The sequence below is a fragment of the Amblyomma mixtum genome, chromosome 2 (assembly GCF_055824585.1).
Source record: "Amblyomma mixtum isolate Tamu chromosome 2, ASM5582458v1, whole genome shotgun sequence".
NCBI classification, from domain to species: Eukaryota; Metazoa; Arthropoda; class Arachnida; order Ixodida; family Ixodidae; genus Amblyomma; species Amblyomma mixtum.
The window spans coordinates 29026789-29098877 of NC_143013.1; the positions used below are offsets into that span (position 1 = coordinate 29026789).

The 72089-nt window shown below is 46.4% G+C and overlaps 1 protein-coding gene and 1 pseudogene across 1 annotated transcript; both read right to left on the minus strand.

The window, feature by feature from the left end:
• Positions 1-9427: 9427 nt before the first annotated feature.
• Positions 9428-11027, minus strand: LOC149358807 (very long chain fatty acid elongase 4 pseudogene; annotated as a pseudogene).
• Positions 11028-17893: 6866 nt separating this feature from the next.
• LOC149358808 (scoloptoxin SSD14-like) lies at positions 17894-56678 on the minus strand. The gene is made up of 12 exons (XM_089568920.1): positions 56608-56678; positions 54915-55115; positions 53519-53641; positions 49576-49670; positions 43697-43892; positions 42749-42945; positions 38967-39295; positions 37355-37542; positions 35453-35720; positions 22087-22092; positions 18933-19064; positions 17894-18274 (listed from the first exon to the last, which is right to left on the minus strand). The coding sequence occupies exons 1-12, from the start codon at positions 56676-56678 to the stop codon at positions 17894-17896; spliced, it is 2187 nt and encodes a 728-aa protein (XP_089425046.1).
• Positions 56679-72089: the final 15411 nt, after the last annotated feature.

A 72089-nucleotide genomic window follows, 5' to 3' on the forward strand; every position in this document is an offset into this window, starting at 1 on the left:
ACCATGTAAAACCTCATTTACTTGGACTTCAAAATAAACTCTTTATTGCTATGTAACCGTGTAAAATAATATTCTTTCCTCGGGGGAAGTAAAATATAACGCGGCATGTGCTTCAACATTATTGGCGCGTTTATAAGCGTATGTATAGCTCATCTTCAAGCTCCAAGCAACCCTTGGCATCTCTCCGACGAAACTTAGCAAGATGCGCCCCAGGGAGCACATGACAACAGGCCAATATTAGAATACTTTGGTAAAGTATGGCCCTAACTAGGCCCACGGTTCCCAATGAGTATCTGATATTGGTTGAACCACTCATTACCGCATCCAATGATGGCCCTGGTTGTCCATCGCTTTCCCAGTACTGTCTGTGCCACTACAAAATCCTGGCTATCATGGCCAAGGTTAGCCAGAATTTTCCCCTCTGTTTGCCATTGTCGGTTGTGCCATCTTATGGCTATTATCATGGCTATTACGGGCCATGTTAGCCAGAGTTCCCCCACTGTTTGTCAGATTTGGCTATGCCATTTAAGAAACTCATCGCATCACTCATCGAAACGCATCACTCAACGAGTATTAAAAGTATACTGGCACATGGCGGTCAACCTTGTGGCATCTGATAAAACGACATGGAGACGTTCAATATCGCTACAACAGAGAGCGCCAGTTTCTATAATTTCTCGGACTCATAAAAAGTTACTTCAGCTCTCGATAAGAGGTGTCAGACCTGCATGTATACGTTGCCAAAGCAGATGTTTTACGTTGAACCTTGAGATCAAAACACATGTTCCTGGAGCACATTATAGCATACGAGCAGTATTAGAGCAGTAGTGCAGTGCTATTGCTCCAATACTAATACTGCAATTCTGTCATAACACCCGTGCTAAGCGGACTTTAAGTGGCATTTGAGTCGAATGAAATTCGATACTTCTGATGGCATCCGGACCGAACGGAGTTCTGCGGTGCTTCACAACAATTTCCAAACGCATTAGGAAGCATTCAAAACACATATTAGCTTGGTGCAAGTGTATTCGCGAAACGGACTTTGTGCGCAGTTTTAGCAATCTCCAGAAACGAAGCACTCGCCTCGTCATTAGGCCGGTACATTAGGCCGGTACTAAATAAACGCATGCGGAAACGCACTTAGAGATTCCTACGCTTCTCTACGTCGTGCGCTGTGATCGCGCCTTTCCTGTGTTTTCTGATTTTCTATTTCCTTCCTTTTCTGCAAATCGTAGTGTTGGAAATTGTTGTTTTTGTGCATTTTATTCTTCTCTTGTATAATTTGCATTCGGGGCTATATAGCTCTTGCTCATTTCTTTGCATATTTACTTGCAAGTTTTTATTTTGCTTTTGAACATCATCTTTATTGATGAAAACCATCGGAAGTAGTTGCGAACCACAATTCAACACGCTTTTGTTTGTCGCTTTTTTTAGCGTAAAATTTCCACACCAACAAAGAATTTCAGGATTCTTCGACGACCACTGAATAAATCGACTGACAACTGGTGTTGTCACCTAGCTTGTTTCGCACATGTACGGTACATGAAACTAAGAAAGAGCGCGCGTTCTGCTTGGATGTTTTTAATGCTTTATATTTTTGTTATTTTGTGGTAACATTTTAAGCTCGAACTAAAAGAAGCCAAATCATACGGCCCCGCAAAATATGCCAGTGTCTGAAGTCGTTTTAGCGAAATCCATCTTGAAACTCCATGTTTTTCATTTCAAAGTTTTCAAGCTTTTGCTGCGGCTTTGTAACAATACTTTGACGCTTCCGTGTTTCCCATCTACTTGTTTCTTATAGATATTGCCTTCTGTACTGCCTGTGACTCATTCTCCAAAAATTCTAAACCTTTTCACATGTTTCGACCCGGTCCCCTCGATCTTTCAAGTCCAATATCTCCCCACCTCCTCTCCCGGCCGCGCTCTTTTCCAGGTAGCGGGCTGACCCCCCACCCCGTGAAGCGCTATTTTTTCTTTTTGATTGTCACTTTCTCGAAGCCGTTTTCCCTCGCGCGCAGCTACGCGCTTCGCCTTTCGTGCGTCCTCCTACGATCTCCTTTCTCCACCTTTCAGCTCGAGGCCTTTTCTCGGGACCACAAAACCTGTCTAAAGAATAAAAACTCTCTCCCCCTCCAGCCAACCCCCCCCCCCCCCCTCCACTATCGCCTCCCCTGCCACTCGTCTTGGAACCGCGCGAGGCATCACAATGACGCATCCTGGACTCGACGGGCTGGCACGACCAAGACCTACTGAACTACAGACCTGCACATTTGGCACTGCTCCAGCGCGCATGTTCTAGTTCATGCCTTTTGCCGCTAGGAAAAGGCACCTACGGGAAGCGTGGCGCTACATTATACCTGTAGAACAAGATGGCCTCCTCCATCATTTTATTTTTAAACAAGGCAGTTTTGTCGTTTGTCCACGTAATCATTAACATCCATTTATCTATGCTAGGCACGGTGGTGCTGACGAAAAGAAAGCGGATAAAAAAGACGTTTTTTATACTAATCCAGAGCGAAAAAAGTCGTTATTGTGGATATTTTTATCGTTGATGTTAAAATAGCAGAAGAAGAAGAAACAAATGTATTAAATATCTTGCTCAAATTGGCAAACGATGATGATGATGACAGCAGACGAACAGGTCAACCGAGCGCCCTCAACGGCCAATAAGCTAACGAAAGTTGGCGCACGCTGCTCCATAGGACCCCACCATATGTGCAGGTCTGTAGTTCAGTAGGTCTTGGGCACGACAGCGCCCAACCACACAACCAGCGTGATGAAAATGCATGCACACTCGAGCTGGCACCGTTCATAGTCTGTGCAAGCGAAAAGCCACATCTCATATGTTAGGAGAGCTCCGACGCGGTTCGTACCCTGGCCTGCAAGATCTTATTTGTTAGTACTAAAATTATTTTACCTTGATTAAGTCTGGGAGTAAATGTGCTTTGACTACATGCGCCTTTATTTTTCCGGCAGGAAAAGAGAACGAGCCAAAGCACGAGGATGACTTCTGTGTACCTACTCTCATTGCGAAATGTCTTGCTTGACGTCGTGCGCAGTGCAAATGTGCCTGAATGGTAAGAACTTCGTTTTTCGTCTTTGGTGAATTCACCAAACATTCACTACTTTGTCTAACAGCGGGTTTGAATTCATGTGACCTGAGATCGGATGCGTTCGGGAATACGTTTGTCATTTATCGCTTATGCGCCACAGGAATCAAAACCGCTTAATTAATTTTCCACTGTAGACCAGTCGGTAAGAATGTGTAATACTCCGTACTGTTTCTTTTCGCCTTTCGCACTTGCAGGCGCAGTAAAAAAAAATACGCAATTTCTGGTTAAATCTTTTGCCCAAGTTGTCTTTCAATGAAAAAAGGGCATCACTCTGGACTATCAGACGAGTGTTTTTGTTTGGTTTTCAAGTCGCAGTTTCGAATCCCATACAGCATGCCTTCGAAGCGACTAAGAAAAACTGATACATTTTTTTTAAAAAAGGTGCCTTGAGTTTCTTGTGTACAGCGTATTTCGCAAAAAATCGGAAGCCGTATTTTTACCTCATTAAAAAAAACTGAATAAAAGTGTTGTGTTGACGTCCATATGGAAGAGATGCTACAACGTGTGCATCTTTACTTGAATAAAGAATGAGCTCGCAATTTAGAGATACGAGTTATGATATTAAACAAAATAATACATTAATTTGTTTTCAATATCGTATTAATTTTCTTTTGTCGCATTGAATATGTTTACTGAGGTGCGACACGGCGCATTAAACTAAAAATGAACCATTTGGTACAAAGCAAAAATTAAATTCCACTTTTTGCCACTAATATGTTGTTAGTTCTTACGCATAAATTAAAAATTATCCCGCAAAATATGTTGCTAGTGTCTTCACGCAGAATGTCTCACAAAATTCAGTGTTATTGAATCATTTTTGTTTTTGTCCTGTGACGGATATAATTAGGCTCATCATGACATCATGCATCTCTTCGCAGGCTCGGTACTTCGCAGGCTCGGTGAGGTCATCGTGCAAGAGCTGGACGAGGAATTTGTTTGAATGCAGTCCAACAGTCTTCTTGCAAGAGAAGTGCAACGATTACTTCGGATATGACTGATCAGTTCACTGGAGGACAGCTCCGTTAAGCACTTTATCGATGCCGTAGCCGTGCCACAGCAGCTTGCCGAGCGCGTTGTCCAACCTGAATGATCGGCACGCACCAAACCTGAAAATAAATTATTTACCCACAGCCCCTGCTACGTACCATGCTCTTGGGCCGACCTTTCTTTACTCCCCAGGGTGGCTGACGGTAGCGCAAGCCATCCTGCGTGCGCTAGAAGCGTGATCCTTGTAACTCCATGCAATAAACGGGTCTTTTTCCACGTATTCTTTGGCACCCTCATTTATGAACATTTGCTAGGTAGTATGGTGCATCCACAGTTCCGGTCATTGACGAGTGGGTTATACTGCATGTGTCAATTTTCGAAAGCAGGATAAGCAATGCTCGAAAGCTGGATACCAGTGTTTGAAAGTTGGATGCCAGTATGAGACCTTTACTGACCCATATACTGCAGAACGAACGCCGGGCCTGCGTTGGCCGCTCGATCGCCCGAACGTTGGCCCTAAACTGTTATGAAAGTATGGCCAGTGTGTCAGAATTGTAGTGCTCGGCCAAAATGACAGTGTAAGACCGATGCTCGTGCCAGTTTTTGCCAACAATTGCCCGACGTTCGACCAATGGTGTTGTGTTACCTGGGGCCCTCCATATGCCAGCATTTCCGAAAGTCACACAACGACATCAGTGACTGGGCGGATTTTTTTCGCTGCAGTTGGGAGAATTTGAAACGGCCCTTACATGCCCTGTATAGGGAATGTCATTAAAGAGTGCTCTTTGTTCAAAAACCGCGCGAAGCCAGAACTGAAAACACGAAGCAACTCAAACAACACCAGCCTACGCGCTTTTGTTCGCGCGTTTTGAGCTGCATTATAGAAAATAATAGTTGCAAACTGGCCTAATTACCTTCGCTTCCATATTTTTGATAAGCGCATTCAGTTATCCCAGCGATTACGTTTCTAATTAACTCATTCCGAACGCACTGGGAGACAGCTTGAGAAAAAAATATTCTATGTGGCAAGAAACTTTTCCTGCTGTTTCGAGCTTTCTCTAGGCATAGTTCTTGGAAATCAAGAACCCGTTTATGGCAATGTGTGCTACCGCACAAGCTTCATATTTTTTTTTTCCGGCTGTACGTGTACTAGTCGCATTTGTCGCGACGTGCCTACGCTCACGCATTGTCATGGCCGACGCGAGCGTAAGGCGCGGTTTAATGAAGAAACTCCTGGCACCCCGTGGGATAGTTGGCATCCAGTTTAATTCACACGTGTACTTTCCTCAGCCGCCTCTAAGGTTCCCGCTGATGGCCACCGTTCTGGGAGGAAAATGTGTTACCATTTCGTAATGTTCCACACGTAGGAAGTGAGCCCATAAAGAAGGCGCGGTCTGGGGATTCCGTCGAAATCATATACTATGTACTTACTAGACACCAACACAAGTGCGCTCTCCGAATTCACACGTGAAAAGGAATCATTTGCACTTTTCACTAAGTAGTTCACTCGATCCTCAGTTCCTGCTTATGATTACTGGTTCATGTACTTCAGGTCGCACTTAAAGCAGGAATACGGGCACTTCATGGCCCAGTTAGGCATCGCCTTGAGCACGGGACTGGGCGTACACTTATGCTGTGTGCCCCATGGCCAGTAATTGAACAGAAACATGAGCAGCGTGACGCGTCCGCCTCTTTTACTGATGCACGTATGAACGTTTGGAAGGGTATGAATTGTTAACGATCGCCTAAAGCACGCAGAGGTTCCCCTGACTTCATTGCAGCCCAGTTCATGAACTTGTCTTGAGCTCTTTGAGGTATCGAGGGTTTATAACGGGTCGCAAAACGGGCAAACAAAATAGAGCTAGTTTTTTTTTTTTTTTAACAATATGCTCGTTCCTATTCAGAGCACCGCATTTTTCTGTTTGTAACGTCTGACTACTTTGAAATGTTTTCAGTTTCCCACTACGCACAATTTCCTTTCCAATCTACTGTTTGGCTAATAGTAGCCGCTAACACTTCGACGGCGCATGTGTCTGCGTGCAGGATCATCTTCTCTGGTTGCAATTGCATTATGTGAGGCAAAAAAGCAAGGTGGACTCTTAAAGCATTAGCGATAAAAAAGGTTTAAAAGTTTGTGACGAAATTACATTACATCATAAAAAGATGTAATTATTCTGTGGTAATTATTTTTGTTTGTGCGAATTGAAACGTACTGTTGTTGACTCGACTCAAACACCGACAACACTGTGCATGTTTCTTTACGATGGGTTTTGTCATTTTATTTTAATCCACCACTTACGTTATACGTAAGCTGGCTTGCGTAATGTCAGCGTCATGTATGTTTTCCCAGACACTGCGTGTAACAGGACAGCCTCAGATTTACTGACGAAATGTGTGCAGTTATGTACTGACTTCTTCATAATGCACACGGAAGGTACCCGCAATGCCGTTCGGACGCCTACAGCACTCAGCCAACAACAATGCCGTACAGGAAAAAAGCGACATCAGGTTGTTGTTGTTTTCTTCTCCAAACAGCTTTGGTATAACTCCAGATTGCACTGCGTCCAATGTGCAGGATAACGCCCGTAGAAATTCAGCCCGGACTATCGTCTAAGTGCGTCACACTCCCCGATGCCACTCTTTTTTTTTTTTACTTTGCTTTCACATTGACATCACTAAGCACACATAAGAACCAGCATTGGTTTGCTCTCTTTATTTGGTCCATTACGCACGCAGGTCCTTCAAAGAAACGGCCTACGTTTCGTCTTCGAGGAAATCGCCGCTTCGTAAGTTCAACACTTCGCTTGCTTATGTCGAAGACGGAGGGTGCACATAGAAAGCAGAGACAAGCTTGGCATCCCTCCCGGTTGAGATCACCTGACGAGCGCCTTGCGAAACCTTTTTGCCGGTGCCACTTGGGAAACCAAATAGACTTAATTCTCGGGCTCGCATTCGCGTCCAAGTAAGGCTCATTCGAAATGAAATAAAGCTGATCTAAACGCTGAACGGCTTGCTGTTCAGACGCTGTCAGTCTGTTTAATAATTTCGCTTAATGTTCCAACTCAAGCCGTGGCGCTTTTATATTTGCCCTTAAGAGCGTGATCCGCGAAGCGTCGACATTTTAAACGTCGACAACTGCTGTAAAAGCTTAAATATTTAGCTGGCAAAGCATATCTCCTCATCTTCTGACAGCTGCGAGTTTGGTCTGGGATCGCAAAACTTGCCAATTCGCAAGAGGAGAATTGGTACGTTTACAGCGCGCATTCTGTATGTATCAGGACACGTCGCACAAGCCAAGCCACCGCGACCGGATTTCAGTGCGGGTTTAAGAAACCCAGGTGGCCAAAATTCAAACGAATATCTCCTCTACGGCGTCCTCCATTATATGCGTGCAGCTTAGGGTAGGCAAACACCACGTACTTACCTACAAAGCTCCATGTCAGATGGTCTGCTCAGTGTCGTCTGTCGGCATGCGTCAGTTATGCTAGTACTTGAAGACATTGCCCATCACAAACTTTTCTCATCCTGCATTATTCCACCATTAAGTCGTATTCCACCAATAAGTAGCGGCCTAAGAGCGTTGCGTACAGTAGTCGCTCTCGTTGAGAAACACTGCATGCTTGAGGACTGGCATGTACCACCAATTTTTTTATTTGCTTACAGGACCGGGCGCCACATGCACACCCCCTCGGAGGTTTGGAGCGGGATGTACAGTCCTGATCAAAGGTCTTAAGGCCAAAGCGGTCAGCTGCAGCGAAAAGAATCCTATAATGATCCGCTCAACTCAAGCAGGAAGGTTCTCGACCGCAAGGAGAAACCGTCGCCTAGCATTTCAAGGTCGTTCGGTCTTTAGTAATTCCGTGATGGCTCTTTTATGCGGCTGAAGCGAAAAGCCTTTGGCCTTAGGACTTTTTACCAAGACTGTACGTCGCATGGTAGCAGGGCACCTAATGTGCAGCAGCACACAGTATGATCTGATAAACTAGGACAACATCCAGGATTGGTCAGTCGACGCGCAGGACGCGAGCAGTGCAAAACGGTTTTAAAAAAATCATTTTATACCGATCCAAAGCACATGTTTAGCTCCATAGCGGTGTTATTGCCCTAGAAGGTAACGCAATACCAGTGCGATACAGAAGGACATGGTGGTTTGTTTTCACCCTGATTTCTTATTTGCGAGCAGGGAGCTGGGCCAAAGCTTGTGCGTTGCAGGTGGTATCGAACTCGACTGTATCTCGTAAAATTGCTTCCTGTACGTCCCTCCGTATCACATTGACACGCCATGCCTGAAACCAGTAAATAATGAAGTATTGGCTTCATGTGTCACAGTTGGGTCTAAGTTCCTGCCATGCACCATGCCACAAAGACAATTTACAGCTTGTAAGCGTTGCATTGCAATTTATTCACTCATGAACAGTTGACATCGATGTGACTAAAACCAAGTTCATAACAAATTCCATTGCGCAGTGCGTAACCAAGTTGATAATGACCTCAGTGGCTTGAAATAGTGCCACAGAGATGAAAGGAAACGTGGCTTCCACATAGGTAAGGGATGATTACTCGCATGCAGGACGCTTCGAAAAACACGTTATGAACGCACAAAAACAATTAGTAGTGTTTCTATGCTCTCTTTATTTCTAAAATGAAATTTAATTCGTAGTGAGCGATGAACATATAAGAGGCACTTGATTTGCCCACAATGATTTAAAGGTTTGCAGAGAAACACAGCAGATTCAAACGTGCACGCCCCCTTTTTTTTCTTCTTGTAGCTACAACTTTACTCTGTAATACAACGAGCTAAACGGCAAGCCTAACAAGTGATACGGGTGTGCGAATAGTACTTTTCCCAAACCGATTCGAATGCGAATAGTATAACTTTGCTACTGAAAATCGAATTGAATAATAATCGAACATTTTGAATATTCTCCGAACAATCGCGAGAATCAGTTAAGCTCTGCTTTCGCAGTTAGAGCTGTATCTAAAAAACGCAACACTGATCTTCATTTAGGAGGTCATAACATGAAGTTTCTGTTAACTTTATCATTGTCATGTAATATTCATCGCAAAAGCGCCTTTTGCCTTTGATAACGGAAGATAATAAATTAGCGCCCAATCACAGAGCATGAACTTCAATAAAACTTGGGTTGGGCCTAGTTGGTACATGATGTGAAGGTGTAGGTTGCGCAACCACGGGACGAACCACGAACCACGTCCCGTGGTTGCGCAACCTACACCTTCACAACACAGAGCATGAGGCAGGCGTGAGCTACGCATGGCTTGCGAGGTCAGGTCAGGCCGGGTTTGCTGAACCGGCCTGGATCCTACTGGGTCGTCGAATCTTTGAGGTCATGTATGAGCATTATGAACACCGCCACGCGAATGTACCGAACCGCGGCGCTGAACTCTCCATTCTGGAATTGTCGTGGAAGAAATATGAGACGGGCCTCATTCGAGCTTTGCGTCAGTTATTCGAAAAGTATTCGAAAACTTGAGGGCATATTCGATTCGTTTCGAATAATTTTGAACACACACTATTTGATTCGTTCGAATAATCGAATACGTTAATATTAGATTCGCTATTCAAAAGTTCCGTATTTCGCACACTCCCAACAAATAGGAATGATAACTAACATTTCGAATAGCGTAGTGATAAGGGAGATAAGATGATAGTGCATGGACAGCTTCTCGTAAGCGTCAGCATAAAACATAAGAACAGCGCGTTGGTTTGACGAGACCTAGACTTTAGTTCTACCTTAAGCGCAAAGAGAAAAAAAAAACGCTAGTTGAAGTTGCTGCGTAAAGGCAATAAGAGATAAGCACAGCAATGCATGGGTGTGCATACCCCTTGGCAAAACATGGAACAGGCTGAAATACGATAGCGCGCACAGCGTCATTAGTTAAGCACAGACAACTTTCATTATACGTACAGTTTAGTTGCTACAAAGATCTCCACCTTCAGTTGTAACATTTAAAGTCTAAATTATTCAGTCTTACGCGTCTTCGCTGCATCCGAGCTCCCAGAGGCGCGCGATCTGTACGTCTTGACGTAAAAGTTGACGAATAGCGCTATGCCCAAACACAGTTGTGCGATCTCGATGACGCAGAAGGCGCGTGGGTAGTGGCAGTCATAGAAGAGCGGAATTTGCATATGCATCACGACGAACACCATTTGGAAAATCTGAATAGTGGTGAGGTACCTCTTCCACCAGAGACGCTTTCGAACCTCGGGACCCAGGGCAGCCAGGAAGTAGTAGGAATACATTACGACGTGAACGGAGGCATTGACGCAGACGCCCAGGATGACCTGACCGTCGTGACCGAAGTTCATCCAAATCCAGCAGTCCAGGACGACCGTGAAGTGGTGCACGACGTGAAGGAACGTGACGTGGGAGTTCTTCTTGCGCAGCACGAAGAACACGGTGTCTAGAAAGTCTCCTATCCGCACGAACGCGTACCACCAGGCTGTGCTGAGTAGGGCCATGGTGTTGTTGTCGAAGGAGGTGTAGTCAATGCCCTGGCAGAAGAAGCTGTACCCTCCGTTGATGTAGGAGTGCTTTAGGAACCTGGCAACGAACAGAGCGTTGGCCACAACCATGAAGAGGTTGTAGAGTAGGATAGGGAGCTTAAGCTCGAAGGCGGGTCTGTTCTTCATCCATCGTGGACCACCAACCTTGACCGCGTAGACGTAGGCGACCAGTAGCGGTAGCATGAACCGCGCGTCAGTGATGATGCCCCAGTCCTTGACGCGAGGATCCCTCAAAGACCAGATCTTGTGAACAAGACTCGTCGAAGGAGGCCAAGAAGTTGCTATCAGCGATTCATTCATGATGGCGAACGTCGTTGTACCGCTCCAACAGCTCGGAACACAACTGTCTTCTTCTCTCGAAAGCTGCTCAAACACTGAATCGGCGGAGGCGGATGCGTCGGGCGCTGTTCGGTTCCTATCGTGATGCGCTGCCGCTGCTGCGGCTTTGATCTTTCTTTCTTTCCCGGTGCCAGAGACGCCCGCCTGTTTCCGCAATATCAGATCCTCGGCACTCGAGCAGCGTTGTCACGTCAGCTACTTTCCCTTTCCGCGCGATGTTCCGCGCGCTCCTAGTGGGATACACGTTCCACATCCTCCGCTAGCACCCCCCTCCCCCTATTTTTCTTTTAGTCATGCCAGTATAGGAGCGCTTTTATGATAACCGTTTCTCGCAACAGGCACGTGAGCACGTCAGTGGGAACAAAATGTCACTGTAGCACATTAACAAACCAAAATGTAACGCTATCTACAACTAGGAAACCGGGTGTTCTTGGCACTGGACCCAGCTCCAGCGTATTCCGAAACACGTTTTGCGAGCCATTTCCCACGGGTGAAGGTCGTGCTATCACGCTGAGAAACGGAAGAGCTTCGTAATGCGGAGTGCGGGCTCATTTTACGCCTGGGTTGCAATAGAGCGATAGGCTTCCTGCTCTGTTGCTCTCCGCGTGCCGTGACACACACCTTAGCGAGCGAAGGTATCAATCTTAAATGACACGCAGCTGTTCTGCAATGCAAGTGCTATCGTACGCGTCGAGGTATGAACGTCCGCTCTCCGCTGGTAGAACGTGTCACGTGGTCGACGTGACCGGGCCACGCTGGGCGCGCTAAGACAAAGAAGGTGATGGAAGGGACACTTGTCTCACATGTTGTGAGATTTTGTCGCTACACGGCGCGCAATCACAAGCGGATTTGAGTATACAGCCAGCTATTTTTCTCAAAATCATCACTCGGACTGGCAATATTGGCATTTCTTTTTTCGAATCCATTTCATTCTTACTGCGTACTACAGCGCTTATTTGCTGATCCAGTGTTTAGCAGAGGCGCAGCGTCACGTGTTGCCTGAGGAAGATAAAAAAACAAAGAAAAAGATAGACTCAACCTGGAGCATTAAATGTTTTCTGAGTGCCGGACAAAGTGGGGAAATAATCTGATCCGGCAACTTATCTATTAGTGATGCATATATATATATATATATATATATATATATATATATATATATATATATATATATATATATATATATATATATATATATATATATATATATATATATATATATATATATATATATATAAAGTTACAGCTTGTAGACTGAAAATTATGCCATTTTCATCGGGCTGCTGTCAGTAACGCTTAACCGTTGAAAGTCGGATTACAACACCCAGGGGTATCGCAATAATTTATATTAACTAGGACCCAAAGCTGACCCACATAATTGGTATTTGCCTGCTTATCGAGCACACCGCACGGGCTCGGCTGGCGGCCTCAGAGTAGGCTGGGCACGTTTGTCGCTGCCTGGACGCGCTCAGAGGTGGCGGTGTACCAATAGTAAGCGTATGGTTGTTCGCTTGCGCGACTACCTTTCAGCGGCGATCACAGTGAGGAAATCCTGAGCTTCCGAGGATCGCAGCAATACGAAGCGCTCGCAGCAAAAGTAACTGCTCTCGCCACGCCGCTCTCCATCCGATCGCCGTCGCGGATTGCTAGCTGATTCTTCCCGGGAGGTCAGGACACGTTTGCGCTATCGGAATTGAAGTGGATCTCGTAACAACGATCACGCGAGACGGGCGTTGTGGTTAAAGGCAGCGAATGTCCTTGACCCTACCGTAACCCGGTCGCAAAAAGGTTTTTTTTTTCTCTAGCACTCATCTCGTCGTCTGCGAACTGTTGGTGGTCCGCTAATCGTAGAGCTGGGCGCCTTAGTGCGTAGAGAAATCGCTGGAACGCTCAGCTGTTAGTTCTGAGTAAAATATTGAGCTGTGATAAGTATGAGCTCTTTTTGTGTTCACTTTTGCGCCATCAGATCCATTGAATTTTGGTGTATTTCTTTCTTTCTCTCTTTCTTCCTTTCTTTCTTTCTTTCTTTCTCTCCTTCTTTCTTTCTTTCTTTTTTTCTTCCTTTCTTTCTTTCGTTCTTTCCTTCTTTCTTTCTTTCTCTTTCTTTCTTTCTTTCTCTCTTTCCTTCTTTCTTTCTCTTTCTTTTTCTTTCTTTCTTCAGGGGCTTAATCATCCACAAATCCTAAACGCAAATTTAGGGGTATGTTTAATCACAGACTGCGACTTGAGGTGGTTACACCATTGTTTCTTGCTATTGTTTTCGTTATTCTCCTTTAGTACCACACTCCAGAATGCTGCGGCGAGAAAGGATCGTTATCATTCTTAACTGATTTTTTTTTCGCTTGCATATTGTTTTCGCGTACTCTGTTAAGCATCATAACTATAACACAGTAGCAAATATCTAACGTGGGGAGGATAACTGATTACCATATTCCATTGTCAGTGGTGACAGCTTGGCCAACAGACTCTTAATGTGGAGTGCTGCTTTTCAGTAACTGTCGTTCTTAAAATATGTTTCTGGCTTGCTTGTCGGTCTTTGGCGCATCGGAATGCCGTGCCACTTCTTTATAGGGCCTCTACATTATACGAGCTATGCAAGTTTGCTACACACAGCGCTCACATGCCTTACAATAGGAAGCCAAAAGTTATCAACGCTACTGTTGGAAGTTTTTTCACGGGCAGTATCAGTACTTGGCATAAGCATAGACATGTGCCCGGTCGCAATTCACAACACCTGCTACGTACAGGCGCTTCATCCTTTCTGCCCTATGGTGTCTATAGACTTCTCTCTGTAAAGTATATGGACCCTCTTAGATAAAATCCTAGAGAACAGTCTGTAGGCAATACAAATGTTATGGACAGTCTATAGAAAATCTATAGATTTATGGCCGTACACTTTCAGTACACTTTTGTCTATAAACAGTCTATAGAGTATGAATAGCCAAAAAGATATTTCTAGAGGAAGGCAATGGAGTCTAAAAGAAGTCAATAGACTGCCTATAGACCATTTTTATAAAGGTGGGAAGCATTTGCAACCCTGTTCTTTTTCCGTTTTTTTTTTGTGAATTTCTCAATGTTTTCAAGTAACTAAATGCGTGCGCTTACAACATGAACGAAGTTTCATGGAAGGTGGTTAGTACGACAGCACTGATGTTTATTCATTTGTTCCTTTACACGGAGATTGTTGAACTACAACTACACGTTCGCCAGATTTGAGAAAATTTGTTATGTTGACCTATAGAGCCACGATAGACTAAGACATTGAGTACCTTAAACTGTGCGTTACAGGAGCAGCACAGTGTACTGCCACTCACTGGGCCCACGAAATCGTTCCTAAAATGCTTAAAGCAGCTTGCCTTGTTGTTTTCTCTAGAGGAAGCTGGAACGCTTTCTTTGCTTTGGCAGTGCAATCCACGTACGAGCGAGATTATTGCTCTTTCCCAAACTCAACATTTCCTTTCTTTTTAAGCCTCTTTACTCAGCACAAGGCAACTTCAAGCTTAGCTCGTATGTAGAAATGGAGCCGTGCGGCTCTACTAAGTTTCATGTGAGTGAATCTTGTTGTCCAGTGGAACGCGACTGAGGAGTTGTTGCATTTCCTTCTATTTCTCTTTTAAGAAGTACACGAACTTAGACCTCTTTGCAATTCCTTCAGCTACTCAATTCTCAACCTATGCGCTATGCGCACTCCAGGAATTTCGTTGTTTTTTTTTTTTTTCAGGATATATCCCTGTATCTTCATTCTGCACCCCAATGCTGGCCGACGCCTTAAATTTCCATAAAGAAATTATGCGTGGCAGTAAAACGGAATGTTTCGTTTTACTCAAGTTTTTTTTTTATTCTTGTACATGTCTAGAATATATGCACGACTTAAACCGTGTTTTTTCAAGGTTGTTTTTAGGTGAACGTTCCAAATTACACAGGTTACTGAGAACACATAAGTAGTTGTGCGCTAAGCTCTAACCACTGTCCCATATAAATGCTCACCAATGCTCTACGTTTGCATAATTCATTAGGTGCCGCATTCAAAATGCGTATTCATTTTTTGGACATGTTTTCGTATTGTGTACATTTGGAGTATTTCCAACCACAAGAGACGATTCTGACACCACTGAGCAATCGGAGCCTTTTGCATCGGGAAAGTATCTTCTTCAACTCAATAACTGCTCTCAACCGGGCATTGCACTTTGAGTGACACGTTCTGTACATCTAGGAGTTTCTCGGCAGCTCTCTTTCACAGTGTGATTAAAGTAAATTTTGTGCCAACTTTTATTTTCCTTTCATAACAAAAGTTAGAAATCTAAACGAATCATGTCTATCTCTTATTTCCATCACAGGAAATGAACGATTCGTTCACTTTTAGTTTCAGGCGTTGCATGCTGCTGAAATATATTTCATCCTGAAACAAATATCACGCAAAATATAACAGACTTTTTTTGTTTAATACGAAAGTAAAAACCAAATATTTTAATTCATTGCTCATTTGCAGATAAAGGCGAGCGCTACCTGTCAGCAAGCAACGTTTTGGAGCAGCATCTTGACTGGAGTAGATAACCCAAATCAGTGCAAAACACGAATCATTTCACATGTCAACACCGAAATACTTCCGTGACAGCTAAACGCATGGAGACGTGCGTTGTTTAGTTTTGTTTCTTATTAAGTGACCCCGAGCAAGCAGCTTGCTAAGAATGTCAATGGAGCTTCTTGCTGTGAAGTAACGCTGTCTTTTTTAATTACATTAAATTTTCACTCGTTCCGCCGTTAGATCACAAGTCGCGCCACAATGTTTGTCACCGCTACGTCATGTTATCCCAGGCAGTTCCTATCGTGGGCTTCTATTAGCTCCTTTTTAGGCTCCTTTGCATTAACGAGCTCGGAATAAAGTACCATCTAGTCAACCGAATTGCGCCACCATGACCACATGGTGCTTTCATCCACCACGCATGTTATGAGGAAAGAATATCTCCATTCAGGCAAACGGTGCCCTTTTTAAGCTTCCTGTTCCGACTCTCGCTGCATTTTCTTAGTTTTACATCTACAGCTCCGTGATTTGGAGAAATTTTTACATGCTTGAATGGCGAATTTTTCGGGCGTAAGGTGCAAGAAAGAAGCAATAACAGCCTACCCACGGGGGCTAAGAAAGAGAACCATTGCATAAGGAGACGCAGGGCATCAACTAAATCTCGGCTTTTATAAGCCCTCACTCCCTCGCCGTAGCGTTATATGTTACTTGTCCACACATTTCGATGGCCGTTTCCACTACCTGATGACTGATGGTCTAAGGCAGATTTATCTGCATGACGTTTTGAAACGGGTAGACCCATATTGTGCTTGCGCCCTCTATGACCATTGAGAAGAGTTTGCACGGCACGCGATAGCGCCTACCGTCAAAAGGTGGCGCATCTTGTCTAGCGCAGAGTGTAATCCAGAGGGGTAGCATGGGGGCACGGGCCCCTTCCTAATGAACAAAGTCCCTGTCTTTGACACCTACAGCTTCAATCCAGTGCTTTCTTGCGCAAAGCTAGCGCCTCTACGTTAACTGTGCCACCGATTCAGTCCCAATAGTAATTTTACTCCCGCGGTTACTATATATCAGATCTCAACATAATAGGGGGCTAGAGCTTCGCCATGAGGCTGCTGAACATTGAGAAAAGATGAATGAAACAGTACGTGCTTCACTTCTTTTTTGTTAGAAGAGTCATGGAAACAACTCCCTGCTGTACACAACGACGGTCTTTTATTTGCTGTACAACGCCTTTGCTGCGCTTACCAGGAAAACAACACATGTAATAAATAAGTACCGTAGGCTGCTGTGCTAAAATATAAGCAGAGAACAAGCATAAAAATTGACAAGTGTTCCGCAGTAGGTGCATCCCTGTTGCCGGAAGTACACAGCACCAGCTTATGTATTTCGGCATGCAGTAAGCAAACATTTTTTGCTGTTTAATACTGCCGCAAGAAAAGGCTGTATTGCTTTCGTTCACTTAGTAGCAGCATGCCATTTTTGCGCGGAGCTTACGAACATTGAAATGACATCAAGTAAACACTCATTTACACATGCCGTGCTCTCTCAATAGAACATGGTAGTTACCTTCGTGCACTGAAATAAGTATAGCTTGCTTGTGTAGCGCGTCCGATGCCACGACAATTAGCGCGGCATACAGTAGCTGTATGAGTCGGCCCTCTCGCGTTTAAACCCAGCTACTTTCACAATGAGCGTGTCATTAACGCTTAGTTCTTACTGAGGAGCAGACGTAGACGCGTCATGACAATAAGTTAGAAAGCTTCCATCGGACATCGTGACTACAGCACTAATGTCTCGGAAATGGCAGTAGCTGTTGGGGCGCGTCCACACATTTCCACCATCGTTCTTAATATCTTGATTTTTTTTTACATATTTGCAAATCTTGCTGTGGCTCGACAGAGGCAGGACATTCTGAAATACTGTTCATGCGGTATTGCTTGCGTATCCGTTCAGGTACAATCTTTTACATCCTCAGGTGTAATACTTTTCGGCGTGTGTTCTTGGAAAAAAAAAAGAAATGCCTTATTTTCAGTCATTAAACAAACCTATTGCATGAACAGATATTACACAGGAATACAATCTACGTCCACGTTTCATCTTCCGTTTAACTTACAGCCACCTCAGGCTGAAGTTTCGATACCCGTAAAACTCCACTACCTGCACCGACTATGAGAGTATCCACGTGACGTCACGGGCGCCATTTTGCTGCCCAGCGCGTAGCTTCAGCAGTGCAAGCCGGAGCAGGAGGCGATAACCCCGTCAAACCCGACGAAGACCTTTCTCAGTGCAGCACAGGCAACAAAATGGCGGCTTCTGTGGCGTCGATGAATACACCCAATAAGAAAATCATATGATGCACTCTACCGGTAGTCCTTCAAATAGTCTCCTGCGTCTGCTACCGGGTTCTCAGTGGTAGCCCCCACCTACGGGGTAATCAGCGTACCACCCAAACGCACCGTAGCCACTTGAGTAGGCCCCCATGTCGAGGTAGCCTTCAGCTTGGTTTCCGTAGCCAGTGGCTGAACCCTGCAGGTCGCCCTGAGGAGATGAAGGTGCTGGCGCGTATGCCACCTGCGCCGTAGCCGGCGAGCGCTGGAACTGTGCTGGTTCTGGAACAGGCTCCGCCACCGGCTCGTGGTGCACCTGCCTTTTGACCGGCTGCACCAGGACAGCTCCAGTGTACTGCGGCCCGTGTCTGACGGCCAGCACCGGTTGTTGTTGCGCGACAAAGGACTCCTGGCGTCCTTCGTGGTCTTGCTTCGTCACTGGAGCGGTCACCACGAATGGCTAGAGAGGCAAGGAGAATAGCAAGAATAGCAAGAAATCAGAGGCTCCTAGGCATGACGGTAATAGATTGAGCTCGGACTAGACATGCTCCACCCTCTTCCCCTTTAAACAAAGATTTTTGTTTCCTTGCGAAAAGTATGTGCAGGTTGATGGCCTGTGTCGAAATGTCCGTCTTGCTTGCGATTGAACAATACATTGAAGCTCAATTACTTCGCTTAAGGGCACCCCGTCGAAAAGAGAAACAGAAAATTTACTGTTGTCATCACAGACTTTTCGTAGTATTTTTGGTCATGAACTCCAGTAACAATATAATTTTTCCTACTTTGTGCTGTTCCCAGCCGTAGTGACAGAACTGCAGAAATATACAGCAATACTACAGAAAAGTTTGTCGTTACGGCAAAATTATAAAACGTTTCGTCATATTTTAGGCACGACTCTGTCATTTTTTTCGGCTGGGCAAGAGCCAGAAGGTGGCGAACTAATCTTTGGAAACTACTTACAAGCACAAAATTCTCATATTTCTTTCAACGCCTCTGAATTTTCTTGCTTTGAAATAGAGTTGAACCTCGTTATAACGAAATTGAAGGGGCCCGGCGATGACTTCGCTATAGCCGTAGCTTTGTTATAATCAGTGTTATAATCCCGAACGAAACAGTACCTCCATTGACTGCTGTTGTTGCTGCTGCTGCTGGCTCTCCTCAGCAAGCAGTGGATCGAAGTAGAGCAGCGGAGGCAACGCCCGCGCGCAGCCCAGGGATGCCAGGGACAGCAGGGCACCGATGGCCAGGTGCTGAGGAAGTAGGCATGGAGGATTTGAACACAGAGCGGAAAAATTTTCGCACGTTTATGAAAGCCGCGCAGAAGACGTGAGCGGAGAAGCAGTCTGACACAGCGGAAAGGGCATAAAGAAGGAAAAAATAAAAATGAAAGTGAAAGAAGAATAAGGGAAGAAAGAAACAAACAAAAGAGACAGAAAGAAATAAAGAAAGGAAGAAAACAGGAAAGAAAGAGAGAAAGAAAGGAAGAAAAAAGAAAGAAAGAGAGAACGAAAGAAAGAAAGAAGGAAAGAAAGGAAGGAAGGAGAGAAAGAAATAAAGAAAGGAAGAAAGAAAGAAAGAAAGAATGAATGAATGAATGAATGAATGAATGAATGAATGAATGAATGAATGAATGAAGGAAGGAAGGAACGAACGAAGGAACGAAAAATAATGGAAGAAATAAAGAAAGTAAGGAACAAAACTTTGAAGGGACACTTAAAGGGGCCCAGAAACACAATCTTAGTTAACTGTTTTACCTGTTGATTGCATACAGTGAGTAATAATGGTGCTATTAGCGTCGGTAATACCGCGTATATTCCGTTTTTTTAATATTTTAATGTCCTCCCAAAAACAACTTCATGGCTCTGATGGTGTCGCCACACAGTGGCGGGTTTTTAGCAGCGGATATGACATCACCTGGCGCGAGCTTGATGATCGGACAAACAGTAAATATACTGCAAATTGTGTGAATAAATAGAGACACATTTTGTCACCTGTCTGCGTTTTATATTAGATCAACAAAAACAACTTGTTTGTCTTAGATAAAAGCCCTGCAAAGCAAGAAAAATAAAAATACGCCACCAGGGGCGCTCTGGTATGGAAACAACGCTGCCAGTCTCAGCAAGAACGAGTTACAGAAAGCAGGCAACCATAGAGTACAAACTTCCGCGACGTGCTCTGGCTGGCTGTTTTGATTGGTCGCGCCAGGTGCCGTCATTGGGAGAGCGAAATAGGAGTGGGAAGCCCCGCCAAAATCGAGTTGAGGGCAGCGCTTTGTTTGCTTGTATTTTGAAATTTCTTCACTGAATAACTCCCGTTCCTGTACATCGATTCCTGTAATTCTTTTTAAGTCAGCATCTGTGTGACATAAAGAAGCCACCTGAAGTATAGCCGGTATTCCCCCAGGCAGTGTTTCGCAGCCCCTTTAAAGGGACACTGAGGAGAAATTGAAGTTGGCTTGTATCGACAGAATACCAGCTCCTGATTACAAAAACGCCACTCATACTGACAACAAAGCTCTTGTAACGTACAAAAGAGCAAGAACCAAAATACAAGTATCGCCGCCGCAGGCCAAACTCGCAAGTACAAGCGTGATGACGTCATAGGACAAAGCAGTGTTGCTAGAACCAATCGTTCCAGCAACTCTAGGACCCGAGCAGCCACAAATCACTGAGGCGCAGCCAGTGCATGCGCAAATCTTCTTGACGTCGTCAGATGGCGCCACGTGCCTGGCAGCTACGCGCGCGCCTGAAGCATCGGGACCAATCAGCGCCTGCTCACCGGCGTTAGGGGGGCTCCCGGTATTCCGCTAGCGGTAACAAGGTACACAGTATTCTAAAGGTGTCTTTTTGCGAGAACTTCTTTGACGACTTCGAGAACGAGATACATCGTAACGCTGGCAAAATGCCAGTGCAAACGTAAGCGAAGCACCTGTAGCGCCGGCCGCAATAGCCGATAGATGCCTTCAACGTGCGGCCGGCGGTAGCTTTCTTTTCGGCTGCTGCTAGGCCGCACTGCTGGCCGCCAGAAATCACGGAGTCTGCGTTACGTCATGTTCACGTCATGTTGTACGTCACTTAGTCCTGTGTCGTCATAGGAGAATCCCAAGTTTGAATCAGAGCGGCGGGAAAAACTTTTTCAACTTTGAATCCAAATTTCTTAGAAATAAATGCATCTTTCGCTGCCGGCCAAGTGGCAACAAAGCCATGACATGCCGAACTATCGTATTTTGTTATAAAAAATATTAATAGTGCTCTCCTCACTATCCCTTTAAGCTCCGCCTTAAGGGCATGACGCGGCAGCGTAATGGGTTAATGCCCATATCTGCAGAAGGCCATTCTCAACTTTACATTCATAGATCCCCGAGAGTCCTCATACCGCTCCTGGCTCAGTCATGCAGCGGTTAAGCGATGCGCCACTGCCCTGCGATAGCATTGCAGGCAGGGGCTTATTATTTTTATTCCCTTTTCGGTTGCCCCAACCTATTCTTTGCCCTGTGATAGCAGGTGCTCTCAGCGGTGGGCCTTGTGCGACCCAGGTTGCAAATCCCGAGTAACCATTCATTAATTTGATGGTCACCTGCCACGGTGGGCAGGTTGTGATGAAGCCGCTAGGTCACGTGTCCTATAGGTGGCCCACCTGCCTCCTGGGTTGCTGTCTGGGGACCACCTGCCAGAGCCATGCTGGTGATTGTTTGCTCACTACGCCGACACCGAATCTTCTGTAGAACTGGGCCTTTAATGCTGTTGCGTTAAAAGAATGAAGGAGAATAAGAGCAAAGTAACAACGATAAGCAATATTCTTACAGGAGTTATACGCAATCGGACTTATATCTTCCTAGATTTTTTGGCCCCATCACCGGAAAGAACAATGCGCTTCGTGGGGCTGGAGGCTGTAAAAAGTGTTAAACTTCGCCATCGACGCCTTGCCACGATTTCGGAAGGCTGAGCATTACAAGTGCGCACTGCAGCAGCCAAGCCGCTCATACATGACGGAGCTTTTCAATAGCGTGTTTCGTCTAAACTCAGCACCGAATTTCACTCCGACCAGGACAAAGGCGGACGCTGGTGGTCAAGGTAACCGCCCCGCGTCCGCTGAGCGAACCACCGCCATAATCGAACGTGCACGCCAAGGCACTCATTGCGCACCGCGTTCAACGTTTGGCGCAATGCTTCTCGAAAGGAGAGTCCTCGAGCCGAGATTTCCGCGAGTCCCAGCGCTTTCTTTGGGCACGGCCCCTCGCCGAACAAAACGGGACTCGCTTAGAGGCGTCACCCGCTTCTTCGTTGTGAGAGGAAGTTGTCCGCGCAAGCGAGCCAAGCGCGCTCGCGTTTGTGAGTGGGCGCTGCTTGCGATGATGACGACTCTGCGCGAAGACTCTCGAAAATGGTTTCCAGAGGGTTTCGAAAAGACGACGACGATGGCCGCGCGGAATTGTTTTCGATCCCGCAGGATCCCGTCGGCTTTCTTCACGATGGTCCGAGTCACCTTTTGTTCAAGACCGCGCGTGCTTTTCGCGACGTGGAATATTGCTCAAGAGTCGCAAGCTAACCCGCGTACCCACGCCACCTTCGCGTCCTTTAAGGCCGGTGTCTGTGAGTCAAAGTCGCGAGCTGAACACTCCGTGTCCCAAGAACGCCTTTCTTCTCGTTCTATTCTCTGTGTTCGCTGTATTCTGAGGGCGTACTCGTACTCAAGTACGACACCTTTCGGCAACCGCTGCTTGTCCTACCGACGCTTACTTATGCTTTGTTTGGTCAGTCCCGATGTTGAAAGCTCCTCTCCATTCTCCTCTTTCAATTGTCTCCTCTCTTCTGCAGTGTCTGCATTTTCTTCGTGCGAGCGCGTCCTCAGTCAGCTGTGGAGGCGACAAAGAGAAAGCTCTCCCGGCATTCGGGGCTTTGTCTCTAAGTTTTCCCTGTTCACGGCGCGTGTTGTGGCCACCTATTGACGCAAGTTCGCGACGTGGCTGTCTAAATACTGTACTTTATTTTCCAGGTTCGTTTTCCTGATGTCTACAGCAGAAGGCGCAGACGTGGAATCAGGTGCATAGAATTCATTAAAGCAAATGAATATTTCAAAGAGAAGTGACCAAAAATTAAACGATTGAAGTTGGACTATGAAACGCTTCAGAATTAGTCGTATTTGAGAGCAGTTATTTTTTAATGTATTGAAAGCACGGAGAAAGATGAATACTTGTCGGTTGCATATTGGTGTGTAGTACTCGTTCGGAGGCGAAGTAAAACGAATGTTGCAGTCAAGCCCACGGGCTCAAAAAATGTTTTTTAAACTCCTTGACAACGTAATGGCCCACTACTGAAACAGCCCAATGTGCGAATGCACAAGACATAATCTAAAAGCCCCGGCGCGGTGGCTCAGTGGTTACGGCGCTCGGCTGCTGACCCGAAAGACGCGGATTCGATCCCTGCCGCGGCGGCTGAATTTCTTTGGAGGAGAAATTCTAGAGGCCCGTGTACTGTGCGATGTCAGTGCACGTTAAAGAACTTCAGGTGGTCAAAATTTCCGGAGCCCTTCACTACGGCGTCCCTCATAGCCTGAGTCGCTTTGGGACGTTAAACCCCCCAAAACAATAAACCATAATCTAAAACCTGTGCAGAAAACTTCCAATGGCATTTTAATTCTTAGCTCAGTAAACGCAGCCAGTCTTCATAGCAGTCTGGAAGCTTCCCAAGGAGGCCCTAATGATTTATGAGATCAGTCGTTCACCGCTATTATTCTGGGTGTCAGCGTCTTTGCACTTGAAGGCAAAAAATTAGCAGCACTTTTTTCGGTGTGTGGCTTCCTATGGCACTCATAGCAGTAGTAATGGCTGGTGAACAAAATCCTTGCAATAAGGAGGGGGGAGGGGGGAGGGGGGGGGGGTTCGCATTGCGAACAAAGGTAGCTTTCTTTTCCACTTCGTCTCAAAACACCGCAAGAGCACAAATGATGGGGCCCGGCTGTACGACCTACCTTAAAGCAAACATTTCATAACTGCTCCTTGTGATGTCAACAGAGCATTTTAAATTGGCTTCCGTCTAGTGCATTCTAATGAAATTTTGCAACTTTTTCTTTTCATGCAAGCAAACATTTAATATAGCAAGAAATACGCAACTAAAATTGTACGCCATAGATGACATCCTGCGAACACACATGGGGACATTGCAAACAAATGTTCATCCTCTTGCAGAAAGTATGTTGCAGCAGCTCTTAAAAGTGACACCACCGGAAGAGCAATCGTTTTGTATATCCTGATGTGCACGACAGTCTGCCTGGTAATAGGTCCTTGTGCAATCTTTCCATTATTTCTTCATCTTATCTCGACAACTACCTCAGTGGCAACTACGTACGGTACGCAGACCTTCCCTCTTGTCTGACAGTTGCCCGAATAAACCACAACGCAAGGTCATAACCGCAGTTCGGCAAACGCGAGCAGCTGTTGTCCTTCAATAGCTGTGATATATGTATAACTGATAATTTGCAACGGTTACAGCATACTGCTTCATGAGGCGGACAGGAATTTTGCCTTACTTCGTACGTTACCATCACACCTGTGCACGTACCTGGCCACTCGTCGTTCTCTGAGCCATTCTTGGAGTTCTGGAGTGAGTCTTGCCGTTCCTGCCCGCCACTGGTCATCTGTGTAAGCATCCACGCTGTGTGTCATGGCTTCTTATATACGAACCAGGTCACCCGCGACATCGTGAGGTAGACACGTGTCTGCCTCCAGTTCAGGTTCTCCACTCCCATTGGAGACCTCTACAAGAGCTCACAATAATCGCTAGAAAGCCTTTTTTTTTTTCATTTTCTTCTTCTCTCACTCTCACCAAGAGCCTATGACATTTCTTGCAACTGTTACTTTTCACTCTATGCCGCTTTGTCTTCTTCTTCTTCCATGATCTATCGGCGTGAGGGAAGGAGCCCTTGAAAAATACCAAGGCTCCCAGAAGTGCCAGTCGGTGTCCGTCCAGCTCAGACCAGCGACATCGCTTCGCGCGTTGCTCAAGCGCATCGTTTTCACGCATCGCGCCACTCACTCCGTTGCGTCGGCAGAGCCAGGGGCCGTGAAGTGTTTCGCACGACAATTCTTCCTTGGTTCGAGAGACTCCGTAACAGTGCCCAAATTTAGAAGTCGCGCTAGCTGGTCCGAAACGGGGCGAGTGCCTTTGTTTTCTTTTTTTCACCGCTCATTCTTCTCTTTTAGAGACTGACTCCGAGAAGAGAAAGCGTTTCTAGACTGACTGCCATCAGGGAAGTGGCGCTCCGAAAAAAACAAAGGCGGAAGTGTTTGCTTCGCTTTCGCATGCTGAGAGCATGTGTTCGATTATGAGATACTTCAGGTGTAATAATAGTCAACGTGTGCATTTAACTGCCAATTATCATATGCCGTCGAATTAAGGGTTTGAGTGATTTTTAAAACGAAGTCGATACAGCCATGTCTGTCTCAATGGCAAATTTAGCTTCGAATGGCAATGTTCTCAAGTGAAAAAGTCTGAAGACCTTTCTGTGGAAACCGCAAGTTCGTTAAACCAAGCTTACGGAACCACCTTTTTGAGCATAGTGTGATTAAAGGTTCCAGCCCCTGATGGGCCAACACACGTTTCGGTCCGTGTTGTTGCTCACTTCCTCGCTGTAAGAAATTTATGCAAGTATTAAAACTTCCGATATGATTGTGGCTCGTGAGAGGCCCCAAAACTAAAGGACTTATATGTATAACCCTCTCACTAGGTTCTTTAAGATATTAAAGTGAAGTGAAGTGAAATGAAGTGCAGTGAAGTGAAGTGAAGTGAAGTGAAGTGAAGTGAAGTGAAGTGAAGTGAAGTGAAGTGAAGTGAAGTGAAGTGAAGTGAAGGGCACGAAGGGTACCAAATTGAAAATAGGCACTCCTGTCGCAATACGACTTGGCTCTTGTCGGCGAAGCAGTAAAATTTTACGAATTTTATAGCTGACTTCCATGAAATCGACTTGGCATGAAAAAAAGCTTAGGAACAGTTTGACAAATGGTTGACAAAACTTGACTGCAGGAACAAAGACAAAACGTGGCCTTTATATGTAGACGTGTATTTACATGTACACTTCAAAGGACGTGCTGTTTCTACTGTTGTCATCATCATCATTTATTTTACAGCCTAAAGGGTCTCTATAGCTACATTAGGGCGGGGGGAGGACAAAAATTATTACCCTGGCAACAAAAGAAAACGCTAGACAGACATTTGACCGGGAAGTCTTTATATTTGATAAAACGATCGCTAAGTGAAAGCGCATGCCTTCCGCAGAAACAAGAGATGAGAGAAATATAAAAGAGCGCAATTCCGCATCACCCGGCTCCGAGTTCGCATTCAGCGTTAAGGCTCAGTCCTTTCGAGCGTACGGACCGTCGAGAGCGCTTACGTCGGGCCTCTTTCGATCATCCGGATGTCGCCCTTCCTCTAGAAGAGGAAGTAGCACCGGAGGACGCCGGGTCAGTGGCTTTCAAGCGTTTTCGCCGCGTCGCCGTGCGGAGGGTAGATTAGGCACGAACTCTGACCCCCATGACTCGCGCGTTCCGACATCGAAAGCAGGAAGATGAGTAGGCGCGTTGGGAACGTTTTCCTTGAAAGAGCTTCATTGATCTCCCGGGAGAAACGGAGAGAGAGGGGGGGGATTAATGGCCTCACCGGTAACCCCATGCGCAAGGCTCGGAGGTGCCTCGGTTGCTTTGGGTAATTGTCTGGAGGAAGCTTCCGCTTCCGGCGGGCTTTAAATGGATTATACGGTCGGAAGCGTCCTGTTAATCCAACGTTGGTTGCTAGACTCATTTATATCGCACGTGCTATCAGCCGCAACAGGTTTAAAAGCCGCGTGGGTTGCTCAATAAGGATTCAAATACAATGAGGTATTGTTGAAGAAGTGCCAGAGATAGCTTATCATACTGTGATAGCTGACTACAAGGAGAAGTGTAAAAGTTATCGCCTCAAAAGAAAATCGAGGGGGACACCACTTAATCACTGAATTCGTGTGACAGTGCGACAGCATAGATGCTTGTCTTGCGCCCTTAAAGGAGTACCTGATGTTTCAGGGAAGCTTGCGATCACTAATTTTTAAAAATAGGTTAAAAAAGAAAATCCTCTTGCGGCAGAGTAATACCAGTGTTGATGGGCGTCAAAAAACAAGTGAGCCATGTTAGCTGGTTAAGGAATTATCTAAATTCTAATAGTTCCCCTTTTAACATTTAGCGATAGGCACCTGACTGCAATTAAGAGATTTGTAGCCGGCCCTTAGAAATACCCATATCAGTTTTTAAAATTTCTAAAACGCGATTACCCTCGCCGCTGTTGCTCGAAAAATTGGGTTACACCGGACCAAAATACACGCGCTTTCGAGCAGCTTGCAGGCAAAGCAATCCCTCCAGTGCATGTAACTAGTACAAATAGCCAAATTTTGTCGAGCCACTGCGCCGAGGGTAATCGCGTTTTCGAAATTATAAGAACTGATAAAGCTTTTACTAAAGGCCGGCAGCAAATTCCCAATTTCCCAATTGCAGTCAGGTGCCTATCGGTAAGTCCAAAAGTCAACTATTAAAATTTTATGTTAACATGATTCCCCCATTTTGTGATTTCCGCCAACACTGGTATCACTCTGTAGCAAAGAGCTTCTTTTTACATCAAATACATTATTTTTAAAATAGGTGATCACCTTCACTGAAACACCTGGTATAGGCCCCCAATTTCGTTGGTATGTTTTGTTCTCTAAATTAACCGGAAGGCAATACTATGCATGATTTATCACGTGGTATTCGCTTATGACGAATAAATAATTTGATTGAATTTTTCTGTCATGCTGTTTCGGTTTCAAGCACCGAACGATTGCTGTGACGTCAAAGTGTGTTTATATATCACGCGAGGCATGAAAAAACTGCAATATAATCTCTGCTTCTACGTTCGCTGTCATTCCGGCTCTTGAGGCAGGCTGGCAGGCAGCCTTCCCCTCGCGCGGCTACCACTAGCGGCTGACGATATGATCTTGTACGCGGTTGCTTTTGAGGCGGTGTTGCCTCAAGTGCTTTCGCACGTCCTACTCGGTTTACCTGCGTCAAAATCCTACCTTTTCTTTCAGCTTTGCTTTAGTGCTTTTCATCCAAAAAGGGAGATCGAGGGAGTCGGAAGGGGGTGACCCGTGGCGCGCGCTTTGGCGCCCGAACGGCACCGTGGATGGTATGGCTGTGCTTGACAGGGACGAGACTGAAATGATGTTCAGTTTTACTCGGGGCGCGGTAAACTTACAGACCTGTGTTTTAATGGTCAGCAAAAAAGTGTCCGCATAACGGTTTGGTTTGGTTTATGGGGTTTAACGTCCCAAAGCGACTAAGGCTATGAGAGACGCCGTAGTGGAGGGCTCCGGAAATTTCGACCAACTGGGGTTCTTTAACGTGCACTGACATCGCACAGTACACGGGCCTCGAATTTCTCCTCCAAAGAAATTCAACCGCCGCGGCCGGGATCGTGTCCACAAGTTTTGTCCGCAGGATTACGACTTTCTCTGAAGATAAATGTGCGAAAGTGTGATTGGTCGTTCTCTGAAGATAACTGTGTGAAATTGTGATTGTATAGATAGTGTGTGACAAAATGGTACCATCAGAAAACTTTGGGTTGATGAGGCGTAATTAGTGAATTAATTAAAGGCGAAAACGCGAAAAAATACGCTCAGACGTCAAAATAACCAAGGACGTCGATATAGTACGTGGACGTCAGAACAGCCATGGACGTCGATATAACATCGGAATGAAACAAAGCTTTCGCATTTCTCCAGTGCAGGTCGCTGCAGTGATTTCAAAGTTTTTGCTGATTCGTGAGCGTGGGTGTCTCTGCCTTGTTCGGCGGGACTGCATTGGAGTGCGGTAGGGCATGGTTTGCAGTGGCATGGATGAGACCCACTTAACGAATACGGTTGCTACAATCTATAGACTACAATACGTATTAAACAGTATTACGCCGGATACTGCAAAGCATTTAGTAATGATTTCATCAGTACTCTCGGAGACGAGAGGCTGCATTTGTTTTAACGCTTGCGTCGGATTAATAAGCCTAATAAACGCTGCTAGACAAAATTACACTTTCAGAAATACTATCACTCGCAGCGAAATTATCCATAACATTGCCAGACGCCGTCAAGCCAAACATATGAGACGCAACGGTAAAAACCGATGCAAACAAACTTGGGACATACGAGCAGCGGAAAGCGTGACAGCCAGGCAGCTTCCACGAGGGCAATTGATGACCAACATGAAGACACTCTCTAAATTGATTTGTGTAAGGAATAGGACTATTTATTCTAAAGGCACCGCTGAGAAACACAAAAGTCTCAGTTCATCGTGTTCGTAGTTCACATTCACAGGCACGTGTGTCAGCTTTGAAGCTGAACGCAATTTTTTGCGTTATTCGGCGTAAAATGTTCAAAAAATCATCACGAATTCATTTAACGAAATAAAATATATGGCAAAACTGAGAGGGTAACAGAGCACGACAAATGAATGCGCGTATGATTACTCCTGCTTAATTAAAAGCTGCCATCAATAAACGTTTTCAGCCTTCGAAACAACCGTAAGATAGGTTCACGGCTTTAATAATTATTTTTTCCTGCTAATTTTTATCTGAATCTAGCATTTTTAATCACAAGTTATCTGTTCTGTTTTTACACGTTTGAGTAATAAAGAATATCGCGCTTTATCATAGTGTTGCCTTGAGAGTGCGACTTGTTTTTAAACCTGTGCTGAGTTATTCAGCATCTGCATTGTACTACAAATTGTGTTGTACTTTCTGGCTACTCGTACAATGATAACATGTTTTTCACTATTTCGTAAATGTGTCCCATATGCTGTATATGTATGCCCTGTGCACTCAGGCGTCCTCAAGTGGAGCTTGATTTCACATGTTTTTTTGCCTCAGCCTACCTGAATCATTTCTTATAGTGACATACCGAGGAGATCAAGTTAAACGGGAACGCTTAAGGAAACGGATAGGAGTCGCGATAGTGACATACCGAGGAGATCAAGTTAAACGGAAACGCTTAAGGAAACGGATAGGAGTCGCGATAGTGACATACCGAGGAGATCAAGTTAAACGGGAACGCTTAAGGAAACGGATAGGAGTCGCAGGCGCCCGTTGGAGTGCACTGAGTCAGGTTGAGGGGAGGGTCGCCGTCGGAGCCGCCCACTTTGCTTCGGTAGTCGTAGTTGGTCTGAATGAGACCGTCGACGAATGTCAGTCCGGTGACGAACGAGTACTGCGCGTGCACGCCGTATTCGGTCGCCTGTCTCTCCAGGGTATGGTTCTTTTGGCTCAACTTCTGCATCAGTTTCTGCCGAATCAAAAAATTAAGAAGTGCATTGTTGGTGAGATTTCAGTCCACCACAGCGTTGCTTGTGGGGCAAAAAACAAAGAAAAAAACGGAAAAACTATTCATAGAGACACCCGGTTACCCTATATTTTGGCAATGCGGTAGCATTAGAACTTGTTCAACCCTTTACCGCAAGTGGCGTCACTTCCCTCCAGCCAATGGGAATGCTTCAATCTGGTGACGTCATTTTTCTCCAGTCAATTGGAATGCTTCAATCTGGTGACGTCACTTTTCTCCAGCCAATGAACAAATTTTAATGACCGACGACAAATTTTGGTCCTATGGCGCTTCTAGTGCAGTCGTATTAACAATGATGGAGATGACACCGAGCAAAAAAAAGAGGGTAAAATTTAAGGTTTAATTTATTTATCAGATGTCATGGCGGCACTGGCACCGCAAGCCAAAGAACATGATGGATAATTTTCTAACATGCTCAGGCTTACTCTCGTTAGCATTCAGCGTGGAGCTAGCGCAGAAATGCGACTACAAAGAAATGCCTTTCCGTCCATTTCTCTCTCTCTCTCTCGCAGCTGAAGAAAAACTGGTCCTGGTACAAGCCAGGACAAGTTTTCTCATCGTCGCATTAAAAGCAAATAAGGACAATTAACTCATTTTTTTTATACCATAGTTTAAAGCGGCTCTTCCTCCATCCTAGCTCCACACAGTAACTTTAGCGAATCAGAGTCAAAAGTCCCACTTTTTTCGATTTTGAAAAGCTTCTGGTCTCTTTCAATGTCGGGGTCATTATCGAGAAAAATGAGACTGCGCGAACTGTTATACAGCGTGCACATGCGGGATTGAGTCCCTTAAAAATTTCTCGAAGCTGCGAAGCATGCAGGTAGCTATCGTAAATGATTAATTTGTCTACACTAACAATATGTCATTAACGTTTCTATCTGCTGGATGATTGGTTTTTTGCTCGCCAGATCAGCATCACGGGTCATTAAACTGCAGTGAAATAGAGGAACCCACCAATTTCGACTACGTGAAGTCTTCAAACCTGCAGCGCATCCAGTAAACGGGCGCCTCCGTCGAAATGCGGCCGCCAACGTTGAGCTCAAAGCCGCGGCTACGTCCTCGGAAGCCTAACGCCATAACTCTTTATCCGACTTGACGAATGCAACTTCACCTAACTTATCTAAGTAAACGCATATCACGGGGTATATAGCCCAGGTTCCCCAAGACAGTGGCAGTACGCAATTAAGGAATCAGATGCTGGGTCTAGATGTCTCAGAGATTATTGTTCGACCCAAGAAATAAGTTTGGTTTATGGGGGTTTGACATCCCAAAGCGACTCAGGCTATGAGGGGCGCCGTAGTGAAGGTCTCCGGAAATTTTGACCACCTGGGGTTCTTTAACGTGCACTGACATCGCACAGTACACGGGCCTCAAGAATTTCGCCTTCATCGAAATTCGACCGCCGCGGCCCGGATCGAACCCACAGAGCCACCGCGGCGGCTCCAAAAAACAGGCAGGCGCGCCTAGTGTCACGTGAATTCTTCTAGAAGCAGCAGAAAAAGATGAGAACAAGCAACCGCTTACTTTGCCTCGGGTATTCGATAAAACGGCAACTGTTTTTAAAGCAGACATGGTTGTGGTGGCGGCGAATTTCCTTACCTCGGGCATCAGGGGCTCAAACTCGATGGCGCCGGTGAGAACGTCCGTGTGTATGCGCGGGTAGTCAATTGCTTGCTTGATATCCTTCTTCTCCCAAATCACTCTGATTGCCACCTGAAGAAGCGATATTATGAACTCGTTTAAAGCACAAATTGCCAGGAAGACGACCTGGTGGCCTATAGTAACTCTGAAAGCCGTCTCTACAGACGGCAAAACGAGCATGACGAGAAGTAAGACTTGCAACGTGAAAGGTGTGAAAGCCGCCTTCATGAAGTAGTGAGAGCCCATTGGCGGTAGAGAGTTATGCATCAAGTGGCCGTTCCAATAGAGCTTGCCGTATTGCAGGTTACGTTTGTTAGCTGAAGAATAAGTTGCCTCGGCTTGCACGACCGAGGTATCGCTGGTGTTGCAGGTTATACTGAGCGCGACTGTACGCACAAAGTTCAATGACAGCTAAGTTCTGACTCGACGCTCTCTGAAATATTCGGCCCACTTATGCTTGCCGCTTGGCTGAAACACACAGCAAGATCGATAGAAGGCTTGCTTTTCATTGAAGTTTTACCACAGGTTTTTGCAAACACGAATTAATATTCGCGTTCAATAGGCAACCAAAAGTGTTTCTCTTGGCACATGTCATGCTCGCACTTTGTTACCTTTGTTACCTTTTTTTACCAACGTACCGAGGCTCGTCAACTTCTTAAATTCGCAAGAAGCGAACCAAATAGCCGTATTTCATGTGTGAAAGCTCCGGTTCGAGGTGCAGTGGGACACGCATATGACATTGTAAAATAAAATGTCTCTCTTCAATCCGAAAGCGGGTTATTCGTCGTACATGGAACCAAATATATCCTCACTAAATTGCTGAGCATTCTCTTCTATTCGGACGATTGAGAGAGTGCTTTGCAATCAAGACAGGCTAGGCTCGGCAAAAGGTAAGTAGCAGTGCGCGGCCAGAGGCAAAATATCTAACTCTCCTGAGCTAAGAGACGGGACGTTTCCGCGTGAGAGAGATATAGGTACAGTAGACGCCTCACGGAAACCTCGCTAGGTCTATGATTCCTGTTTGATCGCCCCATACGGCCGCGCCGTGGTAGACTGACTGATGACGGGTCTCTTGAAACTAAGTATCGGCCCCACGCCCTCCTTCAGAGAAGCGGCGTCGTGGCACACTTTTCGCGCAGCGGACCACCCCAGAGAGCGACCTGAGTCCAGGACGAAACTAAAATTCCCTCGCGAACAATACACTGCTATATCATATAGTTTTTCTTCGAGGCCATATACAGTTGTCCTAAACCAAAAGCTATACAGCTGTGATTTTGGTGAAAGCCACATCAAGTGTGTTCTCTTCCTGAAACATTAGGCAGATTCCTAGTGGTTCGAGACGAATACTGCCTGTGTAGCGATCAAACTTTTGAAGATAATTTAACACTGACTATAATAAGTGCTGCATTATTTCTGCTTATATAATGAATAGGGCCCGGAAATATAGGCATTTGCCTAAACATGCCTATAAATGCCTAAACGGGGGATTTTTGCACTTGCCTGCCTTTTTGTCATTTTTTAGAAAACAATACCTGTTTAACCGCACTTTTTGCTTATAAATGCCTAAATTCGGCACTTCGGTCCTCGGTGCCGTTTTTCGATTTTGAGACATCTATGTATGGTGAAAGGCACGCGCCGATGCACTCACAAAAGGCGCGTGTCTCGCCGAACGTTTTGCTCGAATTGTAACTTGAACGTAGTGTAACGAAGTGTTTACCTCGAAGTGTAGCAAGAGGCGAGTTTGGAAAGAGACCTGACATACATTGATGCAAACTTCTCAAAAATGACGGAAAGGATGACAAAGTTGAAAAAGGCTGTACTCTCAATGAATCGTTAAAGGCAGTGGCAGAAGTACCAGCAGCACTTCGGGGACTGGAAGGAAAGGACGCTACTGCTTCTACGAAGATGCAACACTTGGTAGAAAAAAATAGATGCCTAGAAACAATTTCCCAAATCAGAGACTTTCTGCACGGAGACGATACGGCCACATCACCTGAAGGCCTAAGCCTTTATCAACTCTTATGTTTTAGGTTCGCGCTACTAAGTTCATGTGATGTCAAAAGAAGCCTTTCAAAGTAGAAGGCTATGCTTAGCGAAAATCGAAGGAGCTTCAAGTTCTAAAACCTGAGAATGCGCTTTATTGCTTCAGTTTAGGACTGCGTACGCTCCGTGCTTGACTTACCAATCTTGTACTTATGAATAAAGAGTATTATTCAAAGCGCCTATTTTTGCTTTACAGCGCCTATTTCAATATTTTTTAGAGCCTAGATGCCTGCGTATTTCGGGGTTTTTTAGTGCCTAAATTTCCGGGCCCTAATAATGAAGTAACATGGCATTTAGTCATCAACCAGTTATGCTAAAGCGATTTGGTTTTGGAACTTCTAGGTGCCAGGACACAGCAGGAATAAATTTTAGTCACTGATTTTTGCGTAACGATGTTGGCAGTTTCGTTTTAACATCAGTTCACTCTATATTTCCCTTAAAGGCAAGAAGCCAAAATATATCGCTGTTTTAATATGCACCTTGCGATGTCGAAGCAGAAATTTAATACTAAAATATTATCAAACGGTGGCATGAGAGCATCGGTCATTAGGACCCTTGTGAAGTAGCGATGCTTTGGCTGCTTCAAAAACTAGCACAAACACTTTCACTCGCATAATTGTGATGACGGGCGAAAGAATCCTTCCCGACCGTGACACGAGTATTAGAGTCCAAGTTTCGTGTCTACTTTGTGGGCACAGACTACTGAAACTTCATAGAATAAAATCATCCTAACCCAATCCTATTTAAAAGGCTGTGCGCTAAATAGATGTTCACAGGAAAAAGGATAGAGACGATAGGAAAGAAGAGCAATGCTTCTTTCCTGCTTCTTTCCTGTCGTCTCTATCCTTTTTCCTGTGAACATCTTTTTAGCGCACAGCCTTTCAAATATGAATATGTACCAACTAGCCCGTCAAAAAACCCAACCACCGGCCCCTATTAGTAACATTCCTGAGGGGTTGACTAGGTATAGCTGCCAGAATTTTTTATCGGCAGAGGTCTCGAGTTAGGGACCGCTAGAATAAACAGATCATTCGCAACAGTGACTTTCAGAACAGTTCCTGTTCCCTCCCTTGCACGTACAGTCGGGGACAAATGTATCCAGACCACATGTTCCTCAAACGAAGTTTATAGCTCTACTATCAGACAGCGGCTGGAGATCGCACTTGTGGAGATGAAAGAACAAAAACTTAACTTTTACCTCCACAAGTGTCCTCTCCAGCCGCCGACTAATAGCAGAGCTATCGGCTTCGTTAGAGGAACACGTGGTCCGGAGACTTTTGTCCCTAACTGTACCTGCTTTCGGCATCAATTATACCGAATGTCAAAGGCAGCAAGGCCTCCTTTTAGCGTACACTCTCAACCGAACCAGGTAAAGAAGCAGTAAGCTGCCCGTGTCCTCTAGTGAACTCCCTCTTATAAAAGTGTGCGCGCTAGAAGACAGCTTACTCCCACAAAGACACGGTCATGGTTAGAGTGCAGACGATTGGTTGAGAACGTCGCCTGGAAGAATCACCTCTTTCACCTAAACTAATGCCTTTCTGTTCAAGTGGCGAGGTCGTCTCACCTGGGCCAAGCTGGTGGCAATGCGCAAGCCACCAGCGCCGGCGAGTGCCAGGAGTGACTTCCTGGGCCCCAGTATCAACGTCGGGGACAAGGAGGTCAGGGGCCGCTTGAAGGGCGCCATGCTGTTGGCGCGACTGGCGTCGCTCTCGGACACGATGTCCACATTGCCGCCGCCCATGACCCGCGTCGCCACCTCCAGGTCGCTGAAGTCGCCCAGCGCGTTGTTGAAAAGCACGCCCGTCTGCTTGGACATGCGTAGGCTGCCGAACCTGCGCGTGCGTGTACTTGTTTGTCAGCTCGGCCACGTATCCATCAATATGTTTCGGTTAATATGTTGAATATAATTAGACATGCATATAGACAAGGAGGAAGTTGACGAACAGGGGATAGCATGCTTGCCGTGCGTCAACTGCCTATGATAGACGGCAAATCTCACGCAGCGAGGCAAGAAAGTTACAGAAGTGCCAGCGTACAGTCCGTCAAATGTGAAGATCCCGGAAATATTTTCTCCTAGGCCGTGTAGTGAGGCTCCCTTCCATCCGTGGAAATTAAGTTTCAGGGAGGAAAGGACAACAACCGGTTTTAACTTCAAGAGATTGGAACACTGAGGATGCAGAGCGAACCGCACATGCATGGCCCTGAAGCAAACCTCTTCGGCTGTAGAATTTTGACAGAGGCTGTACATATAGCGTCGTGCGTAGGAATAAAACACGTGCGAAACAACAAGGGGTGACGTATAATTCCATAGATTTGAATAAATACAAATCAGATGGTTACAAACTGCGACAGTAGCGTGTAACTCATGTACAGTCGAACCTCGGTATAACGAAACGTTTTATAACGAAATATTGGATATAACGAAGAAATGACGATTTCCCTTTGAAGCCCGGCCAACACACGCTACAAAGAAGTTACGGCTATAGCGAACTAATAACCGGGCCCCTTCTTCTTCGTTATAAAGATGTCCAGCCGTAATTGTCTTGGGGGCCGCATCTAAATGAGAAAGTTGCTTGACTACGCCATGCCACCGTTACAGTAGCAATGGTCACACATGTAGCACGTGTTGCGAAATTTCTCACGCTGACGCCCGTGTGGCTGGTGTGGTGTCGCACGCTTGTATATTAACTGCAGCGCTTCCCTGGCATCTGCAACTGCACAACTCAGAGAATGGAAGCGATCAACACGCTACTGCGTGCCCTTACACACACTGCGATGACGGGCGCATCTAAGATCTTTTGTGGCCAGAGGTGCTGGGTAAAATAGCAGAATGCACTATTTTTTTAAATATCTGCAGTGTTATAAAACATGCAGACGCATTAATAAATAGACTCTGAAAAATTACACTAAGCGGGCTGACCTCTGGGAAATAAAATCAGCGCAGGTATAAATAACGAAACCCCGCATTCGGCTACCTAAAGCTAGTTTATTTTTTTAATTTCACAGTCGCGATGTTTCAAAATTCAACATGTATAGAACCAGCTAATTTTTCATTACGACTGGTGTTTTAGAGGCACTAACATCAGGTTCAAGCAATTTGTTCAAGGACATCAGTGGAAGCAAAAGAAAAGAAACCAGTACGTATCATACAAACAGAACGGGCTGTCGTACTGTACAGGGCGCGTCAGGAGTTCCTAGGTCATGGGGTCGTCTTTTCAAATCTTGTAGCGAGGAGTTTACGACATCCCCTAACCTCAAAATCTCTGTACGGGTTAGGGAACGGATAATTTTCACCTCTCAGATCCTTGGTAGCTTCATAGTCGTCTTGAGTGTCAGAATATAATGCCCAAAAGCATACCCTGTGGCCTGGAGACTTTTGGTGCCCCCCGTACATGACGTGGCTATCCGTTTCAGCGTCATCTTCATTTCGACACGGCTCTTCGTGGAGATTCGTTTGAAAACGTACGGTCCGTGCAGCGTGCTGGAGATGATGAGGACGTCCCCGGCGGGCGAGTAGAGGATCAAGTTGCTGGTGCCTTTGTCGGAGAAACCAGAAGCCCCGCGCAGATATTCCTCGGGCCTCCTCGTTCTGTCCGGCAGGATTGAGTTCAGGATATCTCGCGCGTAGTGCTTGGAGAGCATGTCCTGCAAGGACTGCCGATACGCCAACAAAGACGCAGCGCCGGCACGCGTTCCGTTTTAAGGCATGTTACAAAAAGGAAAATCATCGGCAATGTATTCATGGTCACAGATAATTTTGGCATTCCTTTAACGATTGCTGTCGAACCACCGCGATGGTAGCGCCATCTGCTGCCGCGTTAGGAATTCATGGTCATTTGTTTATCACTTTCGAGAAAGGAATGGACCTAATAGGGAAAGCTACGAGCATGAAGCTTGCAAGCTGTCTGGCCCAGTCCGTTTGTTGTGCCCATTGTTGCCATTTTGCTGCATACCGTAAAACATGGAGGGCGGCACTCACCCGGTTAAGCATAGAAGAGACACAAAGTGCGTAACCATCAAATTTTTGTGGGGAGACCAAGAAACTTAAATTAATTAAGAGCATGCGAAGATCCACTTCTAACAGTGTACGTCAAGTTCCGGTTTTACAACTTTTGAGCAATCTGAGGCGACCTGTGACGGAACCAAAACCCCATAGCTGCTGAGCCCAAGGTCGTAGGAGCGAATCCCCACTTCATTTTGCATTTCGATGAACGTTAAATACAAAAAAGTGGTAGAACTAAGCTTAATTAGTGGCTTAGATAATCAATAAGCGTGAGCTAATTGGAATCAGCCGCCTGAATGTCTAGAGTGGTAGAAGGCTGCGGTACGGCCGCCTCGTGGTTGGCCCCAGGCAGGCAGGGAACGCAGGCGGTGGTTTTGTTTGCCCTCTTTCCCGCTCTCATACCCACCGAAACGAAGCAGCGCACTCCGCAAAGCCGTAAGCGTCCTCAGCCTGCCACGGCTGCCCAAGCGGCTCGGGTTACGGGCTCGGCCGACAAATTTGAAGCCCGTGGTGTGACTGACTACCGCCCCTCTCCGACTCACGAGGTAGATGGCACTTCACCTCGGTGATAAGGAGGGATGATGGTGCTTGCCCCTCTTCACGGTGCGGCAACGCTGTAACTACGTCCCGGCCTTTCTGTGCGCACCACAGATACCCATAACGTCCGAGTAGAGTCATAATTGAGGGGTTGTCTGAACACTTCCGTTTCGGTTACGTAACTTCCATCCATCGCTTTGGGTTATGTGACATCGCGTTGTATGTGACGTCACATGATGTGTTTGTCATGACTACGCACCGTGTGTCACATCGATTTCCATCCATCGCCCTCCTTTAGAAGGTGCTGCCTCATCTCGCGCGCGGACGTTCGCCTCCCCTCGCTCTGAAGTGACTTGAGTGCTTCAGTGACTCATTGCCTCACTCATTTGTCCCAGCAGAGCCCCCCCCCCCCCCCCCTCCCCTTACACTTAAAATGCTGCAAAACGCACCTTGTGCAAAACCCACGTATACCTTCGGGACATCAAATCGCACATACCGCACTCACCATGCAAGTATCAAAGAGCGTTCCTTCCAGTACCTTCCTTATGTCGACGTACGCGTCGTCTCCGAGTGAGGAGCGCTTGGCGAGCGCGTACTTGAACGACTCCGCCATGTAGTGCATGTTGGCCAGCGTGAGCGAGTAACGGTTCCTGAGAGCCGGGTCGTCGCGGAGCCGCTTGGCGTTCATCACGCCCAGGATGTGGGAGAGCACGGCGCCCGACGTCGGTGGAGGAGCCGTGTACACCACCAGTTCACTCTCGGGACCACCGCTGATGGTGGTGCGCAGTGCTTCCTTCCACACGGGCTGGTAGTCGTCCAGGTCGGCGGCCGTCACCAGGGAAGAAGTGCCGTGCGTGGAGGTTTTGCCTGCAGCACGCGTCACGCGGTAGAAACCATGCGGCATAAATATCGGGCTGTCGTATTGTAAACGGAAAGAAAGAGAAAAATTACGGAGAGCGCTTAAGACTATACTGACGCTCTGTGAACGCGAGAGCATGCACGCGGTATTTCGGCTGCGGCAGTGGCTTACTACTCTAATGCAGTGGCCAGCGAAGCTGATGTGTTCGCGCCGCCAGGTTGGAAATTTATGTATATACGACGATACCCGAACCCAGCTCCAGATACTGGCCATTTATCGCGCGAGGTATTGTGCTGCAGGGATGGCGAAGTTCTCTAATGAAGTGGCCAGCGAAGCTAATCTGTTCGCGCCGACCTTGGTTCGAAACGCACTTCGGAAGAAGTTTTGTTTTTCTTTCTTTCCTGATGATTTAGCAACTGCCGATGACGTCATGATGTCATGTGAGTCTCGGGTTATTTTGTCGGGAGCGGAACGACGGATTTTCTGAATGATGAGCGATATAATGTTTTCGCATTGAATAAAATTACTTCCAACCCCAGTCTGACGCTCAAGCCATGTTTCTACAATAAACTCCTCGCCAAGCGCACGCCATAGACGCGCTGCATTTGTCGCTACAAACAAAACAAATACTGCTGCCGTTGCTGATCCATGTGTCATGGATGTTCTGGGTTAGCAGCGGCTGTACGATTTGTTGGATTTGTTCTCACGGGGGAACGAGTGAGTTCCCCCAAGATGTAGAGTTGATGTTTTCAGGAATGTGCAGCAAGGTTGCGGGATGTTCGCGCTCTTAAGATGAGGCACTTCCGAATCATGTTTATGTTTGACGGTAGCTCCCTTAATAAAGGCAGAACGTGCATCCGGGACGCCCCTGTATACTATAGACTATAGCTAATAAGGTCTACGAGGGTGGGGGACATTAGGGTTTCGGTTTAGGCGCGCCTCAATTTATCGCATCCTTCAGGCGTGAAGCGTGGAGTGGGAGGTGGCACAGTGGTAGCACGTTTTCGTACAGCACATGTTCAGAAAACTGACTCTTCCTTCCTGGGATGCCAAAAAAGGCGTTCTCAATGCTATGCTCGTCACTTGCAAGGCTTCCGGCAGCTGCAAGAATAGGTTAAGTTTCACTGCACGTCTTATACTTTAACCAAGAAAAATATCCTGAGTATATTCCAGTGCGCCTTAGCACACCAATGTACTCCGTATTCCGCTTGGTTTTCTTCATCTCTTGTGCCAAACTGGATGGCATTGCATTATATCGATGGAAACTTGGGGTCGGCCGTGTTTGTTGCTCGAATTAAATGTGAAATTTCTTATCCGCTATATTACTCGTTTTTTTTTTTTCGGCGCGAAGCGAGAACGGTAGCCATTCGTGGCCCCATTCCACCCAGAGGGATTGTGCACAAACGTCCACTCCTACACGTCCTTGGGCCAACCAGGCCAACCATGCGCCAAGCAGACTAAACACATGCTTTCGCACGCCTACTCGGTTTAACTACGTCCGAGCCCTTCCACTTTTTTTTAATGCAATAAAATTGGAAGCCTCATCGGGAAGAAAATAAGTCGTCGGAAGATAAATTTGCTGATTGGCTGGAAGAAAGGGACGCCACCAGACTGGAGTATTCGCATTGGATGGACGGAAGCGATGTCACAATACCGGCAAAGCCGTCACTTCCGGTAAAGGAATAAAGAGCTGTTAATTCTACCTCATCGCCAACACCCAATGCAGTAAAGTGTCATTGAATTTTGTTTTCTTCTTCTTCCCATCAGTCATGTACGGCGGTCATGTTGTCGTGACACTCGAATAAAATTAGGAGCTGAGGGAACACAAAACCATTAAAGCAAAGCAGCCTCGCATGTTGTGACGATGGGGCATTCTTCCTGCGCATTCACGCATGCGCAGTGCGAGAAAGCCGTCAATGCTAAGTAACTCAGTCAAGGCAGGTGTGGTCGACTCTGAACAAGGTTGGCGATCAAGTAATTGACGCGCCCAGTTCCAATTCGTCCTTCTTGACAGGAGCGGTAAGGAGCGGCAGGCTTTAAAGGGACACTGAGGACATGTAAAAGTTGTCCTGTGCCGATAAGGCACCATGTTTTCCCAGAGTACTGATCTTGTTGTAAGCTAGAAAAGGTCAAAAAATGAAATACAGGAGTCACCATCGCCAGCAAAGTTCGCAAGTACAGAGTCGATGACACTTGTCTAGAGCGCTCGAGTGGTGTGCTGGGGAGCAAATGAAGTTAAATCTTATCGCAGCTGCTTTGCTAGGGGTAAGGCGCTGGTGTCTGTGTGGTGCACATGTCTATTAGGCTTCTCCCCAGCGCAAGTGTTATCAGTGAAAGTCAATGCCTTTTTTTTAGAATTTCGCATTGTTTCCACTGGACGGCACCGCTCGAGCGCTCTAGACAAGTGTGATCGACACTGTACGACGCGTGCGTCGGGGCCGATTTTTAGCCGCTAATCCCGGAGGCTACGCCAGACCTTCATTCACTTTAAAACAATGGCAACCTGCCCCTTTAGGTAACGACGTCTCGAGTTTGAATGGGCAGGCGGAGAGATATTTAAATCCAAATATTCGTAGAGGTGTGCGAAATTCGAAAATTCCAATAACGAATCCAGTATCCTCCTAAGTTCGATACGTCGAACGAATAAAGTAGAGCATGTTTGAAATTATACGAAACGAATCGAATTGGTTTTCAATTTTTCGGATGCTTTGCGAATAATTGGCGCGAAGTTCGAATTGGGCTAGCCGTATATTTTTTTTTTTCCACGACCATTCCAAAAACAGCGACTACTCTGATACCACACAGTATGCTGCCGGGATCGGTATGCGCTGGAGGGAGTTAATGTACTGACGGCTTACAGCAGCTGACGATGCTAGCCCTTTCCGACACCCTAATGATGATCTGCGTTGCGCCTTTTAACACTTATAGCAATGATTGCATAATAACACCGTACTGTAGCGCCGCCGCTAACACTTCGCTCTTAGCACAATGGCTGGTTGAATATCCGAGCAAGCAGCGAATATTCGTAAATATATTCGATTCGTATTAGAGTCGGTTCTCTGACTGTTCGAGCTGTATTCGATTGGATTTGTAAAAAAGTACCATTTCCTCACCCCTCATTAGTTGCCAGTAACTACGTCTTTTGCTGCCAGAAAAATGCCAACATTTTCGCTGAACAGGAACAGGTAATTACTGTTTGTATTAGCGATGCGAGAGTATTGGAAACTTTGGCTCGCTTACCGGAAATGACGCAACTTCCGGTCTGGTGTCGTCACTTTCCTCCATCCAATGGGAATCATCAGGTGTGGTGACCGCACTTCCCTCCAGCCAATGGGCAAGTTTTATGACCGACGACGCATTTTTTTTTCCGTTGAGGCTTTTACTGCTATCGCATAAATTCGATAAAGCTGACCGTAGCTGTCCGTTTAAATGAGAATATGAAAGTTAAGACGAACCTGCGCCAGTTCCCTTGGCATCGCCGATCCTCAGGTCGTCGAGCAGGACATTCGCGACCGATTTATTGCCGCCTGCTCTCAAGGTGTAGAAGGAACGAAAGCCGGTATCCGCCAGCTGCTTGAGCGTGCGCGACAATGGCGGATTCCGCAGGAGCTGCCCTTGGCGGAACAGATCCTTGGTGTGCGCGTTCCAAAAGATGAGCCTGCGTTTATTCGCATGATTTCGCATCCCACGCAGTATAAAACTCGGAACATAACCGCGGAAATCCGACCAACTTGGTATGTACTGGCAACTTGTCGCGTCAAATGGTCAGCATGGTTGCTTTCCCTCCTTAGCGTCTTGCATCTTCAAGTTGTGTTTATGCAGAGTTTTGTCCGTTTTAAATCGCAAAGTGCCTTAGTGGAAAGTTGCGAATTAACTTCGACCCCATGCAGTTATTTACCATGTACAGATATACTGCACACCACCCGACGACTTCAAGCTATGCTCTGTTAGCAGGTTAATATGCGGGTAAGTGTTTCCTGGGAGTCTTAATTGTCAGCTCGATGAACTGAACAGACTGATCGAACTGGTGTCAAACTCGGAAAGCTTATTCCTGCCCTGTCTCAAAGAGGGCTCGGCAGGATAAGAAAAAAAAATTCGCCGTTTTGTACGCAAATTTCTCACGTACTAAATGTCTGCGCTTCTCTTGAGTTATTTTAGTTGGTTCACCTGAAAGTTCAAGCTAAGATGTCCAAAATCGTGAAGTCAGAGACAAGTCTTCACTGTGCGCCACTGATGCCTGCAATTCATAGAAGCAATTCTTCGAAACTCGTCTTGTTTCAAAGACGTGCAACATAGCAAGCGAGTCCTATACTTGCTGATCAACGTTCCAAGTATACCTGCGTCTCCTATGTAGCGTTAATTTTACGTGCTTTGTAGTGTCTGTCTTAGTGCAGGGCGCGCGTGCTCACTTGAGCGAGTCCTCGGCCTTAATCTGGTCGCTAAGGTACTTGATGGCGTCGGCCAACGCCTCGTCCACTTCGACGCCCTCGGATGCCTTGTAGTGGGCCACGTCAAACAACTTGTCCCACCTGTACGTGGTGCCGAGCTCGGAGAGCAGCGCGTAGTAGCCGTACAGCGCGGCAGGAGTACCGATTGACTTCCAGCCTGCCATTGAAAAAAAAAAAAAGCAAGTGCGACTTCTTAACTCCGCAGGACAGCATTCGTGTGTGTGTGTGGGGGGGAGGGGGGGGGGGGATCCAAAGCCTGAGAAAAAGTAAATATTCAATAATTCGAAGAGTAAAAGTATCACAATGCGATTTCAACTGAAATTCTCAGAAAGACTTCGGATTTTTATTTATTTATTTACAGATACCTTACAGGCCTCCAGGGAGGCATTGTATAAGGGGGGCGCAATAAATATGCACAACAGTAGCTAGAAAAACCAAAAATGCGTAGAAACAAACACTGTTACGTTCTAAAAGCTGATTACAAATTATCACGACTGTACAAAATGCATGCAGAAAAACATTGGATAAAAAAATAGAATATAAATAAGACATAACAGTAATTGGAAAAAAAGAACATGAGCAAATACACAGGAATTATTTAATAGCGGAAAATTTTATAGCCATTTGTCACCGGAAGGTGACACTGTAGCACCACTCTGCAATCTACTGACACTACTTAAGTGCTACTTGACGGCGCAAAATGTAACTACTGCAGCAATAAAATTTAGCGTTATTAAAAACCAATTCCCATGTTTTTCTGGGCATTTTTGGAAAAGCCTCATCATGCTACTGTCTATGCTTTACAAATTATCTAATTTATACTTCTTCCGTTACTTTTTGGATCACGATGCTGATTTTCAGCTTACACGAACTGCGTGCAGTAACTGCTACTTACAAGAATTATATATATTATAGCCCTGTGAAGATACAGTTCAAACTCAAAATGAAGTCAAGAGGGACGCGCGATTTCTTCGTTATAGCCGTTGCTTCGTTGCAGCGGTAAGCGACCTTTGATACAACTGTCGCATGCAAGCATAGGAGACGTTTTGTGGGCTGCCGATATGATTTGGGGGTACGTCAACACGTGCACCAAGCGCCCATGATGCGGCCGTATACATATACGTACATGGGCGTCCGGAGGGGGGGGCAAGGGGGGGCGGTTGCACCCCCCTGGAAAATCACTCACTCGAACCGTGAGTGATGGCCGCACGCCAGGGGCGGTGGTGTGCTCAGCCAAAAGGCTAAAATTTAGCAGCCCCGCTTCCATGCTTTGGGTCACATCTGCGAAATGCCGCGTCCGGGCGCGCGTCGTTCCGCCGTTTTCAAACCACGCCATCGTTAGCTCTACAAAAGGGCGACCTGTTGTAGACATACAGCGGCACCGGCGAGCATGTGTTTCGAGCCGTCTTGAGATGGGTGTCTGTTTCTTTGATCTTTAGAGAGATAGCGACACAGAGGCAGACAGTGCACGGGTCATCTTATTTTCGCCTTCGTCGCTACGCCGGCCACCGATGAATTCTTCAGGGGGGAAGGACAAATCAGCCGTGTCCACCCCCGCTTTGTCGGGCTGCTCAGGGGCAAGCGGGCGATGAGTTGGCGCCGCCGCCGCTCGCTGTCTCCTCCGATCCACGGGAGAGCGCAGTTCGGTAGAAGCGCCGCTTTCAGAATCTTCGGCAAAGGGGATTAGCTGCTTTTGTTCACGGCGACGCAGTCTCCAGAGGCGCCCCCACACCAGTGTTCCTTGCGTCTTCCCCGAAAACCAGCACCTTTGGTCAACGCAGCCCGATGGCGCCTGCCTGGCTCGCCTGTCACCTCTGGCTGGGCCTCAAATCACAACAGCGCCCATGTACTGTGCGATGTCAGTGCATGGTAAAGAGACCCAGGTGGTCGACATTATCTGGAACATTGTACTACTCCGTCCCTCATAGCCCGAGTCGTTTTGGGGCTCTGAACCCCATAAAAACACAAAAACAAATTTTCCGACCGGAGTGGCGAGTGTCCCTTGACTCCCTTCCCCTCGGAAGTCGCGCGCAGCGTTCCTTTCCCTCCCCAAAATGCGCATTGCACGTGTGCGCGCCTCTGTGTTTGTGCTTCGGTGTTTTTAGTGGCCGGTTGTCAACGATGGCGAGAACAACCAAGACAGCGGACGAGTAAACGGCGAGCGGCGAGCAGTGTGTGTGCGGTTGCTCGACTGTGCGGATGCGCGAGCAAGATGGAGCGAGGTGTATGAAGCTGCGAGCGTGCATTTTTCTTGTAAATAAGTTTTTGTTGTATATGTAGTCATCTTTTGTTTTCAACGTACGCGTTCTTCAGTTTTTCCAATCAATGTGTATGATGAGTGTGCACCGAGAGCGTGTAATGAAGCATAGAAATGAATTTATCACCGGTGTAATCACGCAATTCGCCCAAAAAAATCCGAGGCGTGTACAGTTGCTGTTCAAGGAAGACTGACTGAGTGACTGTAGTTGCGTGTTCGTGAACATATTGTGCTGTGTGCTGGTCATCAATCCGGGTGAGTCGAGAACCCGCATGCAGCAAGACTGAGCACTCTTCTCCACGAAGTGATAGTATCTTTTTGCATTTTTTATTAATTTTGATTGTTTCTTCGTTGATAAACTCCAATGTATCCCACGCTTTAATTTGCTGTTTCTAATTGTTCTTTCATGTGTGCATTTTACTTATTTTTTATGTACATATAAGTAAATAAATTTACTCCGCAAATAGTGCTTTTTTGCTACGAACATACCCCCCCCCCCCCCTCCGGCGCCAACAACCAATGGGGCCCCCCCCCCCTGCAAAAAATTCTGCGGACGCCCTTGTCGACATTATCCGAAACTCTGTACTACTCCGTCCCTCATAGCCTGAGTCGTTTTGGGGCTCTGAACCCCATAAAAGCACAAAAACAAATTTTCCGGCCGAATTAGTTGCGGGTGTCCCTTCCCCTCGGAAGTCGCGCGGCGTTTCTTACACCCCAAAAGTGCGCATTCGTGGATATTGTGGCAAGTAAGACCTTGCACGTGTGCGCGCCTCTGTGTTTGTGCTTCGGTGTTTTTAGTGGCGGGTTGTCAACGAAGGTGAGAACAACCAAGACAGCGGACGAGAAAACGACGAGCGGCGAGCAGTGTGTGTGCGGTTGCTCGACTGTGCGGATGCGCGAGCAAGATGGAGCGAGGTGTATGAAGCTGCGAGCGTGCATTTATCTTGTAAATAAGTTTTCGTTGTATATATAGTCATCTTTTGTTTTCAACGTACTCGTTCAACCATTTTTCCAATCAATATATATGATGACTGTGCACTGAGAGCGTGTAATGAAGCACAGAAATGAATTTATCACCCGTGTAACTACGCAATTCGCCCAGAAAAATCCGAGGCGCCTACAGTTGCTGTTCAAGGAAGACTGACTGAGTGACTGTAGTTGCGTGTTTGTGAACATATTGCGCTGTGTGCTGGTCATCAATTCGGGTGAGTCGAGAACCCGTATGCAGTAAGACTGAGCACTTCGAGTATTGATAGTATCTTTTTGCATTTTTATTAATTTTAATTGTTTCTTTGTTGATAAACTCCAATGTATCTCTACAATCCGCGCTTTAATTTGCTGCTTGTAATTTTCTTTCATGTGTGTATTTTACTTATTTTTTATTTATATATAAATAAATAAATTTACTCCGCAAATAGTGCCTTTTCGCTACGAATATACCCCCCCCCCCCCTCCGGCGCCAACAACCAATGGGCCCCCCCCTGCAAAAAATTCTGCGGACGCCCTTGTATACGTACACCAGCCGAACATGTCAGCCATGCCAACGCGCGTCCGCTTCTTCCGCATTGCGCAACAGTTTCAGGGCTTAGAAAACGGGCCCTATAGCAATATTGCCGTGGACGACAGGTAGAAACAAATTAATGATATTTAGGCCTGTTTTCTGGCTGTTGAATTCGGTAAGGGCCGCTGTAAAAAAAAAAGGGCGCTCGGCGCTGATTTCCCGTTGTGATTGTCTTTGCCGCTTTCGTCACGAGCATGCGGGTCACAATACTTCACCGCATAACAGGACTGTCTTAAGGAGAATACGCATGTCAGACTGAAGACCTTGATGCTGACCTTGATGATGATGCTGTTGATGATGAACAGCCTTTTGGTCAACGAAAATGGTTTCGCGCTGTGTGTTTTCCGCCACTTTTCACTATGAAACGATGGCCAGTGAACTTTATTGGAGGTTTGCTATGTCCCTTCGGACGGCAATATTTTGGCAAGAAACAGATATCAAATACATAGGCTTCTATGGAAGCTACCAAGGGGAATGGGTATTTATTGGATTTATTCACTATTTTATTACAAATCGCTTCGCTGTAGCAAGCTTTGACTGTACACAGGATTGCTGCTAAGACTTTGACGTTATCAGCTATCAGCAGCGGTGCACAAAGTACTCGCGGCGATGGGGGGTTAGTGATTGGACAGAGAACTAAAGCTGCGATCCATATCGCAATGGTAATTAACACATAATTATATGAAAGCTTCACCCAAAATTTAAAAAAAGTGATAGGAAGAAAGCTTGTTGTTTCCTTCGACTTACCGTATTTCTCCGATTCAAACAAGCAAATTTTTTTCACGCCTTTTGATCCGCACAACACAATGCGCCTCCCAACTGCCTACAAAAGCGAGAAGACTCGAGGAATAACAACTCCAGCGTCATTAGATGGTTGTTCAACCTGCTTTAATTAGCTGTCAACATTTGTTAGACACGTTAGGCCCAGCTACATCTCTGTATTTTCCTCATTTTGTGGAATTTGGATTTTCTGCTTTTTTCGCGTTTACTCTTTTCTGTCTTATCGAGCATGCAAACTAGGTGCTTGTTAGAAAGGCGAGGGAAGAGGCGGGGCTGCTGTAGTATTGGGCAGCTGCGGCAAGCCCTCGTACATTGACCTTGGGAACTGCGCGAGCCGCCGATTGCTTCCCAATTCTGTCGCCTGGCTCGGCCACCAATGCGATGTCACATTGTCTGTGACTGTGTCTCGGTCTGTTTGCAGTATCCTAAAGAACAACGCACCAAGCCAACCAAAAAAGGGCTTCAAGAAAATTATCGCTTCAGTTTTATCAAAGCGCCAGGGTTTTCTTTCAGAGAGGGATGCTTTACAGCACGCTAATAATTTCATTCGTAAAATAAAATATTCTTTTTCGTTAACGCAGGAAACTAACTGTGAGATTCGCGCCTTCGTCTCTGCTCCAGTGGTGACTGGCCAAAAATTGTAGAAAGCGCACATTAATTAAACGGTTCTGGACTGCTGTACACTTGGATTAGTGTGATATTGTGGGTAATTAATGTTTTGGGACCCAGCTGCTGGAATTATTAGACCACGCGTACGCTCCGCTCCTTAGAACTCCTAAAAAAAAAAAAAAACCCTCCGCCATAGGCAAACCTTTCCATTAGGTACGTCATCAACTAAGTATTTCTACCCACGACTGAAGCCATACGGTTGCAAAACTCCGCAAGTGAAGGCAAACCAAGCCAAGTGCCAAGCCAATAGATAAAAGCAGAAGAAAAATGAGGAGAAGCGATGAAGTGAGAGAAAGAAGAATAAGAAGAGAATGCAAGAAAGAAGGAAAGAAGGGGTAGATAACGAAGGGACAATCAAGGCTCTCGCAGAATGTTGCAATTATAGGCCGTAGCCTAGCTTAGACAATAATTTTCTCATGCCTAGAGACGCTCATCGTGTGTGCATAAAATGTGTTGGCAGTGCCGTGCCAACAAATTATACGACAGTGTAGCGCACTAGGATCTATTTATTAGAGATTTGACCACTAGGGAACTAGGAAGTTGCATTTCGCAGCATTCTTCCTCGCATCTCACCGCTCCGCAGCGCCTTGCTGTCGGTGAAGTTTTCACGGCGCGCGGACCTTGGTGCACTCTCCGTGGCGATGAGCACCCGGGCTCGTTTTGTGAGGCTGGAAATGAGCGAAAGAAAGCGGCGATTCAATTTTATACCCTTAATCGCGCGCGGTTGAGAGGCGTTCAATATTTTGGGTGGTGGTATAAACCCTGTACAGTAAAAACCAGGCACATGGGTGCGTCCTGCGCATATGCGCACAAAAAGGCTCGGTCATCGATCCACAGCTAAGTTTCATTTGAAATTAGCGCCTGCCTATGAGTTGTCCTCGCATTTTCGAAGAATTAAGCAAAAACACACGGCCAAAACCACTATATTCGTACTTCTACCGCAACTTTTTTCTTTAATTCACAGAGGTTACGACGCTGTCTAAAGAGAAATATTTCTAGAAATGTCTACCTTAGATCCTAGGTTAGTAGCTTTTATAGTTGATCGGGTGTATCTGAATTTATGTCTACTGCTGGCAGTTTTGCAAAAAACTGGCAAAACAGCCATCAATGTACATTCGGTTTCTATTTACCCGGAGGCGTCGCGAAGTCGCAGTTTGCGTCAGTCGTGCTTGTGAATGAGAACGGCAGTGATTGCTCTGGTACCTTGTTTGGATATTGTATTAACTGGTTGTAGAATTGTATTAATGCGTCGTGAATCTGAGCCCCTCGTCAACTGACGCCAACTGTAGCTTCGATAGCGGTGCGCAAATTAAGTGAAAGCACATGCTGTGGTCTTTTACCGAGAGATGGTGCGTTTTGGCGCATTAAGATGTTAGTGTAGAATTTGTGTCGGAGACGACCTGTCCACGAATTCGTATATACAGTGGTGGCGCTGGGCGTCTGTGAATATTTTGCATCCGCTCCGAGACCGCGAGAGGAAGAGAAAATTACTGAGGTTTCAAAAGGTGCGAGTGAAAATACTTGTACATTATTGGTTGGGAGGACGTCTCTTCTTTTTCTCAACTTTTGTTTGGTAGCTGCAGAGTTAAAAGGGGCCTTACACAATTGATCGTTGTCTACAAAAACGGTTTCGGCGGTTTTCTTAGTTTTCTGGTTTCTTAGCTTGCTCCACTACTCAGTCATTTGATAAATACTTTTCTCCTGGATTATTTCTTTGTATCGTTCCCTATGCTGTCGTCGGGTAACGTGATCAAGCAACATCAAACCTCTAACAGGTGACTATCATCAATAGCTCCTTTATTTCCTTCGACACCCACCTAGAGGGAACAACTCCACGTATAGAAGTAGAACAGCTAACCAATGGTCTATCAGGGCAGCATAATCCAACGGTCTATTAGGGCAGCATAATAGAATTTTTTTTTTAAATAGAGAATATCCGTGGCCGCAGGGAGTCAGATTACGAGGGGAGATTTGGAGATTAGCTGGGTTAGGGTGACTTCCACAGGGCGGACTGTAGATTATATCAGGAGAGGTATTTGTTCTGCACTAGACAGGATCTGGTCTATTATCATTGCGATGATGATCACTACCATGAAGGGGTTAGTTTGAAGCATTCGAAAACCATGGTTCGCAGCATTTCGTTGCGCGTGGGGTTTAATGCCTACGCCCTTAAGCCTCACCAAGGAAGAAAACACCTTAAAATGGCGCAATATGATGCAGATTTCTGCGCGTGCGTGATTACATACACGTGATTCTTCACGACAGATTTGCAACCGCAAAAGCCTTGTCCCCGACGAAAGCGCAGAAAAAAATGGTCGAATTAGCCGCCTTCAAATAAATGCGAGCAACTATTCCCGCTAATCTCTTTGTCCGTAAGGAAAACTCGAGCAAATATAGCAAAAAAAATGTGCATCATTCGAGTTTCTGAAAGTCCTATGCCAAATGAAAGCTGTTATTCATACTTTGGAGGGCCGTTGAAACCCTCTATAGCATTTTCAGCGACCGCTAGTTTCAATTTTCTAAGAACACTCACGTTCGCCGCGTACGAAACATGAGAAAAATGGACGTGTTAGGGCTTAACCATGGCCCAGACAACATGGGCTGGAAAGTTGCTTTCAATACTTCGTTATCCCCTCACACAGGCTTCACCAAGTTTTTTTGCAGTTGGCGCCTCCACTGGCTTATGAGCCCTAACCACGCCACCAATCATTGCTCCCAACAATGAACCGATTTAACTTATGTCAGAAACAAACCATACGGTCCAGCATGCGATCGAGACAATTGCTTTGCCGACTGCGAATGACGCGGGACGAAAAAAAAAATGGGGTCTTGAGAAAGCGGGTACTCGCGAAAGTCGATCAGGGGTGAAATAGCGGCGCTTGTTCGTGAGTGAGCTTTCCCCGTCTTCAAACCTCTCTTGCAGCGGAGAACGAGGAGCTATTTATTATTCACGCCGCTGGAAGAAAGCTGGCGTTATCAGGCTGGGTCTTGTGGAATGCGATCAGCTGTGGGTGTTCGGTGAACGACCACCTCCCGTCCCCGCAAATCGGCGCTTTATGCCCAAGGCCACGCGTGGTCTGGATGGTTTCACGCAGCCCTCGAATCGCTCTTTCGGACGTGTGCCGTAAGCTGAGTAATCTTACATTTGTTCTCGAAAGCCCCGCTTTTCGCTTTAGAATGAGAAGAATAACTGCTCCTTGCTTCTTTAGGTATTTGATCTGAGCGGAGTTTTGTGTATTTCAACGCTAACCTCAAGTACGGCCGCTGGATGTCGGCGGCATGAAAGCACGCAGGCCCAGCCTGCCGCGTCGCGTCGCAGTTTCTGCTGTGCCGTATGTGGCGACTCCAAAGACTTCATAGAGCAAAACACTAAACAGCCATTAAAGGGGCCCAGAAACACAATCTTAGTTAACTGTTTTGCCTGTTGATTGCATACAGTGAGTTATAATGGTGCTATTAGCGTCGGTAATACCGCGTATATTCCGTTTTTTAATATTTTAATGTCCTCCCAAAAACAACTTCATGGCTCTGATGGTGTCGCCACACAGTGGCGGGTTTTTAGCAGCGGATATGACATCACCTGGCGCGAGTTTGATGATCGGACAAACAGTAAATATACTGCAAATTGTGTGAATAAATAGAGACACATTTTGTCACCTGTCTGCGCTTTATATTAGATCAACAAAAACAACTTGTTTGTCTTAGATAAAAGCCCTGCAAAGCAAGTAAAATAAAAATACACCACCAGGGGCGCTCTGGCATGGAAACAACGCCGCCAGTCTCAGCAAGAACGAGTTACAGAGAGCACGCAACCATGGAGTACAAACTTCCGCGACGTGCTCTGGATGGCTGTTTTTATTGGTTGCGCCAGGTGCCGTCATTGGGAGAGCGAAATAGGAGTGGGAAGCCCCGCCAAAATCGAGTTGAGGGCAGCGTTTTGTTTGCTTGTATTTTGAAATTCCTTCACTGAATAACTCCCGTTCCTGTGCATCGATTCCTGTAATTCTTTTTAAGTCAGCATCTGTGTGACATAAAGAACCCACCTGAAGTATAGCCGGTATTCCCCCAGGCAGTGTTTCGCAGCCCCTTTAACGATTCGAGAGCTTCACGCGCTCGTTATATATGCGCATCTGCACCACGGAAGCGTGCTTCCATGGTCTTGCAGGCTATTTAATATAAATTACACACAGTGGCGAACGGAGGCTGCTATGCGTTTCGGCTTGTGCGTGCGGGAGAAATGTCTCCAGGAGCGCGCGAAGGTCAAGTAGCGTGCTGCACCGGCTGCGGAGCTGGTTACGACGGACAACGGCGACGCCGCGAAACGAAGGAACGGACGCTAAAGAGCTGCGCTCTAAAAAAGGTCGACTCATTGAGTGCTGCTTAGATTGCAACTAAAGGAATTAACTTCGCAAGTAATGAACTTGGCGCTTTTGCTTTATGAGGTATGTGACACTGAGTCCAGACCTCAACACCCATGGTACACTAGCCCCCACACCATACAAGAAACAGCTCGCACCTGTGATAGTGTAATGCCACGAATCCTCCACCAATGCCGGATGCGTGCGGATGCACGACACCCATGCAAAGCATGGTAGCCACGGCAGCGTCCGCCATCGTGCCGTTTTTTGAGTACACCTCTCTGCGAGGAATGAATCGAAAGCGGTTAATGCAGCACGATGACCATAGCAGATGCCTTGTATTTCATGCATTCAAGAACAGCATCTAGCCGAGCTTGGGCATTAAAGAAATTAAATATGTTCGGGGACTTCATATAAAAGCTTAAAAGTTTGTTTTTTTCCCGAAAGCGTTTCTAAGAAGTCAACGGAAGCAAGAACTTGTAGGTCTACCTGTGCAGAACCTACTTAATATTCATCCCAGGTACTAGAGATGCTTCCGGCATCAGCTTTTTACCTTAATTCGAGGGAAAAATGCACTATCAGACCGTAGATTGATATTGCGATGGGTTCGTAAAAACAGTATTAAATTTCGCGAAATAAGCGCGGTAACAGTTTTCACGGCGTTGTCACCATTACCAGCTCATCTCTACGGTAATTTCAATTCAGATGCCTTTGACCACTGAGCCCGCGCTGTAGTCAACCGCGACCACCCTATCATCGCAAACTTCGCCATCAAATCCGCGCACTTGCCTTAGCCGCCTCTGCTATACGTACAGCCTTTGTGAGAATTAGAGAGTCCAGGGGGTTTGCTTCAAAATTCTGTATGGGAGCTCCGCTAGCATTCACGGAAGTCCTATATATCAGAGGGGGCAGGATGAGAAATCTACTTACCTTCAGGTGCTTTGCAACTCTGGGTATACATTACGAGCCACACAGTGTGGCTCAGAAGTAAACCCCCTGGGCTCCAAACTTTTAAGGCAAAAGCCTTTAATGGCTCATGCTTGCGGTGTCCGTCCGTGCGCTTTAATCGTGCCAACCGTGGCCTCTCCTCCGCGCAGCGGCGCAACCTCCTCCCCCCCCCCCCCCCCCCCTAGCAACCGGCGCGCCGGTGGGGCGCGCAGCTGTCCACAGCAACCGTGACGTCACACAGTAGCGGTAGAACGAGCGCGCGTGCGTCGGCGGTGGCAGCCAGTGGCAGCTGCGCCGCCGCACCTTCGCCAGACATCTCGTTGCAGTCGAGTGAGTGAGGTGCGTGGCTCCGAAGCGGCCCAGTTATTCCGCGCCAAGCGATTCGGCGAAGCGGCAGTGGGTTGTCCACAAGGCTTTTGCCAAGCACACTTTAGAATTTCCAAAATGTCTTCGGTAATTTTGACAAAGGGTGTACGTTCTCTTCCACTCCGTTACACCAACTAGCTATCGGTTACCTGTTTTTCGCGCTAATTGTCCTCACGAACAGCACGCGCCATTCCCGAGAATTAAGTGCCCGGCAAGAGTAAGAGACTGGTCCCACGTCACCTGGGTATGTGCTTGCAGGCAGGAACGTCGCAGACGACGGCCCAGCGACTGTAGTTACCCATGATGGAAGGAGAAGGAGCAATCTCTATGTTGCCGCTGCCGGCGAAGTAGAACACAAAGAGGACGAGAGCCACCAGGCCCGCCATGGTCGCGGCCACTGAGCCAGTCCCGTACAGAAACTGGCGCCTGGCGCGAACAGCACTGCGTGACACGCAAGAGCTGTTAATAGCGTCAGCTATTTACTACTTACGTTTGTCACGGAGGCGTCTGTCTGCCATGAAGGTCAAACTGCCCAAAAGAGTTAACACTATATCACATAGCAACAGTGGGCGCGTAATGCCTCAGTTGATTCCTATACTTTCGATCCGTTATACATGTACCAGTATAGTGGCCATCGAAATGGGACCCGCACCCCGGGACCACCATTGGCATAAAATTTAGAGGCCACCCGTTTGACTCAGAATGTTTGGTGTCAAATCACTTGGCATGCTCTTGAGGATAAAAGTACTAATTGAGATGAAGCTAAAAATATGTGTGGGATTCGCACTGACGACCTTTCCACCCCCAAACCGTGCATTCCGAGGACTTTCAGACGGGCCATTGCGGCCGAGGCGTTTGTCGCAGGGGGTTCCGAATGGTGTCAAACGATTCGTCGTGGTGTATCATACGTTTATAAAATATATTAACTGATATAATGAGGAAATATACCGGATATAGTGAAGGTGGCTGTAAATCACAATAGTAGTGGAAAATTCATTAGGTAGGTGGCGCTGCTTGTGTCTCAGAAGGGATGTTTCCGGGAAGGAAACATCCGCAGATGTTTCGATTCGGTCTTCTCCACGTTTGCTGAGCACACCGATGTAAACACATGAAGCTCCCGTAGCTAACGCTCTGAAGTCGAACACTAAGACAGTGTTGGCGGAGAATTTGTTTTTTTCATACCCCCAATGCAGCTGTCGCGACTTGAACACCGTCACCAAAGGCTCTGCTATCTCAGAACCTCAGGGGTGAGCATGTTCGACACCATAAACGAGAAACTGCGGAACAAGGCACAATATTTTGAGGGCGCAATGAGGACAGCGGCATCGCCTCTTTAAGAAATGTCCGGTTCGCTCGAACTGCCTCCAGTTTGCCGCAGCAACCTCTGAAAAATATATCCTTAAATGAAGCCCGAAACCTACAAAGCTTGGAAGGACACCGCCGGGCTGAATTCATGATCTAACCCGTGTTTCCGTCTCGTCATTCCTTCTTGTCATATTCCTCTCAGTGCGGTACCGACATCATGGAAACTAACATTGTTATTACCGTGCTCTGCAAGTGGCGCAAGAATACCTGACTTCAGCTTTTCTATTCCCAATATGTATCGCGTCTGACTTAATTCTCCTCAAAACATACCACCAGGCTACTTCACACATGACGACGCTTGGCACTCGAGAGGAAGTACATTTGCAGGCGATCGCCTGCAGTTCAGTACAACTATTCGGGTACCTGAACCAAGCCAGGTTGCGTTCAGCACCGTGGAACTGTCTCCGGAACGTGCGAAGGTTCCTTACACTAACTGTTATGTACTTTATATTGAGTTCAGGTCGCTGAGTGTAATAAATAACCGTAAGCGACAGCAGTTCTTCACCGTAGCCAACCATGCACCAAGCCGGAGGTCAATCACGCCATGAAATCAAGGGACGCAACTTACTCTGCTATCACCCTGGACGAATCGTCCGCATCGTCCATCGTTTCATGTTCGTGGTCATGATCCGCTCGCATGGTGTAGAAGCTGCCCTAGCGAAGCGCAGCGCGATGACTTTTCTTCTTGGTTCTTTGCCAAAGGTATCCTTGAGGAAAGTTTTCATGAAGCGCAACAAAAGCCGCTGTCGTCCTCTTTTCTTCCAGATCACTGCCAAACAAGAAATAATTGCCGGGCCACTTCTGAAAAAACCTTCAGCGTAGCATCAGTGTTGGCGTTCTTCTTCTTCTTCTTCACCTCTTTATAATGGCACATACCCACGTGGGGGGATTGGCGAAGGTATAGTGGTATGAATAAAGAAATTTCCATAGGATTACGACAAAATATCGGTGCCAAACGTGAATTTTGAAAAATATATTCATGAAAAACGACAGAAGAATATATGCAGTGAAATAACAACGAACATTTTGGCGAGAATAATAATAATAATAAAAAAAACTCCAAGACTTTTAAAAAAGTTAGCAAATCAACCTACCATTTGCAATTATGTAATCATGGACATTCCCACAAATTGAGCCCAATGCAAATCCTTTGGCGCTCGCTCCGAACGATAACAACACTGGCAGAGATAACGGGAGCCCTAACCTGGAGAGAGGGACCTCCAGGTAAATCTTTCTCTGAAGTCCCCGAGCCGCTTCCTCTTCGCCTTCTCTTCTTCTCCTGGTTGACGTTAGTGTTGTTCATTTTCCTCATAAAATAAAGAAGACGTGGTTTGGTTGCCAGTATATCTAGTAAAATATGTTGGTGGCCGAGTTGGTTGGCATTTATCGTTCTTAGAAAGGCAGCGCTAGCGGTCAACGGATGTCTGGATGACGAATATCTGGTAGCCTTGGTGCAATGGCAGAGATGCCGTTTGAATTTTTGCATTGTCTTGACGTACAGGGTCCGTCAAAAGTTCCAAGGCCACAGGGTTTGCTTTTGAGCAGCGTAGTCGGGCTGTTGAGATACCCTCGAAGCTCAAAATATCTGTAGAGAATAGTAGAAGGATCGTTCTACCATCTGAGAACCTCAATAGCTCTATCGGAATCTTAAGTGCCAGGATATACCGATGAAAAGCGGACCATGTGGCCTGGGAACTTTTGACGGACCCTGTACATCCCACTGCTCCTTACGAGGGCCACCTGTAACCCATGGTATCCGAAGTGCCACTTTGGACTGCTGCTCCAGCTCAAGCTTGAGGTCCTGGTTTTAGAACTTGACTTCCGAGATGCTGTCAGAAATTTAGAGGACAATTAATTACATTACGCGTTGAGAATACGATAGCATTGAAGTCTGGCCTGGTTCTCCTTTTTCGTCATTGTTCCTCGCTGCATGCGCTGAGCCTGTGCATCCGCCGGTGCTGCATCCTCAGCGACAAACATCCGTGGTCGCGCTCTGCGCTTGCAGGAATATTCCACAGCGGTAGACACTCGCGGCATTGATTCTGGCTCCATGCCAATAACCTTATACGCGGAGATGTCTAGATACATGGGCACGCAACTTAGCACAGCTGCCGACTACCGCCGAGCCCACCACCACGATCGCTATGCTTTGTCACGTGACCAGTACATCTGCCAACTGCCAGAACACCTGCGACCTCGGCCATACTATTTGGTCTCATGACGTCACACACCTAGGTGACCAATAAGTGCTCGGTCATGTCACGTAACCCTGCACGTCGTCACTCTTTACAGCAATCAGCGAATTTCATGACGAACCACTCCATGTTTTTTTTTTCGCGATAAAGCTTATTTTACTTTAGCATGAAAAAGCACCCGAAGGCACGACACTGTGTGTGTGGCAGAGAAAGAGGGGGAGGGCAGCACACGGTATGAAAGTGCCTTATCCTGTATTTTCAGCAGAGAACTAAAGGCAAGGGGCTAAAAATCATCGATTCGAGGAAACGTGCAAAGGAAAATAGGGCGACTTTTGCAGAAGGAGGACCGCTTTCTTTATTTATAATAATAATAAATTCTTTATTTCACTCATGAAGTGAGGGAGTGCGGGAAAAAAAGCTGAAAATTCAGCTTGACTAGTTCCCAGCTCCCCAGAGTACAAAAATTTTTCTTATATTTTAAAAAGCAAGCCAAGTTAAGTCCCACTTTCACTGCCCATTACGGCACAGGGCATAGTTACGTCAGTTATTGCGTCATGTGTGCAGCAAGACTGGTTGTAGACACGTATACAATTTCATCCAATTTCTGCCACGCTCAACAAAGGGCTCGCTTATTAGCCCACACTCCTGCATTTGTCCTTTGATGACGTCACGTACTATTTTCCAGCCATATTATTCTCTCCGCTTTAAAATTTAGAATAGTACTTATTTATTTATTTATTTTGCACCATAGCACCCGCGCTCGGTCATTGTCATGAAAGACGACGACGACCCTGAGGCTCGAGGCTTGCTTCCAGGCCGAAGGCTTGGCCTGGACCGCTGTTGGACGCAAATTACATAGATCCAACTCGGCCAAAACCCCAACTTAAAATTTATCTATTTATTTAGCATAGAGAAGCACTGTGTGCAAGAGGCTTATTGTATTGCAGGGCTCTGAATTGATCACGTCTACAGGGCAATATTAGCTCTCACCGTAATCTCAATACGCGGGTGATATCGCGTTTCGTCAGCATCGAAATGCATTTGCCGCGGTCGGGATCAATCTCGCCATCTTGGGATCAGCTGCTGAATGCTGTGCCCAATGCTACACCACACCGAGTCAGCTACAAAACATGCGTGTCCAATACAACTCAGAAGGCAGCACTCTTTTTGAGGTGCAAGACAGGTGACGAGCTAAGGTAACAAACCAAGCACACAACAAATCGGCCGACTTTAAAAGAACGCTGCCAAGGAACTTCACGCTTTCCAGAGACCCTGACTCCTAGCACAGTCCTTACTCTCCTCCTGCCCCCCCCCCCCCCCCCCCCTCCCCGCTCTCCATCTTCTCCTCGCGCAGGTTCGTGCACGGCAGAGGACATTACGGCACTCACGCACACTGAGACAACGACTTTGCAGCTTCTTGAGGGTTCGCACCCCCCTGGCCCCTGCTCCCGCCGACCGTGATCCGGTTCCCGCTCCTTTCCTTAACCGCAGCTTGCTACCACTCCTCACTAGCTTCTTGGGCGAGCCGTCATTTGCTGGGAGTCTACTTCGCGGTGAGTCTATACGCTGAGACCCCGGTGTGGCGGCCCTCTCAAAATTGAATCGTGCGCGAGCCGACCTCGTGATCTCACGCCTTCCCGGCACGACCTGGAACTTGTTCCTGTCCAGCTCAAGTTCCGGCCGCATGCCCCCCTCGCACAGTGGGCCCCGACGAAATCTAGTACGAAGCTAACATCCACCTGCGGACATCCGTTGCCGAAGCAGCGTGTGCAGTGAGCTAGTGGTCGGCGCACCGGGCTGCCAATTGCTTCTAGTTACTGGCCTAACTCCGGGGCACGGTGTGGCCGCATTCCGATGGCGCGGAGTATCAAATACTGAAAATTTTGTTTCAGTTCAAAGAGCTGCGTTATATAGCCTGAGAGATAACATAGGTTTCCTGCGTAACCTATGCCATGTTCCATGAAGCACAAAACAAATGACTCGCAAGTAACTGGCTCCTCCTCAAATGAAAGTCACAGGGAATTGTGCCAGATATGAAACAATTTAGAAATGAGCCCTCATTGTTCTGGTTGATATTGTATGAAGCGAAACGGTAAAAGGAAGGTCAACTGTCGTAGACCGAACCGATCACGTGAGCATATCGGTATAGTATGGAGGATTTAGCGTCCCAAAACGACAAATGGGCTCTGAGGGACGCCGCAGTGGAAGGCATCGAACCTATAGAGCTCTTTAACTTGCACTTACATCACATTGCACGCGGTCTTTTTCTGCATTGAACCTTTCTCGCAATGCGACCATGGCGGCCGGGATTGGAACCAGCCGAAAGCGATAACCGCTGGACCGCCTTGGAGAGTCATGCCGGAATATAATGCCGTGGGTTTTGCCACTTGAAGTACCCTTACTGATGCCTGCTGTTCATTCAGTGCAGCAGCGCAGGACGGAAGGTTGTGGGTTCAGTAGCCGACGACGGCTTTCACCTTCCCGTCTGACTACTTTCGCCTTTCTGCAGTCTCGCAAAAAAATGACGGATAAGGACTGCAGCACTTGAGCCCTGTTTACATGTGAAGCAGCTGCCCAAGTGACCTAATGGAAAGCTGTGCCTTGCACTAAACGCTTCAGCGCACAAGAATAGCCGAGATGGGGAGTCTGCTAGGACACATGCGAATGATATGTCAGCAGTCTCTGAAACCGAGGAAAGTGTTGGGAGAAATAACTAAAGCAGAGGAATCTCGTTCATTCAAACTCTCTCACTTTAAAACATGCTCTTTATTCCTACTGATGCTTCGATACCACCAAAATGTTGTGTACTTAAATGGCAGCAAACTCCTGGTAGTCTGAATGGAATGCCTGAGTGTGTGCAGCGATTGGTTGGGGCAGGCCGCGGAACCTAGCCCCACCTGCCAGCGAGGCACATTGAGAGCAGCATTGAGAGGCAGCGCGCCACGCTCTAATCACAACAACCGCTCACGTGATTGCGTTGAACATGCAGTTATCATTGTTCCGTCGGTGTGCTGTGCGCCCCAGCGGTTGGCCACCATCGCCTGTGGGCATCTGCCAATTGGGCAAACCGCTTATCGACAGCTGTATCCTTACTACCCAGCGTGCAATGCAGACGTTTCTCCGCCACTGAAATGATTAGTACCCACGCATTGCGGTACGTCAGGCTCTTCTTCCGATCAGGCTGATGTTATTTCTAACTGCCAGTAATTAGGAAAAAGTAAAGTTAGTATTAGAATTAGTAAAGTGAGTAAAGAGTGAAGTCAAAATTAATAAAATTCAACTGCATTATTTTACTTTTTTTTCTTTTTTTTTCGTTTATTTTCTCCTTAAGGGCCCGAGGGCATTACATAAGGGGGAGGTGAATTAACATGATGTACAAAATCTTGAACGTGGAAAAATGTGAAGAGCAAAATACAAAATACAACGAAGGCAAGCAAAAACAAAAGCCAAAAAAATACAGTAAAAAATGCAGACATACATCTAAGCCAAATAACAGCAAACAAGCAAGCGCAGGGAGAAAGCGGTGGAATGAGTATTTGAAATGGGAGATAATAGGAAAACATTCACAAGGACACTTATTTCAGTTATGTTTTAACGGTGCGATATAGTTAGTATCTGCTAATGTCTTGTCCGGAAATGGCGTGACTTCCATCTAGCCAATGGACGAATTTTGTGATCGACAACGCATTTTGGCCCCATTTGGTTTATAAGGCTGCTACGTTAAAAATACTTGGCGAGTAATAAGGGAGTAATTACTCATTGGCATCCACCCGAGCGCAGCCATACGGCCACAAAGGAAACCTATACAGCTTTCTCAGGTTATTGATAAATTCGCTCTCGCCCTACCATAAGCTTGCCGTCCCGGTTAGCTCAGTTGGTAGAGCGACTGCTCCGGTGTAGCGGTGGTCCCGGGTTCGAACCCCGGACCAGGACGAATTTTTCTTTAACTACGAAGTTTCGGAAAAAGCTGTATAGCTTTCCTTTGTAGCCGTATGGCTGCGCTTGGGTGGATGCCAATGAGTAATTACTCCCTTATTACAAATTTACTCCACCTTAGGGGATTCCCCTAAGTATTTGACCAACACTTGGCGAGTAGTGTGCCCAATAATATAAGGCCTTAGCTCCACGGCCTGCGCTTAACGTGCGCTCCACAGTGCCGCCTACGGTCAACAGAAGAATCAGCAGCCTTGAGTTGAAAGGGTTCAGTGATGGTCACTGCAACACTCGCGGAAAGCCCATCAACGCGGAAGTTCACATTCGCTCTGTTCCGTTTAAATCTTGCGAACTGCGTGGACCTTCGCTTGCCGCTAGCGGGACTTCAACGGTCCGACGAAGTCATAGAGCGCTAATGTCACGTCTCGCCGCGTTTTCGTGCTTTGCTCTGACGCCGCCGAAAGCGGAAGAACTCGTAAGGATTCTTTGGCCCCCCAGGTTGGCTTCGTTGAGCTCTTCAGGGTGGGGGTTCAGGAAGTACCGTTGCGAACGCGAGTGAGAAACCCTCTGGATGTGACGAGAAACCGCTGGGGAAATCTTCCGCGCGTCTTCTTGGAAGTCCCTGCAAGGAAGCTTGCTTTTTCTTTTCGTACCAAATGCGGTACGAAAAATTGCGCCTCTCCCGTAACCGAGAGTAGAGTAAGCATGAAATGTTTACGGGCCTAACACAGGCTCCATTGCTCGGCTTAAGCAGCTGTGACGGTGGCGGCATTGAAATCCAGGATGATGCAGAAGCGTACGCGGACACGACGAGACGCAGGCCTGACAAGAATGTATATGCAGCGCGTTCGAATACTCCGCGAGCGTGTATACATCTGCCTGCCAGAGGGGGAAAGGGCTTGAAGGCCAAGCGGCCGGTCTTTTACATGCGTGAGTGTGGGACCGCAGCGCCATCCTTGGGGAGGGAGCGAAAGTTTTCCGCCGAAAGCCCTTCTTGCCCTCTTTCTCTAAGCGGCCTTCTCTCAAAGCCCCTAACAGATCACGTATGACAACGAAGTGTATTGTGGCATGTATGTGCTTTTTCCACGCGTTATTAGAAATCGGAAATTATAATTCCGTGCATTATGAAATGCACAACTCGACTGATATCTTGATAAACATTGAGAAGACACTGGCAGCAGTTATTTTTTGTGACTCGTTTGGAGAGCAACCCGTAGGAGGGCTTAGATAGTCTCGCTGAATCTCCTTAAAGGGGCTGCGAAACACTGCCTGGGGGAATACCGGCTATACTTCAGGTGGGTTCTTTATGTCACACAGATGCTGACTTAAAAAGAATTACAGGAATCGATGCACAGAAACGGGAGTTATTCAGTGAAGAAATTTCAAAATAGAAGCAAACAAAACGCTACCCTCAACTCGATTTTGGCGGGGCTTCCCGCTCCTATTTCGCTCTCCCAATGACGGCACCTGGCGCAACCAATCAAAACAGCCAGCCAGAGCACGTCGCGGAAGTTTGTACTCCATGGTTGCCTGCTCTCTAACAGACTGGCAGCGTTTTTTCCATGCCAGAGCGCCCCTGGTGGTGTATTTTTATTTTACTTGCTTTGCAGGGCTTTTAATCTAAGACAAACAAATTGTTTTTGTTGATCTAATATAAAACGCAGACAGGTGACAAAATGTGTCTCTATTTTTCACACAATTTGCAGTATATTTACTGTTTGTCCGGTCATCAAGCTCGCGCCAGGTGGTGTCATATCCGCTGCTAAAAACCCGCCACTGTGTGGCGACACCATCAGAGCCATGAAGTTGTTTTTGGGAGGACATTAAAATATTAAAAAACGGAATGTACGCGGTATTACCGACGCTATTAGCACCATTATAACACACTGTATGCAATCAACAGGCAAAACAGTTAACTAAGATTGTGTTTCTGGGCCCCTTTAAGTTTCGTACGGTGCCCGGATGTTCTCGTTTCAGTGCCCGGATAAGTGGATTTCAGTGCCCGGATGATGGCTCTCGGTCTCGGCGTGATGTCACCACAATGCCGAAAACGGGAGCTAAAAGCATTTCATGCTGAATAAGCAGAACTAAGGAAGATTAGGAGGCTGGGATCTACTTTGATTCGTCTCGTCACCCTCTTTATGTTCTCTTTTTTTGCATTTTATCCACGTCACCCCGGTTTCTCCAACACTCAGCGACCCGTATGTATACTTTAGAAAAAGACAGCAAAGATAGTAATTTATCACGTCTACAACGCATATTTATCAAGCCATGCGTATTATTAAGGTCAGCAGTGTTTTATGTAATGCTGTGTTGTTCCGGCTTAGTTTACGGTACAACATTCTATTAGCACTCTCATCTACAAGTTTACGAAACGAACACTTCAAAATCTTGGTATTCAGGAGCAACCAGTTTCCACACCCCAGTTTTACTCGCTTCTCTTTCCAAAACAAATGCTTGCATCAGCGCTCCTGTCCGTCGTGTTCCGCCTTTTTCTTGTCCGTTGTGTTTTTTGCGCTGGTTCGTTCAGAAGCATGTCCTACCAATTAGCCCAACAACAAGTTTTGCTCAAATGCTTGCAACCAGAGCCTAAGCTCATCACGGTAAATTCACCATTAATTTTTTCTGCCACATCTTTGTGGAATTCTTTACTATTCACTGTGAAGAAGACGTCTAGCAATCATGCTTTCAAACGTCATTTTCATCTATTTATTCTCCCATGCTTAACACCTTTACGGAGCTTCCCTTGTAATGTTTTATTTTCGTGTGAACTTATCCTTCTATTTTCATATTCTTATTGCACTTATCAAAAGCTTGTTTCGATTACAGTATGCTTCGTTCTGTACCTTTATCTATTTTTAGAACATCTTTGTGTAATTGTAGTGACTATTTTTTCCGTTGTTTGTATCTTAGCTTTCTTTAGCTTTTTATAACGCATGGTCCCGTGCGCAGCCATTGTCTTTGGGACCTCTCCCAGTATTTACTAAATGTGTATGTTGTATGTATAGTCATCCATAACTACTAACAAACTGTTTCCGATTCTGACTGTTGTTCGATAAGCCTTTGTCCCAACCTATTCCCTACAACCATTCTTCCCATCCATTTGCCCATCCCTTCCGCTACTTCCCAGGGGAGATCAGGGGAATCTCCCCGGGCCCGCTCCCCCGGCTGTGGGTCGCTATAGTAGCTTTTCCCTTTTATCTTACTTTTCTACCTACGGGTGGTGAAATTACAATTTGCCTACGGGCCTATCCTTTTATTTTCGAATTGGGTTAAGCCTGTTGTACGTACGTGGTGCAGGCAGGGGCTTATTATTTTTATTTCCTTTTTGGTTGCCCCAACCTATTCTTTGTTGTTCGATAAGGAGGTATTAATGTATGGAATAATTTGAATGAGTTGTTCAATTGTTCCCCTTGCATTTCCAATTGCTCTCGCTTCGAGTTTAAAGTTCTACCTACGTATTCGCGGCTGTTCTGGGTTAAAGGTTCAATTTTTTCACGCCTTGATTCATGACATTTTCGTCGCATGCCGGCACTAGAAGAGGTTCTTTTTTATACCATATTGCCGTCTGTTTTCTTTTTCCACCTGGGTACAGTGTAGCCTACCAGAGCACCCGCAATAAACAGGTGACGTCACGGCTTGCAAGTGTTCTATACGAGTAAAGCGTCCAGTCGCCCTACACACATGAATTACCGGATTTGCAATTGATTTGACGCCGGAGAGAAATGTGGACGAATGTACCCCGTTAATGTGTACAAAGCCACGTGCAAGCGCTCGACCGAAGCTGTGACTACTGGGCGGCTGAATTGTTGTTTTTCTTTGCGCGTTGTATGCGCGACAGCCGTGGTCAGAAGAAAAATGTTGACGTGGGCGAAAATGAACGTTACAGAAGCGGGACAGTATTTCTCTGACAACGCGTTAGGCTGCCGTCATTAGGAGTTTGCTGTTCGATAACCGTGCGCTGATAAACGTGTCTGTCGGCCTGCTTCTTGTTGTGTGCGCCTTGCATGGGGCCTAACGATGTAATGCACTCACTCTTTTATATGTCTCCCTATGATTCATCTGTGCTCTGGCATATCTGCGTGTCTTTTTGTTGCGTAAAGTCGATACATAGTTGAGAATGAAAGAGCAGCGTACGAATTAATATCCGCACAGCATTCGCACTCCTTTACCTCAGATACGCTTCTTTTTTTGCGCATTTTTTGTTTGATTGTTCAGTTATTGTGTGTGTGTGTTAGCTAACTACAGCGCCATAAAGAGAATTGCAGTGCTGGCCATTGCTGTAAAACAGATCGTTACTTTTATAAAAGTGCACGACTTCCGAACTCGCCCAATAAAAAATCTCCTCCGCATACTCTTGAAAACGTTCATTCCGTGATCATTTCAAAGCTTCTTAAACGTGTCCTACACAAACACGTGGCACAGGCTCATTTGGAGCAAAGAACGAAAAGCGTGTGTTTCGAACATAAAACGGCTAATAGGGCTGAATGCCCAACACGGTCGCAGGAGAGATACTCGAGCACTGCGTAGGGTGTCTGTTTCGAGTGATACTCACAAGAAATATTAAAAATGAATGGAGCAGACTGAGGTTGAGGGCTGTTGCTGGCTGCTGGTAGGACGTGTTGCATTCCACGGTCGTCAATGGCCCCGCCGTAGATGGCACTGCTTTAGATAGCTTCTACATAAAGACCATACGTCACTATACCGTCAGCAACACACCACACACCCAAGACTTTTGCCAGAGTGGCGTTTAAATGTGCGTCATTGGTCCCTTGCTCGTGAGCATGTAGGGCAGATAATGCTAAATGTGGATGGCGTAGTTTGCTTCATATGTCCGGTTTAACATCCCGAAGGTGCACTGTTGCTATCAAAGAAGGCGCATAGGAGACCTCCGAAATCGCTTCGCCCACCGGAATCTCTCTGACGGCCGCTGCGGCAGGGATTCAATGCTGCGACCTTGGTTCACTAGGCGAACGCCATAGCAACTTAGCCACCGCGGTTGGTTGTGATATTTAGAGATTTATCCCTAAATATCACTGTTTTGGACTTAATGCAGCCATTCGACTAGCTATGGGCGACGCATGGTCATCTGTGCATCACAATCACAGAAATATAGAGAAAGGTAGACGAAGACTCGGCAGTTTAACGTTGTTCTCTCATAAATTACTCGGGTTCAATACACTTCGTGGCCTCTCGGCAACCAAATAAGGGTTCAATTTTTTCTTTTTTGTTTCCGTTTCTCTTCTGCGTGCACGTGATTATTACGAGAAAACTCTACAATCTGTGCCTCTTAGCAGAAGTGCAAACTATTTATGGATAGCGTGCGAGCCTACATTTGCACTTTAAACTAGAACAATCTACGTAAATCTTATACTACTGGGATACTGTAACATGCATTTAGGGACAGCACACTGACATTCTCACGTTTTGCACCGATGTAAATACCACTATAGGCACGACATCTAGCTCTTCCATTAGGATGCCTTGCCGCTGATTCACCGCTCCAGTCTGTAAAAGAAACCCGAAGCTCCATGAGTGTCGTCGCGAGAGATGACGCGGTGACTGCCCTTCTGCACCTGCGGTCTATCTCGCCGTCAAATATGGCGCCATCTGAGCGCACGTGTATGTAGCTGTCTTTCGCTTCTCAAGTTCCGAGCGTGCAGTGATGCGAGAATCGCGGGTAAAGAACCTTTTCTTGAACGAGGATTAAAAAAAAAAGCGTTTTTCATTCGACTACTATTACGCCGATAGAAAGCAGGGGAATTCTCCAAAACGGACGAGCCTTATGCATGAGTTGCAGCTCGAGTCAAGTACCGTAGACTCAGGCAAACAATATGTCCGCATTCGGGTACCTTTCCTTATCTGCCTGCCTCTTTTTCGTCTTTTTTGCTGCATTTACCCCTATGCGAAGCAGAAGACACTTTGCGGAGAGTACTGTGTCGTGGCCTCGGTCTCCCCCTTATTGACGCGATAGACTTAATGAGCGCGTGTTGCAGAAAATAGGGCATCGCCATTGGCGTCGACGTCGTTGAACGTGGGGGAAAAATCCACCAAAAAAGCACAGAGAAGCAACCTAGGAGGCAGGTCGGCCATCCAGGTCACGTAACCCTGTGGCGTCATCACAACCTGAACAACGAATTGTGAGCAAAGTGACCACCGTGGCAGGTGGCAGTTAAATCAATTATTGGTCGCAAGAGATTGCTCGGGAAGAGCAGCTTTGATTATACAAGCCCCACCGGCGGCTGCACCTGTCATTGTACCACTGCACTAGGATTAGTATAAAGACTCCCAGGGATTTGTGAATGAATGTTAAGTAGAAAATTACCAATTCTGTATATATGTGCGTAAACCCACTAAAGCTGCCGCGTATACCCTTAAATCGAAGCTCGTGTCCCCTTCAGTTTTTACCACCGACTCATTACTGCGAACCAGGTAAGCGGTCTGTGCGACAGAAATGCTGGCCATCTAGAAAAATCCACTTATGGTTGTTTGATACAAGTAATCAGTGTGACCAAGTGTTATACGTGCGACAATTGCCTCCTCACTTTGTAATCCCAAGAAAGGTTGAAATGTCAGGGAGTGTTTAAATGCCGTGCATTCACATTGCCAACAGTTATCATTTTATAACGTCCGCTGTATTCCTACTGTTATTCTTTGTGTAGCATCCCATAATGGAGTCCATGGTAGAGAGAGGGTGTGGTATATGGTCCTTGGCGATCACGAAATGAACAAGGGAGGGGAAAACCTCAGGTTGCTTGAGTCAACGTTTCGACAAGGGGACTTGTCTTCGTCTGGGCGAAGACAAGTCCCAGACGAAGACAAGTCCCCTTGTCGAAACGTTGGCTCAAGCAACCTGAGGTTTTCCCCTCCCTTGTTCATTTTGTGATCCCATAATGGGGCATTTAAGGGAGAAGTAAATACATAGAATGCATTTTTTTTTTCAGGTGGTCCAGGGAGAAGAAGGGAAGATTCAATACAAATGGGAGCGAGGGCTCACTTTATTGAAGAAAACCGAATTAGCGTTAAAAATACGCACACCTTGTAGCACCAAGCCCAGCTTGTCTTCCACTGTGTATGGTCGTCGGCTATACCATGCTGAATACGGCAGATCTCGTGCAGTAATGTTGGTGTTTTGGCACTAAAATATTTTTCCGCTTGAGCAGGGAAGAAGATAGCCTCAACAGACTACAAGGGCTGCTATGGGAGTCCTGGTCGCTGTAATACACATATGCTGCCTTATATATCATCAGAGCGTATTTCTGTTGTACTTTAAAGACGCTCTTAGAAAGTTCCCATACACTAGTTTGCAGCTCCCGAGTTCATTTCAAATGCTAATAATTTAGAACGTCCCTTTAACTTTCATAGAAGCTGTCCACATTGAAATTCTAGAGGCACGTGAACTGTGAGATATCAGTGCAGGTTAAAGAACCCCAGGTGGTCGAAATTTCCGGAGCCCTTCACTACGGTGTCCCTCCTAGCCTGAGTCGCTTTGGTTCGTTAAATCCCCATAAGCCATAAACCATAAACGTTGTGTTCATAAATCTAGCCATGTTTTCCGTAGAAGCAATGGAGTCACTGGAAGGAGACTCTTCATAGAAGCTGTCCACACTACGTCCATATAGCGTCCAAAACTGGCGCTGAAGCGGACCTCATCCTGGCTGCGCTTAGCTTAGCTTATCAAGCAACGACGCGAACCATCAACTTTCCTTTAAAGCCTGCGGGTTTATCAGCGGGTAGTGTCCGCGAAGACGGTCACTGTGCCGAAAGCAGCACGTTGCACCGCAGCGTGCGCATACACATCTTCAGCGCTATACCGACGCCGCTCCCGCCCGCCTGCACCGCCGCATGCTGACGAGCGGACCCGCAATGTCCCATCGACGTACCAAAGTAAACAAAGAAGAAAGTCGGTCGAGGGACACGAGCGGACCATTACCCCGCTGCTTAAGTTGTGCGGCCAGTGCGTGATCGACGCGTTCGCTTTTAATGGCTGTTTCTGCGGCCGCTGGACGATCCCGTTCTCGCCAACGGGCCACGCGCCTGGTAGCTCTGACTCGGCGCAGAGGAGGCGAGAGCCGAACAGCTGTTGCTGCTGGCTTCGCTTTCGCGGTCACTGAGTGGGTTGCCCAGGCAGGCGCTAACGCGTCCCCCGACGCCCGTGACAGATTAGCGTTATTTCGCCGGAGCCGCTGGCGAGTTAACGAGAACGTGGGCGACGAGCACTCTCTTCCTCCTTGCGACGCAGCGTTGTTTGGATTTGCTTTTGTTTATCCAGTATTTCTCTATCTCTTTTTTTTTTTTCGTGTCTTAATGGCAAAGTCTTCGTTCCAGATTCCGCGCTTCACGCGCCTTGCTCAGATTGAGCAGACTTGCGGTCGCCTTTTCGCAGGACTTTTAAGAAAACACAGGAGACATCCAGAACGAGAAATGCTATCTATAGCACGATGAATAATTTATCGCAGGAACCACAGTGCAGTCAGAGAGCTTCATGTCATAGATGCGAACCACTTGCAGATACAGTTATAGGCAGTCCAGTCCTATATGACTTGGGATCACAAATACAGGATTTGAAACATTGACGACTGATCCGCACCATTTCTTATTATCCTGAAGATTTCACGTGACACTTGGCCTAAAGAAGTAACAACAGCTCTCAAAACAGGTTACGCTATTCGCTCAAACAGGCCTGTAAACAACTGTGATAGTGTCGCCATGCTGTAAAAAAAAAAGCCATTTTTCCATCTTCTACTAGGGATGTCTTTTATGACAAGTAATACACAGTGGTGGCCGTAATAATCTGTGGTCGCAATATTTAGTGTTCACTTCCATCCATGTGACCCATTCAACGCTGGACTGTGACACATGACTGCGAGGCTGAAGAATGAAAGGTTCGCAAATTTTATGCGCTCATGGGTACACTTATGTCTTAAAGAGGTTACTGAGGACAGTGGCATTAGAATAGCCAAATATTGCCCATTCTTGAGGGTTGCCTTGGTTAAATGACTTATTGGAAGCGCGAATAGCAATTCGTTCCGTTCCCGTCAAGGACGTCTCGCAAGACATTTCCACCTTCGCACACGGCTGCAAAACGGTGGGTTGCAGTTCCACTTCAGAGGGTCAGCTTGTGTGGATGTAATTAAGTTTAATTTATTCACTCGGAATTAAATTTATGTCAGTCTATTTTATTTTAACTGCTGCGGGTTGTTTGATGCAATTTGCGCTCCTAGATTTTTTTTTTCCTGTCAAGTTATACCTTTTTTATACTTTTCGTTATTTATTCATCTCATATCCCTCGACTTCTATACAATGCTTTTTGGACGTCATGAGGGCACAGTAAAGGTGCATTCTGAACCCCTTGAATTCCACTAGATTGACGTACTAAGCGTGTACTTTACACTGAGTAGTTAACATTCCTTACGTAGTTTTACAAGCGACATTGTGAGGGTGTAAGCCATTTCTTGTCGAAAATGTTTTCATATTGCCGTGAGGCATCGTCCAAGAAACCTACTGCCGCAATTCTTTTTTTTTTTTTTACTTGATTGTGCAGCGCACTTACAGGTATCACTGCAAGAGATTTTGCTATAGGCGCGGTTTTTTCAAGCAAGAAAATTGTGCAAACATACCGTGTTACCCCCCCCCCCCCCCCCTCCCGTTCTTTTCCGCCTGCTATCTCTTACCCCAAATAATTTTCCAGGAATAGGTTCTGAAAGTAAAACTACTTTTCCCACCTCTTGAAATGAAATTTATTTTTGATTTCAGTTCAGACCGGCTTTTCTGCATTCATGTTCTTTGTGCAATCCTAAAAACTGCGGGACGAAAATTGTTCTATATTGACGCTTCTACAAATATATCCGGCAATCCTATGCAACTGTTTCCATATTGAATGGACTATATAGACATTTAATTTTCTTGCACGTTTTCTTCT

What these genes read in the sequence shown, in the direction of transcription:
- LOC149358808 (XM_089568920.1), bottom strand. Translation starts at nt 56,678, where the DNA reads ATGCGAGCGGATCATGACCACGAACATGAAACGATGGACGATGCGGAC. An exon ending in CAGCAAGGCGCTGCGGAGCG is followed by an intron (nt 43,893 to 49,575) that starts GTGAGATGCGAG and finishes TTTCAATGGCAG; the next exon opens with GCTGGAAGTCAATCGGTACT. An exon ending in AACAACAGCAGTCAATGGAG is followed by an intron (nt 18,275 to 18,932) that starts GTACTGTTTCGT and finishes TTGCCTCTCTAG; the next exon opens with CCATTCGTGGTGACCGCTCC.